Source organism: Bombina bombina, chromosome 5, assembly GCF_027579735.1.
Source record: "Bombina bombina isolate aBomBom1 chromosome 5, aBomBom1.pri, whole genome shotgun sequence".
Taxonomy (NCBI): domain Eukaryota; kingdom Metazoa; phylum Chordata; class Amphibia; order Anura; family Bombinatoridae; genus Bombina; species Bombina bombina.
Genome location: NC_069503.1, coordinates 103,093,240 through 103,165,328, shown reverse-complemented (window position 1 = coordinate 103,165,328; position 72,089 = coordinate 103,093,240). Strand labels below are relative to the sequence as shown.

General features: G+C 40.6%; 1 protein-coding gene across 1 annotated transcript; it reads left to right on the top strand.

Moving 5' to 3' along the window:
* The first annotated feature begins 16,162 nt into the window (after window positions 1-16,162).
* On the top strand, window positions 16,163-66,870 carry LOC128660008 (gastrula zinc finger protein XlCGF7.1-like). The gene is made up of 2 exons (XM_053713608.1): window positions 16,163-16,176; window positions 65,240-66,870. The coding sequence occupies exon 2, from the start codon at window positions 65,460-65,462 to the stop codon at window positions 66,426-66,428; it is 969 nt and encodes a 322-aa protein (XP_053569583.1). The 5' UTR covers window positions 16,163-16,176; window positions 65,240-65,459; the 3' UTR covers window positions 66,429-66,870.
* Window positions 66,871-72,089: the final 5,219 nt, after the last annotated feature.

Genomic DNA, 72,089 nt, shown 5'->3' with positions numbered 1-72,089 from the left:
GGGTGAATGACAAAATGGAATGCCCATAGACTATAATGGGATTACATTTAAAAGTGCTATAGAAACTAAACTATGATACATATCAAATAGATATTTACCAGATATGTTCCCTAGGTACAGTAGCATATTCTGAAAGTCAGATTACTTCAGATTATAGCTGCTTTCTATGGAATGACAAGGGTGAATGACAAAATGGAATGTCCATAGACTTTAATGGGATGTAAAATTAAAAGTGTTGAAGCAACAAAACTATGAGACATATCAAATAGATATTTACCCCCAGAACCAGTAACATATTCTGAAAGTGAGATTACGTCAGATTATAGCTGCTTTCTATGAAATGACAAGAGTGAATGACAAAATGGAATGCCCATAGACTATAATGGGATTAAATTTAAAAGTGCTATAGAAACTAAACTATGATACATATCAACTGGATATTTACCAGATATGTTCCCCAGGTACAGTAGCATATTCTGAAAATGAGATTACATCAGATTATAGCTGCTTTCTATGGAATGACAAGGGTGAATGACAAAATGGAATGCCCATAGACTTTAATGGGATGTAAAATTAAAAGTATTGAAGCAACAAAACTATGATACATATCAACTAGATATTTACCAGATATGTTCCCCAGGTACAGTAGCATATTCTGAAAGTGAGATTACTTCAGATTATAGCTGCTTTCTATGGAATTACAAGGGTGAATGACATAATGGAATGCCCATAGACTATAATGGGGTTACATTTCAAAGTGCTATAGAAACTAAACTATGATACATATCAAATAGATATTTACCATATATGTTCCCCAGGTACAGTAGCATATTCTGAAAGTGAGAAGACTTCAGATTATAGTTGTTTTCTATGGAATGACAAGGGTGAATGACAAGATAGAATGCCCATAGACTATAATGGGATTACATTTAAAAGTGATATAGAAACTAAACTATGAGACACATCAAGTAGATATTTACCAGATATGTTCCCCAGGTACAGTATCATATTCTGAAAGTAAGATTACATGAGATTATAGCTGGCTTCTATGGAATGACAAGGGTGAATGACAAAATGGAATGCCCATAGACTATAATGGGATTACATTTAAAAGTGCTATAGCAACAAAAATACGAGACATATGAACTAGATATTTACCAGATGTGTTCCCCAGGTACAGTAGCATATTCTGAAAGTGAGATTACTTCAGAATATAGTAGTTTTCTATGGAATGACAAGGGTGAATGACAAGATAGAATGCCCATAGACTATAATGGGATTACATTTAAATGTGCTATAGAAACTAAACTATGAGACATATCAAGTAGATATTTACCAGTTATGTTCCCCAGGTACAGTATCATATTCTGAAAGTAAGATTACATGAGATTATAGCTGCTTTCTATGGAATGACAAAGGTGAATTACAAAATGGAATGCCCATAGACTTTAATGGGATGTAAAATTAAAAGTGTTGAAGCAACAAAACTATGAGTGATGTCAAATAGATATTTACCAGATATGTTCCCCAGGTACAGTAGCATTTTCTGAAAATTAGATTATGTGAGTATATAGCTGCTTTCTATGGAATGACAAGGGTGAATGACAAAATGAAATGCCCATAGACTATAATGGGGTTACATTTAAAATAGCTATAGAAACTAAACTATGAGACATATCAAATAGATATTTACCAGATATGTTCCCCAGGTACAGTAGCATATTCTGAAAGTGAGATTACTTCAGATTATAGCTGCTTTCTATGGAATGACAAGGGTGAATGACAAAATGAAATGCCCATAGACTATAATGGGGTTACATTTAAAATAGCTATAGAAACTAAACTATGAGACATATCAAATAGATATTTACCAGATATGTTCCCCAGGTACAGTAGCATATTCTGAAAGTGAGATTACTTCAGATTATAGCTGCTTTATATGGAATGACAAGGGTTAATGAGAAAATGGAATGCCTATATACTTTAATGGGATGTAAAGTTCAAAGTAATATAGCAACAAATCTATGAGACATATCAACTAGATATTTACCAGATTTGTTCCCCAGATACAGTAGCATATTCTGAAAGTGAGATAACGTGAGATTATTGCGGCTTTCTATGAAATGACAAGTGTGAATGACTACATGGAATGCCCCTAGTCTTTAATAGGATGTAATGTTTCAAATGCTATAGCAGCAAAACTATGACACATATTACATAGATATTATTATTTATTATTATTATCGGTTATTTGTAGAGCGCCAACAGATTCCGCAGCGCTATTAACAAAGACGGAGTACAACAAAACAATTATAGGGATCAAATGGGTAGAGGGCCCTTCCAAGAGTTTCACTGTTGTTGTCATCTCTTGAGAAGGTGATCAACAAACAGCTGGACTCTTATGCTTACATGCTAAGGGAGTTAAGGGGATAGCAATGGAGGAGAGGAACTGGTATAAAGAAAGGTTAGCGTAGGTCGTATGCATCCCTGAACAGTAGAGTCTTTAGGGAGCATTTGAAGCTCTTAAAACTAGAAGAGAGTCTTGTGGAGCGAGGCAGAGAGTTCCACAAGATGGGAGCCAGTCTGGAGAAGTCCTGTAAACTGGAGTGTGATGAGGTGACAATAGAGGAGGAGAGTAGGAGGTCGTGAGCAGAGCGAAGGGGATGGAGGGAGAGTATTTGGAGACAAGGTCTGAGATATAGGGGGGAGCAGTGCAGTTGATAGCTTTGTATGTCATAGTGAGAATTTTGTGTTTAATCCTGGAGGCAAGAGGAAGTCAGTGATGGGATTGGCAGAGAGGTGAAGTAGATGAAGAGCGATGTGTAAGGAAGATGAGCCTGGCTGAGGCATTCATTATGGATTTCAAAAAGAGTTAGGCGGCAGCTAGGGAGACCAGAGAGGACAGAATTGCAGTAGTCGAGGCGGGAAAGGATGAGAGAGTGGATTAAAATCTTAGTTGTATCTTGTGTAAGGAAATGTCTAATTTTAGAGATGTTTTTAAGGTTGGGGCGGCAGGATTTAGCCAATGACTGAATGTGAGTAGTGAAAGAAAGATCGGAGTCAAGTGCGACCACAAGACAGCAGGCATGCAGGGTAGGTGTCTTATCGTATTGTTTCTCCACTGTACTGTTATCCTTGTACACATGGGCAGCGCTGCGGAATCTGTCAGCGCTTTATAAATAAGTAATAATAATAATAGGGGTAATGATGGAGCTGTCGACAGTTAGAGAGATTAGGGATGGAGATTTTGGAAGAAGGGGTGAAAATAAGGACCCCAGTTTTGGAGAGATTTAGTTTGAGGTAGTGAGAGGACTTCGGGTTAGCAAGGAAAGAGATAGGTCTGGTGCAGAGAAGTAGATTTGGGTGTCGTCGGCATACAAATGATATTGGAACCCGTGGGACTTAGGGAACCTAATGATGACGTGTAGATTGAGAAGAGAAGGGGACCGAGGATGGAGCCTTGCAGTACACCAACAGAAAGTGGTAATGGGGCAGAGGAAGCCCCAGAGAAGGCGACAATAAAGTTACGGTTAGACAGGTAGGAAGAGAACTACGAGAGGGCTGTGTCACAAATGCTGAAAAATTGGAGGGTTTGGAGCAAAAGAGGGTGGACAAAAGCTACGGACAGATCAAGGAGGATAAGCAAAGAGAAATGGCCTTTTGATTTTGCAGTAAATAGGTCGATGGTAACCTTAACGATTGCTGTAACAATTGTTTGATTGCTCTGTGGAGTGATGGGGACAAAATCCAGATTGCAGTGGGTCAAGGAGGGAGTTTAATGTAAAGAAATGGGATAGGTGTGCATATACTAGCTTTTCGAGAAGCTTTGAGACAAGATGGAGTAGGGAAATAGGGCATTAGTTGGATGGGGAGGTTGGATCGAGAGAAGGTTTTCTGAGGAGAGGTGTGACCAGTGCATGTTTCAGAGATGAGGTAAATATACAGAGTGAGAGGTTGAAAATGTGTGTTAGTATAGGGGTAAGGGTAGAAGAGAGGGAGCGGAGTAGCTGAGGTGAGAGCACAGTTTAAGTGCAGAGACTTCTTCCTCAGTTACAGGGGAGAAAGAGCTACATTTATGGCTATGTAGGTTGTGGTTGATTGGAAGCATTTGAGGAGGTGAGAGAATGGAAGTATGTTGAGAGCTGATTTAGTTTCTAATGGAGTTGATTTGCTATTGAAGTAGCTGGTAAATTCTTGAGCTGACAGAGAAGTTGTATTAGGAGGTGGGGGTGGGCGGAGAAGAGTATTGAATGTGGAGAACAGACATTTTGGGTTTGAAGAAAGTAAAGATTCACTCTTATGAATCCATACAAAGCAGCAACAATACCACATAATCTTACTTTTAGATTATTATACTTTACCTGGAAAAGATATTTGGTAAAAGTCTACTTGATGTGTTTCATATTTTTGTTGCTATAACACTTTTAAGTTTAAAACCCTTTAAAGTCTATGGGCATTCCATTTTGTCTTTCACCCTTGTCATTCCATACAAAGCAGCTATAATCTGACATAATCTCACTTTCAGAATATGCTACTGTACCTGGGGAACATAACTGGTAAATATCTAGTTGATATGTCTCATAGTTTTGTTACTTCAACACTTTTAAATATACATCTCATTAAAGTCTATCGGCATTCCATTTTGTCATTCACCCTTGTCATTCCATAGAAAGCAGTTACTGTACCTGGGGAACATATCTGGTAAATATCTAGTTGATATGTATCATATTGTTGTTGCTATAGCACTTTTAAATGTATTCCCATTATAGTCTATGGTCATTCTATCTTGTCATTCACCCTTGTCATTCCATAGAAAGCAGCTATAATCTGAAGTAATCTCACTTTCAGAATATGCTACTGTACCCGGGGAACATATCTGGTAAATATCTAGTTGATATGTATCATAGTTTAGTTTCTATAGCACTTTTAAATTTAATCCCATTATAGTCTATGGGCATTCCATTATGTCATTCACCCTTGTCATTCCATAGAAAGCAGCTATAATCTGAAGTAATCTCACTTTCAGAATATGCTACTGTACCTGGGGAACATATCTGGTAAATATCTAGTTGATATGTATCATAGTTTTGTTGCTTCAACACTTTTAATTTTACATCCCATGAAAGTCTAGGGGCATTCCATTTTGTCATTCACCCTTGTCATTCCATAGAAAGCAGCTATAATCTGAAGTAATCTCACTTTCAGAATATGCTACTGTACCTGGGGAACATATCTGGTAAATATCTATTTGATATGTATCATAGTTTAGTTTCTATAGCACTTTTAAATGTAATCCCATTATAGTCTATGGGCATTTAATTTTGTCATTCACCCTTGTCATTCCATAGAAAGCAGCTATAATCTGAAGTAATCTTACTTTCAGAATATGCTACTGTACATGGGGAACATATCTGGTAAATATCTAGTTGATATGTATCATAGTTTAGTTTCTATAGCACTTTTAAATTTAATCCCATTATAGTCTATGGGCATTCCATTATGTCATTCACCCTTGTCATTCCATAGAAAGCAACTATAATCTGACGTAATCTCACTTTCAGAATATGCTACTGTACATGGGGAACATATCAGGTAAATATCTATTTGATATGTATCATAGTTTAGTTTCTATAGCACTTTTAAATGTAATCCCATTATAGTCTATGGGCATTCCATTTTGTCATTCACCCTTGTCATTCCATAGAAAGCAGCTATAATCTGAAGTAATCACACTTTCAGAATATGCTACTGTACCTGGGGAACATATCTGCTAAATATCTATTTGATATGTATCATAGTTTAGTTTCTATAGCACTTTTAAATTTAATCCCATTATAGTCTATGGGCATTCCATTATGTCATTCACCCTTGTCATTCCATAGAAAGCAGCTATAATCTGATGTAATCTCACTTACAGAATATGCTACTGTACATGGGGAACATATCTGGTAAATATCTAGTTGATATGTATCATAGTTTTGTTGCTTCAACACTTTTAATTTTACATCCCATTAAAGTCTATGGGCATTCCATTATGTCATTCACCCTTGTCATTCCATAAAGCAGCTATAATCTGAAGTAATCTCACTTTCAGAATATGCTACTGTACCTGGGGAACATATCTGTTAAATATCTATTTGATATGTATCATAGTTTAGTTTCTATAGCACTTTTAAATGTAATCCCATTATAGTCTATGGGCATTCCATTTTGTAATTCACCCTTGTCATTCCATAGAAAGCAGCTATAATCTGAAGTAATCTCACTTTCAGAATATGCTACTGTACCTGGGGAACATATCTGGTAAATATCTATTTGATATGTATCATAGTTTTGTTGCTTCAACACTTTTAATTTTACATCCCATTAAAGTCTATGGGCATTCCATTTTGTCATTCACCCTTGTCATTCCATAGAAAGCAGCTATAATCTGAAGTAATCTCACTTTCAGAATATGCTACTGTACCTGGGGAACATATCTGGTAAATATCTATTTGATCTGTATCATAGTTTAGTTTCTATAGCACTTTTAAATGTAATCCCATTATAGTCTATGGGCATTCCATTATGTCATTCACCCTTGTCATTCCATAAAGCAGCTATAATCTGAAGTAATCTCACTTTCAGAATATGCTACTGTACCTGGGGAACATATCTGGTAAATATCTATTTGATATGTATCATAGTTTAGTTTCTATAGCACTTTTAAATGTAATCCCATTATAGTCTATGGGCATTCCATTTTGTCATTCACCCTTGTCATTCCATAGAAAGCAGCTATAATCTGAAGTAATCTCACTTTCAGAATATGCTACTGTACCTGGGGAACATATCTGCTAAATATCTATTTGATATGTATCATAGTTTAGTTTCTATAGCACTTTTAAATTTAATCCCATTATAGTCTATGGGCATACCATTATGTCATTCACCCTTGTCATTCCATAGAAAGCAGCTATAATCTTATGTAATCTCACTTTCAGAATATGCTACTGTACATGGGGAACATATCTGGTAAATATCTAGTTGATATGTATCATAGTTTTGTTGCTTCAACACTTTTAATTTTACATCCCATTAAAGTCTATGGGCATTCCATTATGTCATTCACCCTTGTCATTCCATAAAGCAGCTATAATCTGAAGTAATCTCACTTTCAGAATATGCTACTGTACCTGGGGAACATATCTGTAAAATATCTATTTGATATGTATCATAGTTTAGTTTCTATAGCACTTTTAAATGTAATCCCATTATAGTCTATGGGCATTCCATTGTGTCATTCACCCTTGTCATTCCATAGAAAGCAGCTATAATCTGAAGTAATCTCACTTTCAGAATATGCTACTGTACCTGGGGAATATATCTGGTAAATATCTATTTGATATGTATCATAGTTTAGTTTCTATAGCACTTTTAAATGTAATCCTATGATAGTCTATGGGCATTCCATTTTGTCATTCACCCTTGTCATTCCATAGAAAACTGCTATAATCTGATGTAATCTCACGTTCAGAATATGCTACTGTACATGGGGAACATATCTGGTAAATATCTAGTTGATATGTATCATAGTTTTGTTGCTTCAACACTTTTAATTTTACATCCCATTAAAGTCTATGGGCATTCCATTTTGTAATTCACCCTTTTCATTCCATAGAAAGTAGCTATAATCTGAAGTAATCTGACTTTCAGAATATGCTACTGTACCTGGGGAACATATCTGGTAAATATCTATTTGATATGTATCATAGTTTAGTTTCTATAGCACTTTTAAATGTAATCCCATTATAGTCTATGGGCATTCCATTATGTCATTCACCCTTGTCATTCCATAGAAAGCAGCTATAATCTGAAGTAATCTCACTTTCAGAATATGCTACTGTACCTGGGGAACATATCTGGTAAATATCTATTTGATATGTATCATAGTTTAGTTTCTATAGCACTTTTATATTTAATCCCATTATAGTCTATGGGCATTCCATTATGTCATTCACCCTTGTCATTCCATAGAAAGCAGCTATAATCTGAAGTAATCTCACTTTCAGAATATGCTACTGTACCTGGGGAACATATCTGGTAAATATCTATTTGATCTGTATCATAGTTTAGTTTTTATAGCACTTTTAAATGTAATCCCATTATAGTCTATGGGCATTCCATTTTGTCATTCACCCTTGTCATTCCATAGAAAGCAGCTATAATCTGAAGTAATCTTACTTTCAGAATATGCTACTGTACATGGGGAACATATCTGGTAAATATCTAGTTGATATGTATCATAGTTTAGTTTCTATAGCACTTTTAAATTTAATCCCATTATAGTCTATGGGCATTCCATTATGTCATTCACCCTTGTCATTACATAGAAAGCAGCTATAATCTGATGTAATCTCACTTTCAGAATATGCTACTGTACATGGGGAATATATCTGGTAAATATCTAGTTGATATGTATCATAGTTTTGTTGCTTCAACACTTTTAATTTTACATCCCATGAAAGTCTATGGGCATTCCATTTTGTCATTCACCCTTGTCATTCCATAGAAAGCAGCTATAATCTGAAGTAATCTCACTTTCAGAATATGCTACTGTACCTGGGGAACATATCTGGTAAATATCTATTTGATATGTATCATAGTTTAGTTTCTATAGCACTTTTAAATGTAATCCCATTATAGTCTATGGGCATTCCATTTTGTCATTCACCCTTGTCATTCCATAGAAAGCAGCTATAATCTGAAGTAATCTCACTTTCAGAATATGCTACTGTACTTGGGGAACATATCTGGTAAATATCTAGTTGATATGTATCATAGTTTAGTTTCTATAGCACTTTTATATTTAATCCCATTATAGACTATGGGCATTCCATTATGTCATTCACCCTTGTCATTCCATAGAAAGCAGCTATAATCTGAAGTAATCTCACTTTCAGAATATGCTACTGTACCTGGGGAACATATCTGGTAAATATCTATTTGATCTGTATCATAGTTTAGTTTTTATAGCACTTTTAAATGTAATCCCATTATAGTCTATGGGCATTCCATTTTGTCATTCACCCTTGTCATTCCATAGAAAGCAGCTATAATCTGAAGTAATCACACTTTCAGAATATGCTACTGTACCTGGGGAACATATCTGCTAAATATCTATTTGATATGTATCATAGTTTAGTTTCTATAGCACTTTTAAATTTAATCCCATTATAGTCTATGGGCATTCCATTATGTCATTCACCCTTGTCATTCCATAGAAAGCAGCTATAATCTGATGTAATCTCACTTTCAGAATATGCTACTGTACATGGGGAACATATCTGGTAAATATCTAGTTGATATGTATCATAGTTTTGTTGCTTCAACACTTTTAATTTTACATCCCATTAAAGTCTATGGGCATTCCATTATGTCATTCACCCTTGTCATTCCATAAAGCAGCTATAATCTGAAGTAATCTCACTTTCAGAATATGCTACTGTACCTGGGGAACATATCTGTTAAATATCTATTTGATATGTATCATAGTTTAGTTTCTATAGCACTTTTAAATGTAATCCCATTATAGTCTATGGGCATTCCATTTTGTAATTCACCCTTGTCATTCCATAGAAAGCAGCTATAATCTGAAGTAATCTCACTTTCAGAATATGCTACTGTACCTGGGGAACATATCTGGTAAATATCTATTTGATATGTATCATAGTTTTGTTGCTTCAACACTTTTAATTTTACATCCCATTAAAGTCTATGGGCATTCCATTTTGTCATTCACCCTTGTCATTCCATAGAAAGCAGCTATAATCTGAAGTAATCTCACTTTCAGAATATGCTACTGTACCTGGGGAACATATCTGGTAAATATCTATTTGATCTGTATCATAGTTTAGTTTCTATAGCACTTTTAAATGTAATCCCATTATAGTCTATGGGCATTCCATTTTGTCATTCACCCTTGTCATTCCATAGAAAGCAGCTATAATCTGAAGTAATCTCACTTTCAGAATATGCTACTGTACCTGGGGAACATATCTGCTAAATATCTATTTGATATGTATCATAGTTTAGTTTCTATAGCACTTTTAAATTTAATCCCATTATAGTCTATGGGCATTCCATTATGTCATTCACCCTTGTCATTCCATAGAAAGCAGCTATAATCTGAAGTAATCTCACTTTCAGAATATGCTACTGTACATGGGGAACATATCTGGTAAATATCTAGTTGATATGTATCATAGTTTTGTTGCTTCAACACTTTTAATTTTACATCCCATTAAAGTCTATGGGCATTCCATTATGTCATTCACCCTTGTCATTCCATAAAGCAGCTATAATCTGAAGTAATCTCACTTTCAGAATATGCTACTGTACCTGGGGAACATATCTGTTTAATATCTATTTGATATGTATCATAGTTTAGTTTCTATAGCACTTTTAAATGTAATCCCATTATAGTCTATGGGCATTCCATTGTGTCATTCACCCTTGTCATTCCATAGAAAGCAGCTATAATCTGAAGTAATCTCACTTTCAGAATATGCTACTGTACCTGGGGAATATATCTGGTAAATATCTATTTGATATGTATCATAGTTTAGTTTCTATAGCACTTTTAAATGTAATCCTATGATAGTCTATGGGCATTCCATTTTGTCATTCACCCTTGTCATTCCATAGAAAACTGCTATAATCTGATGTAATCTCACGTTCAGAATATGCTACTGTACATGGGGAACATATCTGGTAAATATCTAGTTGATATGTATCATAGTTTTGTTGCTTCAACACTTTTAATTTTACATCCCATTAAAGTCTATGGGCATTCCATTTTGTAATTCACCCTTTTCATTCCATAGAAAGTAGCTATAATCTGAAGTAATCTGACTTTCAGAATATGCTACTGTACCTGGGGAACATATCTGGTAAATATCTATTTGATATGTATCATAGTTTAGTTTCTATAGCACTTTTAAATGTAATCCCATTATAGTCTATGGGCATTCCATTATGTCATTCACCCTTGTCATTCCATAGAAAGCAGCTATAATCTGAAGTAATCTCACTTTCAGAATATGCTACTGTACCTGGGGAACATATCTGGTAAATATCTAGTTGATATGTATCATAGTTTAGTTTCTATAGCACTTTTAAATGTAATCCCATTATAGTCTATGGGCATTCCATTTTGTCATTCACCCTTGTCATTCCATAGAAAGCAGCTATAATCTGAAGTAATCTTACTTTCAGAATATGCTACTGTACATGGGGAACATATCTGGTAAATATCTAGTTGATATGTATCATAGTTTAGTTTCTATAGCACTTTTAAATTTAATCCCATTATAGTCTATGGGCATTCCATTATGTCATTCACCCTTGTCATTACATAGAAAGCAGCTATAATCTGATGTAATCTCACTTTCAGAATATGCTACTGTACATGGGGAATATATCTGGTAAATATCTAGTTGATATGTATCATAGTTTTGTTGCTTCAACACTTTTAATTTTACATCCCATGAAAGTCTATGGGCATTCCATTTTGTCATTCACCCTTGTCATTCCATAAAGCAGCTATAATCTGAAGTAATCTCACTTTCAGAATATGCTACTGTACCTGGGGAACATATCTGTTAAATATCTATTTGATATGTATCATAGTTTAGTTTCTATAGCACTTTTAAATGTAATCCCATTATAGTCTATGGGCATTCCATTTTGTAATTCACCCTTGTCATTCCATAGAAAGCAGCTATAATCTGAAGTAATCTCACTTTCAGAATATGCTACTGTACCTGGGGAACATATCTGGTAAATATCTATTTGATATGTATCATAGTTTAGTTTCTATAGCACTTTTATATTTAATCCCATTATAGTCTATGGGCATACCATTATGTCATTCACCCTTGTCATTCCATAGAAAGCAGCTATAATCTGAAGTAATCTCACTTTCAGAATATGTTACTGTACCTGGGGAACATATCTGGTAAATATCTAGTTGATATGTATCATAGTTTTGTTGCTTCAACACTTTTAATTTTACATCCCATTAAAGTCTATGGGCATTCCATTTTGTCATTCACCCTTGTCATTCCATAGAAAGCAGCTATAATCTGAAGTAATCTCACTTTCAGAATATGCTACTGTACCTGGGGAACATATCTGGTAAATATCTATTTGATCTGTATCATAGTTTAGTTTCTATAGCACTTTTAAATGTAATCCCATTATAGTCTATGGGCATTCCATTTTGTAATTCACCCTTGTCATTCCATAGAAAGCAGCTATAATCTGAAGTAATCTCACTTTCAGAATATGCTACTGTACCTGGGGAACATATCTGGTAAATATCTATTTGATATGTATCATAGTTTTGTTGCTTCAACACTTTTAATTTTACATCCCATTAAAGTCTATGGGCATTCCATTTTGTCATTCACCCTTGTCATTCCATAGAAAGCAGCTATAATCTGAAGTAATCTCACTTTCAGAATATGCTACTGTACCTGGGGAACATATCTGGTAAATATCTATTTGATCTGTATCATAGTTTAGTTTCTATAGCACTTTTAAATGTAATCCCATTATAGTCTATGGGCATTCCATTTTGTCATTCACCCTTGTCATTCCATAGAAAGCAGCTATAATCTGAAGTAATCTCACTTTCAGAATATGCTACTGTACCTGGGGAACATATCTGGTAAATATCTATTTGATATGTATCATAGTTTAGTTTCTATAGCACTTTTAAATGTAATCCCATTATAGTCTATGGGCATTCCATTTTGTCATTCACCCTTGTCATTCCATAGAAAGCAGCTATAATCTGAAGTAATCTCACTTTCAGAATATGCTACTGTACCTGGGGAACATATCTGCTAAATATCTATTTGATATGTATCATAGTTTAGTTTCTATAGCACTTTTAAATTTAATCCCATTATAGTCTATGGGCATTCCATTTTGTCATTCACCCTTGTCATTCCATAAAGCAGCTATAATCTGAAGTAATCTCACGTTCAGAATATGCTACTGTACATGGGGAACATATCTGGTAAATATCTAGTTGATATGTATCATAGTTTTGTTGCTTCAACACTTTTAATTTTACATCCCATTAAAGTCTATGGGCATTCCATTTTGTAATTCACCCTTTTCATTCCATAGAAAGCAGCTATAATCTGATGTAATCTCACTTTCAGAATATGCTACTGTACCTGGGGAACATATCTGGTAAATATCTATTTGATATGTATCATAGTTTAGTTTCTATAGCACTTTTAAATGTAATCCCATTATAGTCTATGGGCATTCCATTATGTCATTCACCCTTGTCATTCCATAGAAAGCAGCTATAATCTGAAGTAATCTCACTTTCAGAATATGCTACTGTACATGGGGAACATATCTGGTAAATATCTAGTTGATATGTATCATAGTTTTGTTGCTTCAACACTTTTAATTTTACATCCCATTAAAGTCTATGGGCATTCCATTTTGTCATTCACCCTTGTCATTCCTTTTAGTACATCCCCTGTACGCAGCTCTTTGTGCTAGTGAATGGTTAATACACACTTCTACTCTGTAAGTAGAGGGTTAATACACAATGTAGCTATTTGTGCTAGTGAATGGTTAATACACACTGTGCTGCTATCTGTGCTAGTGAAGGGATTAATACACACTGTGCTGCTCTCTGCTAGTGAAGGGTTAATACACACTGTGCTGCTCTCTGTGCTAGTGAAGGGTTAATACACACTGTGCTGCTCTCTGTGCTAGTGAAGGGTTAATACACACTGTGCTGCTCTCTGTGTTAGTGAAGGGGTTAATACACACTGTGCTGCTCTCTGTGCTAGTGAAGGGTTAATACACACTGTGCTACTCTCTGTGCTAGTGAAGGGTTAATACACACCGTGCTGCTCTCTGTGCTAGTGAAGGGTTAATACACACTGTGCTGCTCTCTGTGCTAGTGAAGGGTTAATACACACTGTGCTGCTCTCTGTGCTAGTGAAGGGTTAATACACACTGTGCTGCTCTCTGTGCTAGTGAAGGGTTAATACACACTGTGCTGCTCTCTGTGCTAGTGAAAGGTTAATACACACTGTGCTAGTGAAGGGTTAATACACACTGTGCTGCTCTCTGTGCTAGTGAAGGGTTAATACACATTGTGCTGCTCTCTGTGTTAGTGAATGATTAATACACACTGTGCTGCACTCTGTGCTAGTGAAGGGTTAATACACACTGTGCTGCTCTCTGTGCTAGTGAAGGGTTAATACACACTGTGCTGCTCTCTGTGCTAGTGAAGGGTTAATACACACTGTGCTGCTCTTTGTGCTAGTGAAGGGTTAATACACACTGTGCTGCTCTCTGTGCTAGTGAAGGGTTAATACACACTGTGCTTCTCTCTGTGCTAGTGAAGGGTTAATACACACTGTGCTTCTCTCTGTGTTAGTGAAGGGTTAATACACACTGTGCAGCTCTCTGTGCTAGTGAAGGGTTAATACACACTGTGCTGCTCTCTGTGATAGTGAAGGGTTAATACACACTGTGCTGCTCTTTGTGCTAGTGAAGGGTTAATACACACTGTGCTGCTCTCTGTGCTAGTGAAGGGTTAATACACACTGTGCTGCTCTCTGTGCTAGTGAAGGGTTAATACACACTGTACTGCTCTCTGTGCTAGTTAAGGGGTAATACTGTGCTGCTTTCTGTACTAGTGAAGGGTTAATACACACTGTGCTGCTCTCTGTGCTAGTGAAGGGTTAATACACACTGTGCTGCTCCCTGTGCTAGTGAAGGGTTAATACACACTGTGCTGCTCTCTGTGTTAGTGAAGGGTTAATACACACTGTGCTGCTCTCTGTGCTAGTGAAGGGTTAATACACACTGTGCTGCTCTCTGTGTTAGTGAAGGGTTAATACACACTGTGCAGCTCTCTGTGCTAGTGAAGGGTTAATACACACTGTGCTGCTCTCTGTGCTAGTGAAGGGTTAATACACACTGTGCTGCTCTCTGTGCTAGTGAAGGGTTAATACACACTGTGCTGCTCTCTGTGCTAGTGAAGGGTTAATACACACTGTGCTGCTCTCTGTGCTAGTGAAGGGTTAATACACACTGTGCTGCTCTCTGTGCTAGTTAAGGGTTAATACACACTGTGCTGATTTCTGTGCTAGTGAAGGGTTAATACACACTGTGCTGCTCTCTGTGCTAGTGAAGGGTTAATACACACTGTGCTGCTCTCTGTGCTAGTGAAGGGTTAATACACACTGTGCTGCTCTCTGTGTTAGTGAAGGGTTAATACACACTGTGCTGCTCTCTGTGCTAGTGAAGGGTTAATACACACTGTGCTGCCCTCTGTGCTAGTGAAGGGTTAATACCCACTGTGCTGCTCTCTGTGCTAGTGAAGGGGTTAATACACACTGTGCTGCTCTCTGCGCTAGTGAAGGGTTAATACACACTGTGCTGCTCTCTGTGCTAGTGAAGGGGTTAATACACACTGTGCTGCTCTCTGTGCTAGTGAAGGATTAATACACACTGTGCTGCTCTCTGTGCTAGTGAAGGGTTAATACACACTGTGCTGCTCTCTGTGCTAGTGAAGGGTTAATACCCACTGTGCTGCTCTCTGTGCTAGTGAAGGATTAATACACACTGCTGCTCTCTGTGCTAGTGAAGGGTTAATACACACTGTGCTGCTCTCTGTGCTAGTGAAGGGTTAATACACACAGTGCAGCTTTCTGTGGAAGTGAAGGGGTTAATATGCATTGTGCTGCTCTCTGTGCTAGTGAAGGGGTTAAAACACACTGTGCTACTCTCTGTGTTAGTGAAGGGGTTAATACAAAGTGCAGCTCTTCTCAGTGCTAGTGAAAGTGCTAATATATATTGTGTAGCTTTATGTATATAGTGTAGCTGTAATGCACTAGTAGAGGATATGACAGTGACAATTTGCTCAGCTACTAATTTTATGAATTAGCAGCATTTAAACATGTTAAAAAGCATCCAATTGTCTTTGAAATGGTTGCATATTTTCTTTTGTCTGATGATTGGTTGTTGATTAACATGTGACTTCTCAGCGTGTACTCAGCATGTATTCTGGGAGATGTAGTTCAGTATTGAACTCATTGTTGTTCTCCTCCCATTTACTTCCTGTGGAGCTGTAGGCGGCGGCGCTGGGTGAGTGAGTCAGGCTGTGTGTATTGTGTGATAAAACGTTTTAGTCACTTTCTAGTCTGCTTAAAAAAGTTTATAATTGTTATAAATGTTGTTCCTTTATTGCATGTTATTCACCTGCTTGTGCCAGGCAATGGGAAAGGAAAATGCTGTTCAACTCTTTGTGTTAGTGAAGGGTTAATACACACTGTGCTGCTCTCTGTGCTATTGAAGGGTTAATACACACTGTACTGCTCTCTGTGCTAGTGAAGGGGTTAATACACACTGTGCTGCTCTCTGTACTAGTGAAGGGGTTAATAAACACTGTGCTGCTCTCTGTGCTAGTGAAGGGTTAATACACACTGTGCTGCTCTCTGTGCTAGTGAAGGGTTAATACACACTGTGCTGCTCTCTGTGCTAGTGAAGGGTTAATACACACTGTGCTGCTCTCTGTGCTAGTGAAGGTTTAATACACACTGTGCTGCTCTCTGTGCTAGTGAAGGGTTAATACACACTGTGCTGCTCTCTGTGCTAGTGAAGGGTTAATACACACTGTGCTGCTCTCTGTGCTAGTGAAGGGTTAATACACACTGTGCTGCTCTTTGTGCTAGTGAAGGGTTAATACACACTGTGCTGCTCTCTGTGCTAGTGAAGGCTTAATACACACTGTGCTGCTCTCTGTGCTAGTGAAGGGTTAATACACACTGTGCTGCTCTCTGTGCTAGTGAAGGGTTAATACACACTGTGCTGCTATGTGTGCTAGTGAAGGGTTAATACACACTGTGCTGCTCTCTGTGCTAGTGAAGGCTTAATACACACTGTGCTGCTCTCTGTGCTAGTGAAGTTTAAATACACACTGTGCAGCTCTCTGTGCTAGTGAAGGGTTAATACACACTGTGCTGCTCTCTGTGCTAGTGAAGGGTTAATACATACTGTGCTACTCTCTGTGCTAGCGAAGGGTTAATACCCACTATGCTAAGGTGACCAGATTTTTAAAATGAAATCCGGGGACATTTTTTTTTTTTTATTGGCAAATGGTAAAACACTATTTTCTTAGCATATTTTCCTCAAATTTTATGTGCAGTGTATTTGGTATGGGTTTATGGAGTGATTGTATGATATATATATATATATATATATATATATATATATAAAACAATTTGCTCAATGCTCAGTTACTAATTTTATGAATTTGCAGGGGGTGCACTGCTTACAGGGCAGTGTACTTTTTAACAATAGCATATGTTAAGGCCCTGCATTGAAATCTTGCTATTCCCTGCTTTTCTGTCATTTTACACCAAGTCTCTCTTTTTGGTACGTGAATTAAGGCCCTGCATTGAAATCTTGCTATTCCCTGCTTTTCTGACATTTTACACCAAGTCTCTCTTTTTGGTACGTGAATTAAGGCCCTGCATTGAAATCCTGCTATTCCCTGCTTTACTGTCATTTTACACCAAGTCTCTCTGTGTGTGTGTATATATATATATATATATATATATATATATATATATATTGAACAAATGAATTTAGGCTGTTAAAAGTCCTGCATTTTTTGTAAGGATTTTTCCCAATGTCTCAATTCTAATGTCTAGTTAATTGCCATGTGAGTCTCAATCCTTATCAATACTTGCTATAACTCTCTAAAATTTATAGTTTTCTTGTGTCACATTTAACCCCCTCCAAATTTTATTGTCTGTTTACTTAACTCATCTCACCCTGACCAGATTCTAACATTCCAATTGGCCTTACCAACTGTCTTTGATTAGCAATTAAGTAAATTTAGTGAACTCAGCTGACTGCCCCACCTGTTTATATTTCAGACTAGTTTGGGGATGTGCATTGCACAGGGGGTGCACTGCTTACAGGGCTGTGTACTTTTTAACAATAGCATATGTTCACATTTTCAAAGTGAACATTTTATAAGTGAGGCAATCATTTTTAAGAATTATACAAGAATTAAGTGAACATTTTATAAGTGAGGCAATAATTTTTAAGAATTATACAAGAATTGGGCAAGGGGCAAGACACAAGACCCTCACCATTCACTTGTGCACTCTGGAACTCTCGCTCTGTTTGCAACAAGCTCACTTCTATCCATGATCTCTTTATCTCCCACTCTCTTAACCTTCTGGCTCTTACAGAAACCTGGCTCTCTGCTTCAGACACAGCATCCACTGCTGCACTGTCACATGGGGGTCTCCATTTCAGCCACACTCCTAGGTCTGGCAATAGACAAGGAGGTGGTGTCGGTATTTTACTTTCCTCTCATTGCACCTTCCAACAAATACAGCCCTTCTCTTCACTCACATTTTCTTCATTTGAAGCACACATGATTCGGTTATTCTCTCCCCTCTCTATACGTGTTGCAGTCATATACCGCTCCCCAACTCAATTTTTAGATCACTTTGCTGCCTGGCATCCTTATTTCCTTTCCTCAGACACCCCTGCCCTCATTCTTGGTGACTTTAACATCCCTTTTGACAATCCCAATGCCTCCTCTGCAATACAACTTCTTCAACTGACTTCCTCTTTTGGCCTGTCACAATGGTCTGACTCTCCCACTCACAAAGATGGTCATTCCCTTGATCTGATTTTCACCTATCGATGCACTCTTTCAAATTTAACAAACTCCCCTTTTCCTCTCTCTGACCATCATCTCCTAACTTACAACATCACTTCCCTACCTACAACTCCCCCTCCCTCTACCCCTCACACCAAACTTCACAGAAGCACTAAGTCACTAGATCTGCATCAGCTCGCTAGCTCTCTCAAACCTCTCCTCCATCACCTCCATTTCCTGCCATGACCAATCTATCTGCCAGTATAATTCCACCCTTACATCGGTCATTGACACTCTGGCCCCTCCAACCTTAGCTCAGAAACCACACTCTCATCTTCAGCCCTGGCATACTCCTCTGACACGATACCTACGCAGATGCTCCCGTACTGCTGAGCGACATTGGAGGAAATCTCGGAGTTCAGCTGACTTTCTTCACTACAAGTTCATCCTGAACTCCTACTATTCTGCCCTTAATCTTTATAAGCAATAATATTTTTCTAATCTCATCTCTACTCTTTCCTCTAACCCTAAACGTCTGTTCAACACATTCAACACTCTTCTCCGCCCACCCCCACCTCCTAACACAACCTCTCTCTCAGCTCAAGATTTTGCAAGCCACTTCAACAACAAAATTGACTCCATCAGAAGTGAAATCAACTATCAACATACTTCCAATCTCCCACCCCCTCAAAAGCCCACGATCACCCAAAACCCAAATATCCAAAAATGCAGCTCTTTTGCCCCTGTTAATGAGGATGAAGTTTCTGCCCTTATACTGTCCTCCCACCTCACTACCTGTCCCCTCGACCCCATCCCCTCACAGCTACTCCCCTCCCTCTCTTCTACCCTCACCCCCATACTCACACACATTTTCAACCTCTCCCTCAGCACTGGTATATTTCCCTCATCTCTAAAACATGCACTGGTCACACCTATCCTCAAAAAACCTTCCCTTGATGCAACCTCCCCTTCCAATTACCGCCCTATTTCCCTACTCCCTCTTGCCTCAAAGCTCCTCGAAAAGCTAGTTTACGCACGTCTATCCCATTTCCTTACACTAAACTCTCTTCTTGACCCACTGCAATCTGGATTTCGTTCCCATCACTCTACAGAGACAGCAATTGTCAAGGTTACCAATGACCTACTTACAGCAAAATCCAAAGGCCACTTCTCTCTGCTTATCCTCCTTGACCTGTCTGCAGCCTTTGACACTGTTGACCACCCTCTTCTGCTCCAAACCCTCCAATCCTTTGGCATCTGTGACACAGCTCTCTCGTGGTTCTCTTCCTATCTGACTAACCATACATTTAGTGTAGCCTTCTCTGGAGCATCCTCTGCCCCGTTACCACTTTCTGTTGGGGTACCTCAAGGCTCTGTCCTTGGTCCCCTTCTCTTCTCAATCTACACGTCGTCACTAGGTTCCTTAATAAAGTCCCATGGGTTTCAATACCATTTGTATGCCGATGACACCCAAATCTACCTCTATGCACCAGACCTACCTCCTTCCTTACTAACCCGTGTCACTAACTGTCTTTCTCACATCTCATCTTGGATGTCCTCTCACTACCTTAAGCTAAATCTCTCCAAAAGTGAACTCCTTATTTTTCCCCCTTCTTCCAATGTCTCCACCCCCAAAATTTCTATAACTGTTGATAATTCCATCATTACCCCTACCCCGCTCGCCCGATGTCTTGGGGTCACACTTGACTCAGATCTTTCCTTCACTCCTCACATCCAGTCCTTGGCTAAAGCCTGCCGCTTCCACCGTAAAAACATTGCTAAAATTAGACATTTCCTTACACAAGATACAACCAAGATTTTAATCCACTCTCTTATCCTTTCCCGCCTCGACTACTGCAATTCCGTCCTCTCTGGTCTACCTAGCTGCCGCATAGCTCCTTTACAATCCATTATGAATGCCTCTGCCAGGCTCATCTTCCTTACTCGTCGCTCTTCATCTGCTCCACCTCTCTGCCAATCCCTTCACTGGCTTCCTCTTGCCTCTAGGATTAAACATAAAATCCTCACCCTGACATATAAAGCTCTCAACTGCACTGCTCCCCCCCTACATCTCAGAACTTGTCTCTCGATACTCTCCCTCCCGTCCCCTTCGATCAGCTGAGGATCTCCTCCTCTCTTGTTACTTCCTCACATTCACGCTTACAGGACTCACCAGACTGGCCCCCATCTTGTGGAATTCCCTGCCTCGCTCCATAAGACTCTCCCCTAGTTTTAACAGCTTCAAGCACTCCCTAAAAACTCTACTATTCAGGGATGCATACAACCAACACTAACCTTTCCTAACGCCATTGCTTTCCCCTTGAACCCCTTAGATTGTAAGCCTATGGGCCCAGCTGATTACAGATCGCTTCATAAGAGCCGACTACAACAGTGAAACTCTCGGCAGGGCCCTCTACCCACTTGACCCCTACAAAAGCTATCCTGTACACCGACTATGTTTACAGCACTGCGGAATCTGTTGGCGCTCTACAAATACCTGATGATGATAATAATAATAATAATAATAATAATATATATATATATATATAAATAATGTTATTTCTCAAATTTTCACTCACACACACACACACACACACACACAAGCATACATATACATGCGCACACACACACAAGCAAGCGAGCATATGAATATACACATATACACAAGCATACATATACACACACACATACAAGCATACATATATACACACACACAAACATACATATATACACACACACACACAAGCATACATATACACACACAAGCATACATATACACACACATACACACACAAGCATACATATACACACACAAGCATACACACACACATACAAGTATACATATACACACACACGCATACATATACACACATACACACACAAGCATACATTATTATTATTATTATTGGTTAGCGCTAATACATATACACACATACACATACAAGCATACATATACACACACAAGCATACATATACACACATACATACACAAGCATACATATATACACCCATACACACACAAGCATACATATACACACATACATACACAAGCATACATATACACACATACATACACAAGCATACATATATACACCCATACACACACAAGCATACATATACACACATACATACACAAGCATACATATACACACACACATACAAGCATACATATACACACGCATACACACAGACACACAAGCATACATACACACACACACACATACAAGCATACATATACACACACATACACAAGCATACATATATACACACAAGCATACATACACACACACACACAAGCATACATATACACACACATACACACAAGCATACATATACACACACAAGCATACATATATATACACACACACATACACACACAAGCATACATATACACACACACACAAGCATACATACACACACACACACACACACACACACACATACAAGCATACATATACACACACATACACAAGCATACATATATATATACACACACATATACACACACAAGCATACATATACACACACACACATATACACACAAGCATACATATACACACACATACAAGCATACATATATACATACACACACACACACACACACACACACACACACAAGCATACATATACACACACATACACACACAAGCATAGATATACACATACACACACAAGCATACATACACACACACACACACACACACACACATACAAGCATACATATACACACACAAGCATACATATACACACACAAGCATACATATACACATACACAAGCATAAATATACACACACACACACATACAAGCATACATATACACACATACACACACACACACAAGCATACATACACACACAAGCATACATATACATATACACACACACAAGCATACATATACACACACACAAGCATACATATACACACACAAGCATACATATACACACACATACACAAGCATACATATACACACACACACACAAGCATACATATACACACATGCACGCACACACACACACAAGCATACATATACACATACACACACAAGCATACATACACACACACACACACAAGCATACATATACACACATGCACATATACACAAGCATAAATATACACATACACAAGCATAAATATACACATACACACACGAGCATAAATATACACACAAGCATACATATACACATACACACACAAGCATACATATACACACATGCATAAATATACACACACACACACAACCATAAACATACACACATACACAAGCATAAATATATATACACACACACACAAGCATACATATATACACACACAAGCATAAATATACACAATAAAGACACAAGCATACATATACACACATACACAACCTCTTCCCTCCTGACCTGTGCGGTACCTGCCATACGCTGGTACAAAGTGATGTTATCAGGATGATCACTTCCTCCCAGTGCTTGGCTGCAGTACAACAGGAGCCGGGGACATTTCCAGGAACATAATTTTTCCCGCGGACAGTCTCCTCAAACCGGGGTCTATCCCCTTAAAATCGGGGACATCTTGTCACCCTACACTATGCTGCTCTCTGTGCTAGTGAAAGGTTAATACACTCTGTGCTAGTGAAGGGTTAATACACATTGTGCTGCTATCTGTGCTAGTGAAGGGTTAATACACACTGTGCTGCTCTCTGTGCTAGTGAAGGGTTAATACTCACTGTGCTGCTCTCTGTGCTAGTGAAGGGTTAATACACATTGTGCTGCTCTCTGTACTAGTGAAGGGTTAATACACACTGTGCTGCTCTCTGTGCTAGTGTAGGGTTAATACACACTGTGCTGCTATCTGTGCTAGTGAAGGGTTAATACACACTGTGCTGCTCTCTGTGCTAGTGAAGGGTTAATACACACTGTGCTGCTATCTGTGCTAGTGAAGGGTTAATACACACTGTGCTGCTCTCTGTGCTAGTGAAGGGTTAATACACACTGTGCTGCTCTCTGTGCTAGTGAAAGGTTAATACACACTGTGCTGCTATCTGTGCTAGTGAAGGGTTAATACACACTGTGCTGCTCTCTGTGCTAGTGTAGGGTTAATACACACTGTGCTGCTATCTGTGCTAGTGAAGGGTTAATACACACTGTGCTGATTTCTGTGCTAGTGAAGGGTTAATACAGACTGTGCTGCTCTCTGTGCTATTGAAGAGTTAATACACACTGTGCTGCTCTCTGTGCTAGTGAAGGGTTAATACACACTGTGCTGCTATCTGTGCTAGTGAAAAGTTATTACACACTGTGCTGCTCTCTGTGCTAGTGAAGGGTTAATACACACTGTGCTGCTCTCTGTGCTAGTCAGTGGCGTAGCGTGGGTTGCCAGCGCCCAGGGCAAGGCAAGTATTGCGCCCCCTACACCTATACCCACACAGTCATACACATATGCATACACCTATACCCACACACATGCATACACTGTGATACTCAGCAACCTATACTCAGCAACGATACTCAAGCAGACATATAGTGGAGTATAAGTGTTAGAGTAGCCTGTGACTTGAGTCTCACAACATTTTTAGGTAGGCAATTCAAATCTGCTCACTAAACTTAATAAAGTGCAATTCACACAGGGTAGATATGTTCACCTAACAAACACTACAGCCTGTACAGCCTAATGTGTGGGGCTATTCCACAATATCTTATTTTCATTTTAAGTCTTATTATGATTTATAATTATGTATACTAGACTAGCAATGAGTAAATATTACTCGTTGTCAACGTCTTATATCTGCAAGCAAAGCATAATCCAAGAATAGAGAGGGGGGAGTGTTTCTGTATGACTCTGGGGCCGGCTGTTTCAGTAATTTACAAAGGGATGAAAGAGAGCAAGGGCAAGGCAGCTCATATATTTCTTCTGTTATGTGTGATCAGTCCACGGGTCATCATTACTTCTGGGATATAACTCCTCCCCAACAGGAAATGCAAGAGGATTCACCCAGCAGAGCTGCATATAGCTCCTCCCCTCTACGTCACTCCCAGTCATTCTCTTGCACCCAACGACTAGATAGGATGTGTGAGAGGACTATGGTGATTATACTTAGTTTTTATAACTTCAATCAAAAGTTTGTTATTTTACAATAGCACCGGAGCGTGTTATTGCCTCTCTGGCAGAGTTTGAAGAAGAATCTACCAGAGTTTTTTACTATGATTTTAACCGGAGTAGTTAAGATCATATTGCTGTTTCTCGGCCATCTGAGGGAGGTAAAAGCTTCAGATCAGGGGACAGCGGGCAGATGAATCTGCATTGAGGTATGTAGCAGTTTTTATTTTCTGAATGGAATTGATGAGAAAATCCTGCCATACCGTTATAATGACATGTATGTATACTCTACGCTTCAGTATTCTGGGGATGGTACTTCACTGGAATTACTCTGTAAAAAGTACATTAAACCTTTTAATAGGTATTTATTATGTTAAACGTTTTTGCTGGAATGTAGAATCGTTTGCATTTTCTGAGGTACTGAGTGAATAAATGTTTGGGCATTATTTTTCCACTTGGCAGTTGCTTGTTTTAATTGTGACAGTTTCGTTTCTCTCTCACTGCTGTGTGTGAGGGGGAGGGGCCGTTTTTGGCGCTCTTTGCTACGCATCAAAAATTTCCAGTCAGTTACTCTTGTATTTCCTGCATGATCCGGTTCATCTCTAACAGAACTCAGGGGTCTTCAAACTTCTTTGGAGGGAGGTAGATTCTCTCAGCAGAGCTGTGAGACTTATATATTGACTGTGATTAAAAACGTTGCTCTGTAATTTTTACGTTTCAAATTTAATTATTGTTACTTTACTAATGGGAACAAACCTTTGCTAAAAGTTGTGTTGTTTTCAAGGATTGATGCTATAACTGTTTTTCAGTTCATTATTTCAACTGTCATTTAATCGTTTAGTGCTTCTTTGAGGCACAGTACGTTTTTGTTAAATAAGATTGTAACCAAGTTGCAAGTTTATTTGCTAGTGTGTTAAACATGTCTGATTCAGAGGAAGATACCTGTGTCATTTGTTCCAATGCCAAGGTGGAGCCCAATAGAAATTTATGTACTAACTGTATTGATGCTACTTTAAATAAAAGCCAATCTGTACAAATTGAACAAATTTCACCAAACAGCGAGGGGAGAGTTATGCCGACTAACTCGCCTCACGTGTCAGTACCTGCATCTCCCGCCCGGGAGGTGCGTGATATTGTGGCGCCTAGCACATCTGGGCGGCCATTACAGATAACATTACAAGATATGGCTACTGTTATGACTGAAGTTTTGGCTAAATTACCAGAACTAAGAGGCAAGCGTGATCACTCTGGGGTGAGAACAGAGTGCGCTGATAATACTAGAGCCATGTCTGATACTGCGTCACAGCTTGCAGAGCATGAGGACGGAGAGCTTCATTCTGTGGGTGACGGTTCTGATCCAAACAGATTGGATTCAGATATTTCAAATTTTAAATTTAAATTGGAGAACCTCCGTGTATTACTAGGGGAGGTTTTAGCGGCTCTTAATGATTGTAACACTGTTGCAATACCAGAGAAATTGTGTAGGTTGGATAAATACTTTGCGGTACCGGCGAGTACTGACGTTTTTCCTATACCTAAGAGACTAACTGAAATTGTTACTAAGGAGTGGGATAGACCCGGTGTGCCGTTCTCACCCCCTCCAATATTTAGAAAGATGTTTCCAATAGACGCCACCACACGGGACTTATGGCAAACGGTCCCTAAGGTGGAGGGAGCAGTTTCTACTTTAGCTAAGCGTACCACTATCCCGGTGGAGGATAGCTGTGCTTTTTCAGATCCAATGGATAAAAAATTAGAGGGTTACCTTAAGAAAATGTTTGTTCAACAAGGTTTTATATTGCAACCCCTTGCATGCATCGCGCCGATTACGGCTGCGGCAGCATTTTGGATTGAGTCTCTGGAAGAGAACCTTAGTTCAGCTACGCTGGACGACATTACGGACAGGCTTAGAGTCCTTAAACTAGCTAATTCATTCATTTCGGAGGCCGTAGTACATTTAACCAAACTTACGGCTAAGAACTCAGGATTCGCCATTCAGGCACGTAGGGCGCTGTGGCTAAAATCCTGGTCAGCTGATGTAACTTCTAAGTCCAAATTACTTAATATACCTTTCAAGGGGCAAACTTTATTTGGGCCCGGTTTGAAAGAAATTATCGCTGACATTACAGGAGGTAAGGGCCACGCCCTGCCTCAAGACAAGGCCAAAGCTAAGGCTAGACAGTCTAATTTTCGTCCCTTTCGGAATTTCAAAGCAGGAGCAGCACCAACTTCCACTGCACCAAAACAGGAAGGAGCTGTTGCTCGTTACAGACAAGGCTGGAAACCTAACCAGTCCTGGAACAAGGGCAAGCAGGCCAGGAAACCTGCTGCTGCCCCTAAGACAGCATGAATCGAGGGCCCCCGATCCGGGACCGGATCTAGTGGGGGGCAGACTCTCTCTCTTCGCCCAGGCTTGGGCAAGAGATGTTCAGGATCCCTGGGCGCTAGAGATCATATCTCAGGGATACCTTCTAGACTTCAAATTCTCTCCCCCAAGAGGGAGATTTCATCTGTCAAGGTTGTCAACAAACCAGATAAAGAAAGAAGCGTTTCTACGCTGTGTACAAGATCTGTTATTAATGGGAGTGATCCATCCGGTTCCGCGGTCGGAACAAGGACAAGGGTTTTACTCAAACCTGTTTGTGGTTCCCAAAAAAGAGGGAACTTTCAGGCCAATCTTGGATTTAAAGATCCTAAACAAATTCCTAAGAGTTCCATCGTTCAAAATGGAAACTATTCGGACAATCTTACCCATGATCCAAAAGGGTCAGTACATGACCACAGTGGATTTAAAGGATGCTTACCTTCACATACCGATTCACAAAGATCATTACCGGTATCTAAGGTTTGCCTTCTTAGACAGGCATTACCAGTTTGTAGCTCTTCCATTCGGATTGGCTACGGCTCCAAGAATCTTCACAAAGGTTCTGGGTGCCCTTCTGGCGGTACTAAGACCGCGAGGAATTTCGGTAGCTCCGTACCTAGACGACATTCTGATACAAGCTTCAAGCTTTCAAACTGCCAAGTCTCATACAGAGTTAGTTCTGGCATTTCTAAGGTCGCATGGATGGAAAGTGAACGAAAAGAAGAGTTCTCTCTTTCCTCTCACAAGAGTTCCATTCTTGGGGACTCTTATAGATTCTGTAGAAATGAAGATTTATCTGACAGAAGACAGATTAACAAAGCTTCTAAATGCATGCCGTGCCCTTCATTCCATTCAACTCCCGTCAGTAGCTCAATGCATGGAGGTGATCGGCTTAATGGTAGCAGCAATGGACATAGTACCCTTTGCACGTCTACATCTCAGACCGCTGCAATTGTGCATGCTGAGTCAGTGGAATGGGGATTACTCAGACTTGTCCCCTACTCTGAATCTGGATCAAGAGACCATAAACTCTCTCTTCTATGGTGGCTTTCTCGGCCACATCTGTCCAGGGGGATGCCATTCAGCAGGCCGGACTGGACAATTGTAACAACAGACGCCAGCCTACTAGGTTGGGGCGCTGTCTGGAATTCTCTGAAGGCTCAGGGACAATGGAATCAGGAGGAAAGTCTCCTGCCAATAAACATTCTGGAATTGAGAGCAGTTCTCAATGCCCTTCTGGCTTGGCCCCAGTTAAAAACTCGGGGGTTCATCAGGTTTCAGTCGGACAACATCACGACTGTAGCTTACATCAACCATCAAGGAGGGACAAGAAGCTCCCTAGCAATGATGGAAGTATCAAAGATAATTCGCTGGGCAGAGTCTCACTCTTGCCACCTGTCAGCAATCCACATCCCGGGAGTGGAGAACTGGGAGGCGGATTTCTTGAGTCGCCAGACTTTTCATCCGGGGGAGTGGGAACTTCATCCGGAGGTCTTTGCCCAAATACTTCGACGTTGGGGCAAACCAGAGATAGATCTCATGGCGTCTCGCCAGAACGCCAAACTTCCTCGCTACGGGTCCAGATCCAGGGATCCGGGAGCGGTTCTGATAGATGCTTTGACAGCACCTTGGAACTTCGGGATGGCTTATGTGTTTCCACCCTTCCCGCTGCTTCCTCGATTGATTGCCAAAATCAAACAGGAGAGAGCATCAGTGATTCTAATAGCGCCTGCATGGCCACGCAGGACTTGGTATGCAGATCTAGTGGACATGTCATCCTGTCCGCCTTGGTCTCTACCTCTAAGACAGGACCTTCTGATACAGGGTCCATTCAAACATCAAAATCTAACTTCTCTGAAGCTGACTGCTTGGAAATTGAACGCTTGATTTTATCAAAACGTGGTTTTTCTGAGTCGGTTATTGATACCCTGATACAGGCTAGGAAGCCTGTTACCAGAAGGATTTACCATAAGATATGGCGTAAATACCTATACTGGTGCGAATCCAAAGGTTACTCCTGGAGTAAGGTTAGGATTCCTAGGATATTGTCCTTTCTACAAGAAGGTTTAGAAAAGGGTTTATCGGCTAGTTCATTAAAGGGACAGATCTCAGCTCTGTCCATCTTGTTGCACAGGCGTCTGTCAGAAAATCCAGACGTCCAGGCCTTTTGTCAGGCTTTAGCTAGAATCAAGCCTGTGTTTAAAACTGTTGCTCCGCCATGGAGTTTAAACCTTGTTCTTAACGTTCTACAAGGAGTTCCGTTTGAACCCCTTCATTTCATTGATATAAAGTTGTTATCTTGGAAAGTGTTATTTTTAATGGCTATTTCTTCGGCTCGGAGAGTCTCTGAGTTATCAGCTTTACATTGTGATTCTCCTTATTTGATTTTTCATTCAGATAAGGTAGTTCTGCGTACTAAACCTGGGTTCTTACCTAAGGTAGTCACTAACAGGAACATCAATCAAGAGATTGTTGTTCCTTCTTTATGCCCAAATCCTTCTTCAAAGAAGGAACGTCTTCTACACAATCTGGATGTAGTTCGTGCCCTCAAGTTCTACTTGCAGGCAACTAAGGATTTTCGACAAACGTCTTCCCTGTTTGTCGTGTACTCTGGTCAGAGGAGAGGTCATAAGGCTTCGGCTACCTCTCTCTCCTTCTGGCTTCGTAGCATAATTCGTTTAGCCTATGAGACTGCTGGACAGCAGCCTCCTGAAAGAATTACAGCCCATTCTACTAGAGCTGTGGCTTCCACTTGGGCCTTTAAGAATGAGGCCTCTGTTGAACAGATTTGCAAGGCTGCAACTTGGTCTTCGCTTCATACTTTTTCCAAATTTTACAAATTTGACACTTTTGCTTCTTCGGAGGCTATTTTTGGGAGAAAGGTTCTTCAGGCAGTGGTTCCTTCTGTATAATGAGCCTGCCTATCCCTCCCGTCATCCGTGTACTTTTGCTTTGGTATTGGTATCCCAGAAGTAATGATGACCCGTGGACTGATCACACATAACAGAAGAAAACATAATTTATGCTTACCTGATAAATTCCTTTCTTCTGTTGTGTGATCAGTCCACGGCAAGCCCTGTTTTTTAAGGCAGGTAAATATCTTTTAAATTATACTCCAGTCACCACTTCACCCTTGGTTTCTCCTTTCTCGTTGATTCTTGGTCGAATGACTGGGAGTGACGTAGAGGGGAGGAGCTATATGCAGCTCTGCTGGGTGAATCCTCTTGCATTTCCTGTTGGGGAGGAGTTATATCCCAGAAGTAATGATGACCCGTGGACTGATCACACAACAGAAGAAAGGAATTTATCAGGTAAGCATAAATTATGTTTTTTCATTTCCCCAGCGTACGGCAGCTGCAGCATTGAAGTCAGACAGCAATGTATATTCTCCCCCAGTACACGCCTCTGCTTTAGTGGAGCACAGCGATTAAGTTTGTGTGTGGTGTCTAAGTTACAGAGTTAGCAAGATGTTGAAACGTATTTGTCTTGGGCTGCAGTCTCATTTTATTACTTTAAGTTATAATAAAATGAGAGTGTCTGCAGCCCAAGACATATACGTTTAAACATCTTGTTAACTCCCTGTCCGGTCCGGTGCTGTGCTAGCCCGCAGCAGCAGGGCTAAAAGTAGGGGAACTATTTATTTCTAGTTAGATTCAATATAGAAGTTAGACTTACATTACAATGCTCCTTCCACCTCAGTTTCTCCTGGTCAAAACAGACTCCAGATCTCAACTGCGAGTGCGCACTGAAATTTTTGGCGCGGCTAAGGGCTCTAATGCATCTTGGTGCGCGGGGATAATAAAGAAGTGCGCGGTGTCACTCAAATTAATGCGCGGCCGCGCTGCCGCGCTCATTAGAGGGAACAGTGCTCCTGACATCGCACGCGGAGCCATGAGAGCCGAAAGAGCGCTTACACCCCCAGCCCCCCCTCTGAAGTTAACACACAATAAAATACATTTTAATCTATAAAAAAAAAAAAGACCTTTCTTGAATGTTTCCTCCCTTAGTGCTGCATCTGCCTGCAGTACAGAAGGGACGATGTGAGGCAGTGAATGCGCAAATTTTGCGCCCCTAAGAATTAAGCGCCCGGGGCAGCCGCCCCTGTGGCCCCCCCCACGCTACGCCACTGGTGCTAGTGAAGGGTTAATACACACTGTGCTGCTCTCTGTGCTAGTGAAGGGTTAATACCCACTACAGATTGCTGTTCTAGTGAAGGGTCAATACATACTGTGCTGCTCTCTGTGTTAGTGAAGGGTTTAATACACATTGTGTTGCTCTCTTTGCTAGTAAAAGGTTAATAAAAGAAAAGAAGGGGGTCAGTGGCGCCTCTAGGCTAACTTTCTAGATAAGAAAATAATAGTAGATATAATATATAGGGTGATACAATGTGATTAAAACAGATTCCAAGAAATGGTTCTCCCAAAAAATGGTCAAAAAATAGATTAATCACTACAATTGAGATCCCAAATTAACATAATAATAAAGTAAATTTTAAAAGGAGTTCATAAAGCAATTGACATGAAACTGATAACTTCTAGGGATAATCTAATAACTATAAAAAACAATTAAAAAGTACATTAATAATAATTTAATAACATATATAATGATACAAACAATTTAATACACCGGTGTATAGATAACTTGATAATAGTACAGTAAAAGCTTGTATTACCAGCAGTTACTAATAATATTCATTAAGTCCGTGAAATAAGTTACAATGTTCAAGGATCCTTAATCCCAAAATAGTGGCAAATGTCTTTAATATCCCAAATGGGTTGCCGTAAGCGCAAACGACTTGAGATCCTGTTGCTGATGTATAAATCACTAGAAAGTCTTGTTAAGTGTCAGTCAGTAAAGGGTTAAGTGGTGCCTTGTAAATTCAGTTACAATTTCTTCAATACTGGAAACAGTTTATCTTTTCGTGAGTAGTGTATCTACTACTGTAATCCGTAAAAGAGAATGTAGATTTTACTCACTTTCAGTTGACAGCGTCCACGCTGTTTGATGAAATTTACCTGTCAGCAGGTTGCTCTGTATTGGTAATCCGATTGGAAGGTAGAAAGTGCGCGCACTAATTCAAATATGTCCGGAGACTCCACGACAAAAGAAACAACCTCCTAACGGCTCAGTATGCACTATTGAAGTACGTTGAAAGTGCCGGTTCTGGGAGGGGGCTTGTGTATCACTGGAGCGATCAGTAGGAACGTCTACGCGTTTCAGCTGTAAAGCCTTTATCAAGCATACATATACACACACACATACACAAGCATACATATACACACACACATACACAAGCATACATACACACACATACATGAGCATACATATACACACACATACATATACACAAGCATACATATACACACACATACATGAGCATACACATACACAAGCATACATATACACATACATATACACAAGCATACATATACACACATGACCATATACACATACACAAGCATAAATATACACACACACACACACACAAAAGCATAAATATATATACACACACACACACACAAGCATACATATATACACACACAAGCATAAATATACACACATAAAGACACAAGCATACATATACACACATACACAACCTCTCCTGACCTGTGCGGTACCTGCCATACGCTGGGACAAAGTGATGTTATCAGGATGATCACTTCCTCCCAGTGCTTGGCTGCAGTACAACAGGAGCCGGGGACATTTCCAGGAACATAATTTTTCCCGCGGACAGTCTCCTCAAACCGGGGTCTATCCCCTTAAAATCGGGGACATCTTGTCACCCTACACTATGCTGCTCTCTGTGCTAGTGAAAGGTTAATACACTCTGTGCTAGTGAAGGGTTAATACACATTGTGCTGCTATCTGTGCTAGTGAAGGGTTAATACACATTGTGCTGCTATCTGTGCTAGTGAAGGGTTAATACACACTGTGCTGCTCTCTGTGCTAGTGAAGGGTTAATACACACTGTGCAGCTCTCTGCTACTGAAGGGTTAATACACAGTGTGCTGCTCTCTGTGCTAGTGAAGGGTTAATACACACTGTGCAGCTCTCTGTGCTAGTGAAGGGTTAATACAGACTGTGCTGCTCTCTGTGCTATTGAAGGGTTAATACACACTGTGCTGCTCTCTGTGCTAGTGAAGGGTTAATACACACTGTGCTGCTATCTGTGCTAGTGAAAAGTTATTACACACTGTGTAGCTCTATGTGCTAGTGAAGGGTTAATACACTCTGTGCTGCTCTCTATGCTAGTGAAGGGTTAATACTCACTGTGCCGCTCTCTGTGCTAGTGAAGGGTTAATACTCACTGTGCCGCTCTCTGTGCTAGTGAAAAGTTATTACACACTGCTGCGCTCTGTGCTAGTGAAGGGTTAATACACAATGTGCTGCTCTTTGTGCTAGTGAAGGGTTAATACACACTGTGCTGCTCTTTGTGCTAGTGAAGGGTTATTACACACTGTGCAGCTCTCTGTGCTAGTGAAGGGTTAATACACACTGTGCAGCTCTCTGTGCTAGTGAAGGGTTAATACCCACTACAGATTGCTGTTCTAGTGAAGGGTCAATACATACTGTGCTGCTCTCTGTGTTAGTGAAGGGTTTAATACACATTGTGCTGCTCTCTTTGCTAGTAAAAGGTTAATACACACTGTGCTGCTCTCTGTGCTAGTGAAGGGTTAATACACACTGTGCTGCTCTCTGTGCTAGTGAAAGGTTAATAGACACTGTGCTGCTATCTGTTGCAGTGAAGGGATAATACACACTGTGCTGATCGCTGTGCCAGTGAAGGGATAATACACACTGTGCTGCTATCTGTTGCAGTGAAGGGATAATACACACTGTGCTGATCGCTGTGCCAGTGAAGGGATAATACACACTGTGCTGATCGCTGTGCCAGTGAAGGGATAATACACACTGTGCTGATCGCTGTGCCAGTGAAGGGTTAATACACACTGTGCTGCTCTCTGTGCTAGTGAAGGGTTAATACACACTGTGCTGCTCTCTGTGCTAGTGAAGGGTTAATACACACTGTGCTGCTCTCTGTGCTAGTGAAGGGTTAATACACACTGTGCTGATCGCTGTGCCAGTGAAGGGTTAATACACACTGTGCTGATCGCTGTGCCAGTGAAGGGTTAATACACACTGTGCTGCTCGCTGTGCCAGTGAAGGGTTAATACACACTGTGCTGCTCTCTGTGCTAGTGAAGGGTTAATACATACTGTACTGCTCTCTGTGCTAGTGAAGGGTTAATACACACTGTGCTGCTCTCTGTGCTAGTGAAGGGTTAATACACACTGTGCAGCTCTCTGTGCTAGTGAAGGGTTAATACACACAGTGCTGCTCTCTGTGCTACTAAAGTCCCGATTTTAGGGGTTTGTCCCCCTGTCCCGGATTGCTAGCCATCTGTCCCGATTTGCCCCATGCATTAAAAAAAAAAAAAATTATATTGGGCCCATACTCAGAAGCAGCTGGCTTTGCTCTCACAGGGTTAGATACTTGTTAGATTCCCTGTGGAAAAGGAATGGTGTGTGGGTTAAAGGGACAGTCTAGGCCAAAATAAACTTTCATGATTCAGATAGTAGAGCATGTAATTTTAAACAATTTTACAATTTTTACTTTTATCACCAATTTTGCTTTGTTCTCTTGGTATTCTTAGTTGAAAGCTTAACCTAGGAGGTTTATATGCTAATTTCTTAGACCTTGAAGGCCACCTCTTTTCAGATTGCATTTTAACAGTTTTTCCCCACTAGAGGGTGTTAGCTCACGTATTTCATATAGATAACACTGTGCTCGTGCACATGAAGTTATCTGGGAGCAGGCACTGATTGGCTAGACTGCAAGTCTGTCAAAAGAACTGAAAAAAGGGGCAGTTTGCAGAGGCTTAGATACAAGATAATCACAGAGGTTAAAAGTATATTATTATAACTGTGTTGGTTATGCAAAACTGGGGAATGGGCAATAAAGGGATTATCTATCTTTTAAAACAATAAAAATTCTGGTGTAGACTGTCCCTTTAAGCAGGAGTAAGAAGGCTGTATACACTCTGACCACGGGTAATGGTGACCTCTCTAACCTACCTCTGGTAGTGATGATGTCTAACTGGTGATAATACTAGCATGCCTTCAGTTTTATACAATGAGCAGTGCTAATACCAGGGTAACGAACAGCGGCAGCCGCAGACTGCCAGCTAATGTGCTTGCCAACCCCAGGACCCCATACAATGAATTACAGATACCCATATATGATGTATTGTGTGTGTCTATCTGTATCCATAACTGTGTGTGTGTATCTGTATGTATAAGTGTATGCTATGTAGTGTATGTGTGTGTGCATGTGTAAGTGTATGCTACGTAGTGTGTGTATCTGCATGTATAAGTGTATGCTGTATGTATAAGTGTATGCTATGTAATGTGTGTCAAAAAAGTCCAAACTGCAGCAGCACTGTATAAAAAGTTTATTCAAGCCACACTATGTAATGTGTGTGTGTGTGTGTGTATCTGCATGTATAAGTGTATACTATGTAGTGTGTGTGTGTGTTTCTGCATGTATAAGTGTATGCTATGTAGTGTGTGTATCTGCATGTGTAAGTGTATGCTATGTAGTGTGTGTGTGTGTATCTGCATGTATATGTGTATGCTATGTAGTGTGTGTGTATCTGTATGTATAAGTGTATGCTATGTAGTGTGTGTGTATCTGCATGTATAAGTGTATGCTATGTAGTGTGTGTGTGTATCTGCATGTATATGTGTATGCTATGTAGTGTGTGTGTGTATCTGCATGCATAAGTGTATGCTATGTAGTGTGTGTGTGTATCTGCATGTATATGTGTATGCTATGTAGTGTGTGTGTATCTGTATGTATAAGTGTATGCTATGTAGTGTGTGTATCTGCATGTATAAGTGTATGCTATGTAGTGTGTGTGTGTATCTGCATGTATATGTGTATGCTATGTAGTGTGTGTATCTGCATGTATAAGTGTATGCTATGTAGTGTGTGTGTGTATCTGCATGTATATCTGTATGCTATGTAGTGTGTGTGTATCTGCATGCATAAGTGTATGCTATGTAGTGTGTGTGTGTGTATCTGCATGTATAAGTGTATGCTATGTAGTGTGTGTGTGTATCTGCATGTGTAAGTGTATGCTATGTAGTGTGTGTGTGTGTGTATCTGCATGTGTAAGTGTATGCTATGTAGTGTGTGTGTGTGTATCTGCATGTATAAGTGTATGCTGCATGTGTAAGTGTATGCTATGTAGTGTGTGTGTGTGTATCTGCATGTATAAGTGTATGCTGCATGTGTAAGTGTATGCTATGTAGTGTGTGTGTGTATCTGCATGTGTAAGTGTATGCTATGTAGTGTGTGTGTGTGTGTGTGTATCTGCATGTATAAATGTATGTTATGTAGTGTGTGTGTGTATCTGCATGTGTAAGTGTATGCTATGTAGTGTGTGTGTATCTGTATGTATAAGTGTATGCTATGTAGTGTGCGTGTATCTGCATGTGTAAGTGTATGCTATGTAGTGTGTGTATGTGTATCTGCATGTATAAGTGTGTATCTGCATGTATAAGTGTATGCTATGTAGTGTGTGTGTGTGTATCTGCATGTGTAAGTGTATGCTATGTAGTGTGTGTGTATCTGCATGTGTAAGTGTATGCTATGTAGTGTGTGTGTATCTGCATGTGTAAGTGTATGCTATGTAGTGTGCTACTGTGCATTTTTGCTGACTTTAAAGGCCAGAATCTAGAATATTAATGGGGAATGCAGAGAGCAGTTTTAAAGAATTTATTATTAAATGTCCAATTAAGATAAAAATATTTAGCAATGTCTTTGCAAAGGCTAATGAAATACATAGCTCACATAGCCATACCAATGGTTTGAGCTTGTGTTTGATTTGCTGCCTAAGTGTATTAAAATATATGACTTTATTTATAAATAAAATTCTATTACTTTAAGCCCCGCCCACCACATTTAATTTTTTTTTTGCCGCAGGGGGGGGGGGGGGGGTGTCCCTCTTTTGAATTTTGAAATGTTGGGAGGTATGCTGCTGCTCTCTGTGCTAGTGAAGGGTTAATACACACTGTGCAGCTCTCTTTGCTAGTGAAAGGTTAATACACACTGTGCTGCTCTCTGTGCTAGTGAAAGGTTAATAGACACTGTGGTGAAGGGTTAATACACACTGTGCTGCACTCTGTGCTAGTGAAGGGTTAATACCCACTGTGATGCTCTCTGTGCTAGTGAAGGGTTAATACCCACTATGCTATTCTCTGTGCTAGTGAAGGGTTGATACCCACTAAGCAGCTCTCTGTTCTAGTGAAGGGTTAATACACACTGTTCTGCTCTCTGTGATAGTGAATGGTTAATACACACTGTGCAGGTTTTAAGAGTCAGGGTTTTCTTTCTGCAAATTTTTATTGGACAGTTGGCTGCAAAAAAAATAACCGGCTTTTAAATTGCTGGTATTTTACTTATACCAACACTGGCTCCTAATTGGTCATTACCGGCAGTGCCAGTAAAATACCGTCTGGGTGCTAATATAAGGTGACCAGATTTTTAAAATGAAATCCGGGGACATTTTTTTTTTTTTATTGGCAAATGGTAAAAACTATTTTATTAGCGTATTTTCCTAAAATTATATATGCAGTGTGTTTATGGAGTGATTGCATGATATATATATACACGTTATTTCTCACATTTTGACCCTGAGATTAAAAAAAAAAATACTTCTTAGAATTTTTAGGGATATGAGTTAAGAATATAAGATAGAGAAAAAGCATATTTTGTATTTTATTCTTACCAAAGTATTCTGGTTCAACAATAACAATATAAATTAACAATTAAGAACAATAACTAAAAACTTAAAAAAACAGTATTGTGGTCCCCCCACCAAAAATCAGTTTTCTTTTAACAATACGTATCTCATGTGTATCCCGGCCTTTGTTCAGAAATTTGTATTAACATATTTCTCAGAGGAATGAATCTGCCTGAGAATATTTTTGTTCTTGGAGATTTTCTCCACAAATTCTAAACAGGACAATTTAAAGTTATTTTTCACGATGAGAATTGCTTTGATAGTTTCAACACGAAATCGTGATTTCTCAGCAGTCCATATGTCATTCATGAGTGAGAAAACTCTTTCCACTGGAGCATTGCTGCCTGGTAGACAGAGGACTACTTCAGCTAATTTTTTAAGGTTAGCATGGGGTACCTCCATTCTCGTGAAATGGGTCATAACTGCATTCCACTTGCTGGCTACCGACACTGCTGATGCATTCCATACAGATATTTGCTCTTTTAGGAATTCATTTAGGAAAGTCACTTCATCAAACAAAGCATCTTGATCGACTGATACATTTGCACATTTTGTGTTCAGAAGTTCAACTGCCTTCTCAATATCAGACCTTGCAGGCACTCTCTTCAAAAGCAAGCATTGAAGGTCTTTAAGGTCATCTATATGTTTTCCCCAAGCATGTAAATATTGGACTGAAGTGTCAAAAAAGTAGGACGCTTGTGTTAAAACCCCATCTCTTTCTAGCTTCTTGATTTGTTGTCTTACTATTACTGGCACAAAGTCTTCCTCATGTCTAGCAGACAGCTTCTTTCTAAGGGTGTTGAGGATCACAGCTGATTCCACGGCACAGCAATCTTGCCCCTCCAGTGATTTTATTGTGTCATGGAAAAGTGACACAGTACTGTGGATGAAACTGAGTCAAAGTTCCATTGTAGGGTCTTCAAATATCTTCCTAAGGACAACTGGACACTTTTCTTCAGACAGAAAAAATGACTTCAGTGGCTCATAGAGCATAAGAATTCTATCCAACGCAGGTAACATTGTGTCATAATTCCACCTTAACTTCTATCTGTCCACCTTTATTGTTGGCCTATATAAGGCTATCAGCAACACCTGGTTGCTGAGTGACTCCAGGTGGACAGATAGAAGTTAAGGTGGAATTATGACAGATCCCCCCTCTCAAGGTGACCCTCCTGGGTTCACCGAGCCAGGTTTGGTTGGGCAACGAAGATGGAAGTCTCGCAGTAGATCAGGAGCGTGAACGTCTCGCAGGGGAATCCAAGAATCCTCTTCGGGACCATAGCCAGTCCAACGAACCAGATATTCCACCCGTCTCCAACGATTGCGGGAATCGAGGATCTTCTCAACCTCAAACTCAGACTGATCTTCACATATAGTATCCTCCGAGACATCATCCTCAGGCAGTGTATCGGAATGTCCAGAGTAAGGTTTCAAGAGAGACACATGGAAAGATGGATGGATCCTTAGATTCCTGGGTAAAGGGAGCACCACTGCATTGGGGTTGAGGATTTTCTTTATCCTGAAAGGTCCAATAAATTGGTTTGCCAATTTTTTGCAGGGGACCTTTAGCTTCAGGTTCTTTGTAGACAACCAAACTCGATCACCAGGTGCATACGGAGGGGGAGGTAAATGCTTTTTATCAAAGTAAAATTTTTGTTTGCTTTTTGCATTCTCCAAATGTTTTTTCAATATAGGTAAAGTATTTTGTAACTCAGTAAAGTATGCTACGGCGTATGATGAGGAAGAGGTGGTTGTAGTGGTGGGTATTGTTCTCGGATGATATCCATAGGAGGCGTAAAACGGTGACATTTTAGTGGATGTGTTGATTGAATTATTGTAGGCGAATTCTGCCATCGGGAGCCAGTCAGACCAGTCATCTTGGATATGTGAAATGTAGCACCTTAGGTACTGTTCCAAAGTTTGGTTTAGACGTTCTGTTAAACCATTAGACTGTGGGTGGAAAGCTGTTGTGAACCTTGGTGAAATCTTCATAAGACGACACAATTCCCTCCAGAATCTGGAAGTGAACTGTGTTCCCCTATCCGTTACTATTGAAAGAGGTAATCCATGTAATTTTACAATATGAGAGATGAAGTAGTTTGCTGTGGTTGTAGCAGTAGGGATCTTCTTTAAGGGGATGAAATGTCCCATACGTGTGAGATGATCAACAACCACTAAGATACAAGTGTGATTCCTTGATGGTGGTAGATCTACAATGAAGTCCATTGATATCATATGCCAAGGTGTGTCAGGAATGGGTAAGGGAGACAACAATCCGAAGGATTTGTGTGGTATTCGCTTGTTTCGGGAACAGATTTGACAATTGTTGATATGGTCACATATGTCTTGTTTCATCCTTGGCCACCAATACTCTCTATTCAACAATTCAAGGGTTTTGGTAATTCCTGGATGTCCTGATAGAGGATTATCGTGGTAATGATGGAGTAATTGTTTTCTCAGGGATGGCGGTACATATATCAAATTGTCAAAATGGAATAAACCAGACTTGGTTTCTTTGGTACACATCTGGGGGATGTTGGAATCCATACGCTGAGCAGTTAGTAAGTCGGAATGGAATGATGTAATAGAGGCTAGAAATTTGTGAGAGGGAATGATGTTTTGTGCCCCTTCCTTTTCGGGGATACTTTGGAAATTTCTGGAAAGAGAATCAGCTTGGGTATTTTTGGAACCTGGTCTATAGTGTATGAGAAAATTGAAGCGATCCAGGAAAAGCGACCAGCGGACTTGTCGTGATGATAGTGTCTTATTTTTCTTCAGGTATTGTAGATTTTTATGGTCGGTCAGGACCAAGAAAGGTTTGAGTGTACCTTCCAAGATATGCCTCCAGTGTTCCAGAGCGACTTTTATTGCCAAAAGCTCAAGATCTCCTACGGAGTAATTTCTTTCTGCGGGTGTCAAGAGACGCGAATAGAAAGCAACTGGGTGGTGAACTTGTGTACCAACACGTTGTTGAGATAGAATAGCCCCAACCCCAACATTTGAGGCATCAACTTCTAAAGTGTAATCCTCATCTGGATCTGGAAGCTGTAAGATTGGAGCTGATGTGAAACATTCTTTCAGTTTTTTGAAAGCTTCATTTGCTTCGTTTGTCCAGCTGAATCTGTTTTTTCCTGTTAACTTAGTTAGAGGTTGAGCGATAGAAGAATATCCCTGTATGAATCTTCTGTAAAAGTTGGAAAAGCCTAAGAACCTTTGAAGAGATTTCAAACTAGTAGGTGTTGGCCATTCCAATACAGCTTTTACCTTGTCAGGGTCCATTTCTATGCCAGTTGGGGAGATGATATAACCCAAGAATTTGATTGTCTTTACATGGAATTGACATTTTTCAGACTTAGCATAAAGTTGATGTTCCCTTAATCTCATTAGAACCCATCGTACGTGTTTAATGTGGTCGGACATGGATTTTGAATATATTAAGATGTCATCTAAATATATCACTACGCAGATATCCAATAAATCCTTAAAAATCTCATTAATAAAAAATTGAAATGTCGCTGGAGCATTTGTCAAACCAAACGGCATTACATTATACTGGAATAAGCCATATCGGGTCTTGAATGCTGTCTTCCACTCATCACCCTTCCTCTTGCGAATAAGATTATATGCCCCCTTCAAATCAAGTTTGGTAAAGATTTGGGCATCAGTTAATCTTTCTAAAAGTTCGGGGATGAGTGGAAGTGGATAGCGGTTTTTCACTGTGATGGCATTTAAACCCCTATAGTCAATAATTGGGCGTAAGGTGCCATCCTTATTGGTCACAAAAAAACATTCCAGCAGCTGCTGGAGATGTGGATATAAACCCTTTTCTTAAATTTTCGTCGAGATATTCTCTAAGGTGTTGTAACTCTTTTTTAGACATAGGATATATCTTACCAAAAGGTATAGTGGTATTTGGCATAGTGTCAATAGGGCAATCGAATGGCCTATGTGGTGGTAAATTTTCTGCTTCTTTCAGGTTAAAAACATCTGAAAATTCGGTATATTCTGTGGGTATTTGAGTTTGTATGTGGTTCAAAGAGAGAATGGGGTAACAGGTTGTGGTACAGTATTGGGATGAGAACTGTATAGTGTTTGTAGTCCAATCTATACTTGGGTTATGTGTCTGTAACCAGGGGAAGCCCAGAATAACAGGGTGTATTGAGTTAGGTAGTATATCAAATGTGATATATTCAGTATGTCCATTACCTGATGTTGTTAGTAGGGGGATGGTGTGGTGTGTTATAGGACCTTTTAAATGAGTGGATCCGTCAATAACTTTCACATGCACAGGAAATTGCTTTGACACACTAGGTATTTTATTTACAGTTACATATGTTTGATCCATAAACATGCCGAATGCCCCTGAATCGATCATTGCTTCATTCCTGAGAAGATGACTGCGTTCTGTATAGAAACAAAAAAAGAAGAGGCGCTCTGGTGCAGATGATCCTTGGCTACAAATGATTCTAAACTAACAGTTCAGAGTAATACTCACAAAGATGTTTGCACATGCAGTGCAATAACAGGTGAGCCGAAGCTTCAGAGCCGCTCGGCTGACTCGCTAGAGGGTGAAATCAGCTGTTCACTGGGTAATCACTTCACCAACGATGTGGGGAAAAAAGATACCTATGACATAAAATATAGATACCGCCCTTGGTGCAGATTATCCCAGGCACAGAATACACATACAACAGATGTCGAGAAGTTATACTCACAAACGGAGTTGCACAAGCAGTGCAATATCAGGCGTGCCGAATCTTAAAGAGCCGTTCGGCTGACTCCCTGAGGCCTGTACAGCTGCTCCTGGATCGTTGGAGGAGTGGTGGAAAATAAAGGTGGATATGCCGATAGAGGTTAATCCAAGCAAGGGATCAATAAGGCAAATAGAACAATTCACCAGCAAGGTAGACAAAATAAAAGTATTTATTAAAAATATAAAAATTACTTAGCAACGCGTTTCTCGGCTAACATGCCGTTTCATCAGGCTACATAATTCTAAGAGCTACCTTGCTGACTTAAAAGGACTGACAGGACCAATCAAAACCCTGAAAATTCACACACCTCCCTTGCTCAGGTGTACTATCTGATTACAGGGTGTCGCCCTGAGATACATAGCACTTTTGTTAAAAATGAATACAATTTATACAAACTTCAAAAAAATCTTTCTATATATACAAGGGCAATTTAACATGAATCGATAGCAAGTTTTAATCTCAATAATTGTAACAATAATATTTAGATATTTCAGTCTTACAAACAATATAACAATATAAAAGAAATACGATATAATAATCAGATATTTATAAATATAATAGATGAATTCTCAGTAATAAATTTATAATAAACATATAAATCATATAATAACAAATTATATATAAATACAAGAATAAATACTAAAAAAATATATAATTACTAAAAATATATATAAAGCCATATAATCAATCATATTACTACATCTAATGGTCGGATTAGAACTCACGACCTAGTGGCTGGGAAACCATCAACCCAGCCACTAGGCTATAAGCGGGCTTCTGATGCAAGTGTTCATAGTGTACTGAATGTATCTTGACAATGCTGTGACTGGTGCAAGTGGTGCATTATACAAAATAAACGTGTGTGTGAAAAAAGGTGTATAAATGTGATGTACTTGTGCCTAACAGATAGTGGTATTTACCTTTATAGTGATGTACATATAAGGAAAGCAATGATGTACCATTATGTGATGGATTGCTATGTGTGGCCATAGCAGATATGTGTGACATGTTGGTTAACATACTAGTGTGATGGCTAAAAATAAAATAAGAATTGACTAAAAGCCAATATTGGAAGGGGATACTAGTAATTATTATAGTGCTAATATGTTAATAATTTGCTAAAAAGATATTATGAATGATTATTAAGAATACTTGATGTATTCATATGACATATTTACTATGTTAATGTATTCTTAATGTGACAATATTAAGCCACTATATATAATGTGATATATATTAGTATTAAACATTGACTAGATTGGATCTCCCGACCTCATAGTATAAATATCTAACAAGCTAACCGCTAGGCCATGACTGCCTGTGTGCAAAGAGTGGTCAAATAGTTAAAATAGCGGTTAGCTTGTTAGATATTTATACTATGAGGTCGGGAGATCCAATCTGGTTGTTGCTTGATTATTGAAGTTGTGATCTGGATTGTTTCCTTGAACTCTCAGCTCATCCTGATTTCAAGCCTCTACCTTCACAGCCTTATATACCTTTGTATATTTACCCTGCATAACTAATCTGAATTCTCAGCTTACTCTCATTCAGCATACTTATCAACTATTCTGAGTTCTCCATTTGCCGTAGCTGGAATCCTGACGTCATCCATCACCGCCTCACATCTGAGTCACAACCACCTAACAGACGCTGCTCAGAGCTTACGCGGCACACGCTTCCCTGCAAACATCCAGTAGCGTCTCTGTCACAGAGTCAGACGCCGCTTCGGTTAAACACCCCACGCTTCTCACTGTTCAGTAACCGCAAGTATCTTTTTGTATGCACTCTCAAATTGAACTATTTCCTCAAGTAAATGCTATAAGTTACCTGTGCATATTGTCCCTCAAACCTGAATCACATTTGCCGAATATAACAGAACTTCCTTGTTTCTCATTTGACCTCAGTCTTATTTATAATTATCTCTAGAGAGTTTATGAGTCTAAATCACAAATCATTACCTTCATTAACCCTAGAGTATCAAGTTATAACTTGTGGGGTAAACTTATTCTAATAGCTACTAATATAAATCTGCTAATACCTTATGCATCACTCATCTAAAGCTATATGAGCTGAATATAAGGAATCAGCTACAAGCCTAATATTTTTAACTGACAGGAATTTAGTTCATGATACATTGAGAGCCACCTGACATTGCTGTGCCCAAGAATATTTTGATATTCTTGCCCCACAAACTCACAAAAACTTTTCAGTCTTTCAACACGAACAGTGAATATATGAAAATATCCAAAAATCTTGTTAAGAATATATTCAACATCCACTGGGATTGTATCTAGGGCAGTTTGTGCACAATTGTGGACAATATGAGCTGGCCATCCAAGACCTATAACTTCCCGTTGAACGGCTTCTCTAACTTTAGTGTGCACATTTTCTCTCCCTTGCCTACATAGTCCACCAAAGTTTGTGTTTGTATTGTCGGCAGAGAAGGCCACAACTTTATTTTCCAGGTGGAATTTTTTTACAATTTCTATCAGCTCATCTGAAATAAGTTCAGCTGTTTCACCTGTCAGTGCCACAAAATCAAGAAGTTTTGTCTCCACAGAAGTGCTTTCCTCTTGTACCTTGAAGTAGCGAACCACAATAGGCAGCAACTTCATATGACCATGATTTGAAGCATCTACCGAAAGTGCTACAAAATCAACATTCTCAAGGTCATGTTTGAGCTCATCTGTTGACCAAGGAGCAAATAAGTTTGTGACAATTGTTTCACACTTTGTCCATGCACAGCAAAATTTAGGATTGAAGAATTTCCTATTTAATCCTGAAGTGCAGTCCATTGATCTGAAACTATGGTTATGGGCAATGGTGTGATATGAAAAAACTCCCTCTTGTAAAGCTAGGTCATATTCACTGAGAGGGTTCAACTTTCTGAAAAAATGATGTCACAGAAGTTGAACCTGCACGGGCAGTTAGAGCGGCTTTGTGTTTGCTTGTGGCTTCATGTTCTTTGATTGAAGTTCTACCTCCACTTGAAATGGTAAACACAGAATGACATATTGTGCATACAACAGAAGATCCCTTCCCAGCACTTTTCATGAAAGGAAACTCTTTTTGGAGCACATCATTGAAATAGCACTTTCTTTTGCTGTGCATTGCCATGACACTTCCGCAATCCCTACACTGCCAAACTGGTACAGAATCTGTAGAGAGATAACATGTCTTAAACAGAGGTAGAAGATTGCATGCCAAGGCAAGTACTGGGGATGTCGGTGAGAAAAAAAACAAACATATTTACTTGATAACAACTTTACTGTAGTAGTAAAAAAATGTCAAGCATCCAAAAGTCCCACTATTGTTTTAGCTCATTTTCATTAATTGCTATATGCTTTTGCTGTTTTCTTGTTTGATGTCTTTTGTTGCAACTTTAGACCGAGGACTTGCCAGTGAGCAGGACTACAGAGCAGAAGAAGGCTACATAATTGATTGAAATGAAGGAGAGAATTGGTAACACTCCCAAATATGTATCAGCAAATAATCAGCACGGTTGCTATGGTATATCAGTTGGTCCCGGGACTTCCGTCCAAGAACCCCACTCACCCCTGTCCTAGGAAAGTTCACCCGACCGGGGGCTCAACCATCCGCCTGTGTGGAGCCAGATGCGGTAGCAGGAAGACACCGTGAGCATACAGGCCAGTATTTGACTTCGGCAAAAGCAAATTAGATTACTTCCTTGCTAAAAAGCGCAGTCTCTTGTCAGGCGGCAATGGATCCGAAGGAGCTAGCTGTGTTCCAAACTTCTTTCACCGGCATTTGCGTGCGTAGCTTGCGGGGGGCGGGGCTTGCTTCACCCGGGATTGCAACAGGATGCAGGGACTGCAGGATCCGCAATCTGGTGTAGTAGTGTAGAAGAAAAAGAGAAGCAGAGGATCCCACGTAGCAATATTGGATAAAAACAGCTTTATTGAACAAATTTAAAAGTTAAAAGTTGCATTCAGGGGCAACAGAAAAAGGCAAAAAGTAAGACAGGCGTGACACCAGTTGGCTTACATGTTTCGGCACTCAACTGTAATCATAGCCAGGCTATGACTGTGACTGTTTATTATCTATTGTCTTAAATTTAGCATTGTTTTGTGCTAAATCTTAAATAACCCCCGGTGCCTGAACACAGTGTTATCTATATGGCCCACGTCTACTTTCTGTCTCTTTGTGCTGAAAAGAGATTTAAAAAGCATGTGATAAGAGGCAGCCCTCAAGGGCTTAGAAATTGGCATATGAGCCTACCTAGGTTTAGTTTAAACTAAGAACACCAAGAGAAAAAAGCAAATTTGATGATAAAAGTAAATTGGAAAGTTCATTAAAATTAAAAGTCCTATCTGAATAATGAAAGTTTAATTTATACTAGACTGTGCCTTTAACAGCAACTGCTAGTGTTGTACACATAGATTAAAGCTCCCAATGCTTAGTGCAGATAGCTGAGCTGCAGGACCATATGTAACTGATTTTTTGTGTGTGGTGGGGGGGGGAGGGGTATGGGATTATCCATAGGTTATGCTGAGCTCATGAGTCCCTTCCTAATATTATTTTATCATACCATCTTATGTGGGTAGTTTTTGTGCTATTATTGGTGTGTCTGTCTGTCTGTGTGTATATTTGTCTGTGTCTTAGTATGTGCGTCTCTGTCTGACTGTGTATGTGTGTCTGTCTGTGTATGTGTGTCTTTGTCTTGGTATGTGCCTCTGTGTGGATGTGTATGTATGTGCGCCTTTGTGTGTGTATGTCTGTCAGTGTCTTGATGTGTGTGTGTGTGTGTATGTCTGTCAGTGTCTTGATGTGTGTGTGTGTGTATGTCTGTCAGTGTCTTGATGTGTGTGTGTGTGTGTGTGTATGTCTGTCAGTGTCTTGATGTGTGTGTGTGTGTGTGTGTGTGTGTGTGTATGTCTGTCAGTGTCTTGGTGTGTGTGTGTATGTCTGTCAGTGTCTTGATGTGTGTGTGTGTGTGTATGTCTGTCAGTGTCTTGATGTGTGTGTATGTCTGTCAGTGTCTTGATGTGTGTGTGTGTATGTCTGTCAGTGTCTTGATGTGTGTGTGTGTGTGTGTGTGTATGTCTGTCAGTGTCTTGGTGTGTGTGTGTATGTCTGTCAGTGTCTTGATGTGTGTGGTTGTGTCTTGGTGGGTGTGTGCGTCTGTGTGTGTATGTCTGTAGAGGGATGTTTTGTGCGCATGTCACAAAGAGATATGTGGGAGATATGCAGGAAGCATTACCTAAAAAAGATTATGGATATTTTACATTTCCAAAACATGAATTTACATGGTAATCTGGTTAATCAATTACTAGTGATTAAAGTGGAGTCATTCAGCCTTATGCCACAGGCCTTTGTACTGTGCTTCCTCTTGGTCTTTACATTACAAAGGAATAAATATCACATTCTGTAATAATGACACCTTAGAAAGGGACAGTAAACCAGACAGACAGAATTTTAATATTAAATTCAAAGACCAAGAACAATACAGGATAAAATGCAGCTTTCAATGAAGATTAAACTATACACAATGAATAGAATCCTTCAAAATGTAATACTAAATGACTGTATCCCTAACTCTGACACATCTGCAGGGGAACAATGTGACACCCAAGGCAAAGGTGTCTAGACAAACTGATTTCAACAACACGACTGGTTATTTGAAAGACTCAGAATGCAGTGACAACTGTGTAGGGGGTGTTATGCTCCCACTACAATATTGTAGCACAACAGTCCTCAAAAAATGTAATACAGTTTTACTTGTACCACTCGCACATTACCTTGCTTAATAATTTTTATTGGGCATTGTTTATAATTCTATGTGCTCATCATTTACAGCACACACACACTGTAATAATTTACAGTGTGTGTGTGCTGTGAATGATGAGCACATAGAATTATACAGCCAGATGTGAGTACTTACTTAGGAGTTGTCAGGAGTTGTACTGTGCCTAAACATATTGCTCCCCTTTTGCTGAATGTTGATATAAATGGCACTTTTCCCAGCAATGCATTCACTCCCCTGCCCATTTCTCAATAAAATAAAACCTGACTGAGCAAATAACTTAAAATGTTATAGTCTTCACTCCTGACTTACCACTTACGCCGCAACTTAGGTCCGGTTGTACTCTGTGCGTGTGCAGGAATGTCTGGTCTGCTCTCTGTCTTCACTCCTGACTTACCACTTACGCCGCAACTTAGGTCCGGTTGTACTCTGTGCGCGTGCAGGAATGTCTGGTCTGCTCTCTGTCTTCACTCCTGACTTACCACTTACGCCGCAACTTAGGTCCGGTTGTACTCTGTGCGCGTGCAGGAATGTCTGGTCTGCTCTCTGTCTTCACTCCTGACTTACCACTTACGCCGCAACTTAGGTCCGGTTGTACTCTGTGCGCGTGCAGGAATGTCTGGTCTGCTCTCTGTCTTCACTCCTGACTTACCACTTACGCCGCAACTTAGGTCCGGTTGTACTCTGTGCGCGTGCAGGAATGTCTGGTCTGCTCTCTGTCTTCACTCCTGACTTACCACTTACGCCGCAACTTAGGTCCGGTTGTACTCTGTGCGTGTGCAGGAATGTCTGGTCTGCTCTCTGTCTTCACTCCTGACTTACCACTTACGCCGCAACTTAGGTCCGGTTGTACTCTGTGCGCGTGCAGGAATGTCTGGTCTGCTCTCTGTCTTCCCTCCGCCTGACTTGCGCGCCGCTGCAGTACTGTCTGGATTTGTACTGTGTGAGTGTGCGGCTCAGTCTCTTCCCTCCTACTTGCGTGCGCTGCCTGCACGCTCCTCCCACTGCTTAGTAACAGTTAGCAGCAGTTCAGGAGTAAGTGATTTACTTTAGATTAGAACACCAGACAATGAAAAGGAGCCGAGGACATAATTTTGCTGGGGACAGTCTCCTCAATTCGGGGACTGTCCCCAGAAATCGGGGATGTCTGGTCACCTTATGCTAATATATATTGTATAGCTTTATGTATATAGAGTAGCTATGTACTAGTAGAGGATATGACAGTGACAATCTGTTTAGTTACTAATTTTATGCATTTGTAGCATTTAAAAAAGTTAAAAAGCATCCCATTTGTCTTTGAAATGGTTGCATATTTTCTTTTGTTGATTAACATGTGACTTCTCAGTGTATTGTGGGAGATGTAGTTCAGTATTGAACTCGTTGTTCTCCTCCCATTTACTTCCTTTGCAGCTGTTGCTGGGGTGAGTGAGTCAGGCTGTGTGTATTGTGTGATAAAACGTTTTAGTCATATTTTTTTTTTGTCTTTTTAAAAAAGTTTATAATTGTTATAATTGTTGTTCTTTTAATGCATGTTGTTCAGCTGCTTGTGCCAGGCAATGGGATACTAAAGTGCTGTTCAACTGTGTTAGTGAAGGGCTAACCCACACTGTACTGTTCTCTGTGTCAGTGAAGGGTTAATACACACTGTTCTGTTCTCTATGCTAATGATGGGTTAATACACACTGTTCTGTTCTCTATGCTAATGATGGGTTAATACACACTGTGCAGCTCTCTGTGCTAGTGAAGGGTTAATGCACACTATTCTGCTTTCTGTGCTAGTGAAGGGTTAATACACACTTTATTCTCTGTGCTAGTGAAGGGTTAATACACACTGTTCTGTTCTCTATGCCAATGATGGGTTAATACACACTGTGCAGCTCTCTGTGCTAGTGAAGGGTTAATGCACACTATTCTGCTCTCTGTGCTAGTGAAGGGTTAATACACACTTTGTTCTCTGTGCTAGTGAAGGGTTAATACACACTGTGTTCTCTGTGCTAGTGAAGGGTTAATACACACTGCTGCTCTCTGTGCTAGTGAAGGATTAATACACTTTGTGCTGCTTTCTGTGCTAGTGAAGGGTTAATACACACTGTGCTGCTTTCTGTGCTAGTGCAGGGTTAATTCACTCTGTGCTGCTTTCTGTGCTAGTGAAGGGTTAATACACACTGTGCTGCTTTCTGTGCTAGTGCAGGGTTAATTCACTCTGTGCTGCTTTCTGTGCTAGTGAAGGGTTAATACACACTGTGCTGCTTTCTGTGCTAGTGCAGGGTTAATTCACTCTGTGCTGCTTTCTGTGCTAGTGAAGGGTTAATACACACTGTGCAGCTCTCTGTGCTAGTGAAGAGTTAATACACACTGTGCTGCTCTCTGTGCTAGTGAAGGGTTAATACACACTGTGCAGCTCTCTGTGCTAGTGAAGAGTTAATACACACTGTGCAGCTCTCTGTGCTAGTGAAGGGTTAATACACACTGTGCAGCTCTCTGTGCTAGTGAAGAGTTAATACACACTGTGCTGCTCTGTGCTAGTGAAGGGTTAATACACACTGTGCTGCTCTCTGTGCTAGTGAAGAGTTAATACACACTGTGCAGCTCTCTGTGCTAGTGAAGAGTTAATACACACTGTGCTGCTCTGTGCTAGTGAAGGGTTAATACACACTGTGCAGCTCTCTGTGCTAGTGAAGAGTTAATACACACTGTGCAGCTCTCTGTGCTAGTGAAGAGTTAATACATACTGTTGCTCTGTGCTAGAGAAGAGTTAATACATACTTTGCTGCTTTCTGTGCTAGCTAATGGGTTAATACACACTGTGCTACTCTCTGTGCTAGTGAAGGGTTAATACACACTGTACTACTCTCTGTGCTAGTGAAGGGTTAATACACACTGTGCTGCTCTCTGTGCTAGTGAAGGGTTTAATACACACTGTGCTACTCTCTGTGCTAGTGAAGGGTTAATACACACTACTGCTCTCTGTGCTAGTGAAGGGTTAATACACACTGTGCAGCTCTCTGTGCTAGTGAAAGGGTTAATACACACTGTGCTACTCTCTGTGCTAGTGAAGGGGTTAATACACACTGTGCTGCTCTCTGTGCTAGTGAAGGGTTAATACACACTGTGCAGCTCTCTTTGTACTTGGGCATTGTGTAGCTACAACCTTCCTGATGCATTTGGATTCTAATTTGGGTATCTCCAGATAGCATTTCAAAAATACATTATAAAGTACACTTACACTCATATTAACACTGTCAAATAAAAATATATTGCACACAATATGTATATATATTTGTACATGTGAGTGTGTGTATGTATGTGTGAGTGTGTGTATGTATGTGTGTGTGTGTGTGTATATATATATATATGTATGTATGTATGTATGTATGTGTATATATATATGTATGTATGTATGTGTGTGTGTGTGTGTGTGTGTGTGTGTGTGTGTGTGTGTATATATATAAATCAATGTAAATATTTGCATAGGAAATTAGTACATCTAGGCAAGTATCCCCGCTTGCTTTTCCCCAGAAATTCTTAATATACAATGTTTCCAATGCACAAGAGAATTGTGGGTAAGATATGCAAATTAGATATGCAAATTCTCAGTTTTTTTGCTTCAAAAATACTGTTTTGACACAGCGATCCTTTTAAACAGGATTATGACAGCAAACCAGAAATCAATATATACATACATACATACATACATACATACATACATACATACATACATACCAGTGACGTCAGAGGCTGGTGCGGCAGTGGCTAGGATATGCCTTCATTCTTTAGATATCCTTTGTTGAAGAAATAGCAATGCACATGGGTGAGCCCATCACATGAGGTATCTATGTGCAGCCACCAATCAGCAGCTACTGAGCATATTTAGATATGATTTTCAACAAAGTATATCAAAAGAGTGAAGAAAATTAGATACTAGATGTAAATTGGAAAGTTATTTAAAATTGCATGCTCTTTCTAAATCATGAAAGAAAACATATGGGTTTCATGTCCCTTTAAATGGTGTCTTGGAAAACTGGTCAACTTAGTAAACATCTGATTTTAGTCTAAAGGATTGTAACAGAAACTCTTGCCAGATAACAAAATGCTTGCTCTGATTATGAGATCTAGAAATCCATGCCCATTAAAATATGTTTAAAACAAACTTTTTTACTTTAATGCTGTAAAATTATGCTTATAGATTATTTCATTATTCAGTAAATATAAAAATGTCTTGATCCAGTGGCGGCTGGTGAAATTTAAAGATGGTGGGGCGCTTGACCCCACCCCTTTAAATAAAGCCACACCATCAGATGGCACTACCAAATCATTAATTAAATAAAAAAAGGTAGACAGAAACACAGAAAAGCACTCGGGGGGAGAGGGAGAGAGAACCGGGGGGAGAGAGACACAGAGGGTTAGAGAGAAAGAGAGAGAGACACAATCACACACAGAGGGTTAGAGAGAGAGAGAGAGACACACAATCACACACAGAGGGTTAGAGAGAGAGAGAGACGGAGGGAGAGACACACCGAGGGTTAGAGAGAGAGAGAGACACAATCACACACAGAGGGTTAGAGAGAGAGAGAGAGAGACACAATCACACACAGAGGGTTAGAGGGAGAGAGAGACGGAGGGAGAGACACACCGAGGGTTAGAGAGAGAGAGAGAGAGAGAGACACAATCACACACAGAGGGTTAGAGAGAGAGAGACACAATCACACACAGAGGGTTAGAGAGAGAGAGAGAGAGAAAGAGAGACACAATCACACACAGAGGGTTAGAGAGAGAGAGAGAGACACAATCACACACAGAGGGTTAGAGAGAGAAAGAGAGACACAATCACACACAGAGGGTTAGAGAGATAAAGAGAGAGAGACACAATCACACACAGAGGGTTAGAGAGAGAGAGAGAGAGAAAGAGAGACACAATCATACACAGAGGGTTAGAGAGAGGGAGAGAGAAAGACACACAATCACACACAGAGGGTTAGAGAGAGATAAAGAGAGAGAGAGACACAATCACACACAGAGGGTTAGAGAGAGAGAAAGAGAGAGAGACACAATAATACACAGAGGGTTAGAGAGAGAGAGAGAAAGACAGAGGGACACAACCACACACAGAGGGTTAGAGAGAGACACACAATCATACACAGAGGGTTAGAGAGAGAGAGAGAGAAAGAGACACACAATCACACACAGAGGGTTAGAGATAGAGAGAGACACAATCATACACAGAGGGTTAGAGAGAGAGAGAGAAAGAGACACACAATCACACACAGAGGGTTAGAGATAGAGAGAGACACAATCATACACAGAGGGTTAGAGAGAGAGAGAAAGAGAGAGAGACACAATCACACACAGAGGGTTAGAGAGAGAGAGAGACACAATCACACACAGAGGGTTAGAGAGAAAGAGAGACACAATCACACACAGGGGGTTAGAGAAAGAGAGACACAATTACACACAGAGGGTTAGAGAGAGAGACACACTCATATACAGAGGGTTAGAGAGAGAGACACAATCATATACAGAGGGTTAGAGAGAGGGAGACACAATCACACACAGAGGGTTAGAGAGAGAGAAAGAGAGACACAATCACACACACACAGAGGATTAGAGAGAGACACAATCACACACAGAGGGTTAGAGAGAGAGAGACACAATCACACACAGAGGGTTAGAGATACACAATCACACACAGAGGGTTAGAGAGAGAGACACAATCATATACAGAGGGTTAGAGAGAGACACACAATCACACACAGAGGGTTAGAGAGAAAGAGAGAGACACACAATCACACACAGAGGGTTAGAGAGAGAAAGAGAGAGAGAGACACAATCACACACACAGAGGGTTAGAGAGAGAGAAAGAGAGAGAGAGAGACACAATCACACACACAGAGGGTTAGAGAGAGAGAGACACAACCACACACAGAGGGTTAGAGAGAGAGAAAGAGAGACTCAATCGCACACAGAGGGTTGGAGAGAGAGAGAGAGAGAGAAAGAGAGAGAGACATAATCAGATACAGAGGGTTAGAGAAAGAGAGACACAATCACACACACAGAGGGTTAGAGAGAGAGAGTGAAAGAGAGACACAATCACACACAGAGGGTTAGAGAGAGAGAGTGAAAGAGAGACACAATCATACACAGAGGGTTAGAGAGAGGGAGCGAGAAAGAGAGAGAGACACACAATCACACACAGAGGGTTAGAGAGAGAGAAAGAGAGAGAGAGACACACAATCACACACAGAGGGTTAGAGAGAGAGAGAGAGAGAGAGAGAGAAAGAGAGAGAGACACAATAATACACAGAGGGTTAGAGAGAGAGAAAGAGAGAGAGAGACACAATCATACACAGAGGGTTAGAGAGAGAGAGAAAGAGAGAGAGACACAATCATACACAGAGGGTTAGAGAGAGAGAGAGAGAGAGAAAAACAGAGGGACACAACCACACACAGAGGGTTAGAGAGAGAGACACAATCATACACAGAGGGTTAGAGAGAGAGAGAGAGAAAGACAGAGGGACACAACCACACACAGAGGGTTAGAGAGAGAGACACAATCATACACAGAGGGTTAGAGAGAGAGAGAAAGAGACACACAATCACACACAGAGGGTTAGAGATAGAGAGACACAATCATACACAGAGGGTTAGAGAGAGAGAAAGAGAGAGAGACACAATCACACACAGAGGGTTAGAGAGAGAGAGAATCATATACAGAGGGTTAGAGAGAGAGACACAATCATATACAGAGGGTTAGAGAGAGAGAGAGAGAGAGAGAGAGAGAGACACAATCACACACAGAGGGTTAGAGGGAGAGAGAGACGGAGGGAGAGACACACCGAGGGTTAGAGAGAGAGAGAGAGAGAGAGAGACACAATCACACACAGAGGGTTAGAGAGAGAGAGAGAGACACAATCACACACAGAGGGTTAGAGAGAGAGAGAGAGAGAAAGAGAGACACAATCACACACAGAGGGTTAGAGAGAGAGAGAGAGAGAGACACAATCACACACAGAGGGTTAGAGAGAGAAAGAGAGACACAATCACACACAGAGGGTTAGAGAGATAAAGAGAGAGAGACACAATCACACACAGAGGGTTAGAGAGAGAGAGAGAAAGAGAGACACAATCATACACAGAGGGTTAGAGAGAGGGAGAGAGAAAGACACACAATCACACACAGAGGGTTAGAGAGAGATAAAGAGAGAGAGAGAGACACAATCACACACAGAGGGTTAGAGAGAGAGAAAGAGAGAGAGACACAATAATACACAGAGGGTTAGAGAGAGAGAGAGAAAGAGAGAGAGAGAGACACAATCATACACAGAGGGTTAGAGAGAGAGAGAGAGAAAGACAGAGGGACACAACCACACACAGAGGGTTAGAGAGAGACACACAATCATACACAGAGGGTTAGAGAGAGAGAGAGAAAGAGACACACAATCACACACAGAGGGTTAGAGATAGAGAGAGACACAATCATACACAGAGGGTTAGAGAGAGAGAGAGAAAGAGACACACAATCACACACAGAGGGTTAGAGATAGAGAGAGACACAATCATACACAGAGGGTTAGAGAGAGAGAGAAAGAGAGAGAGACACAATCACACACAGAGGGTTAGAGAGAGAGAGAGACACAATCACACACAGAGGGTTAGAGAGAAAGAGAGACACAATCACACACAGGGGGTTAGAGAAAGAGAGACACAATTACACACAGAGGGTTAGAGAGAGAGACACAATCATATACATAGGGTTAGAGAGAGAGACACAATCATATACAGAGGGTTAGAGAGAGGGAGACACAATCACACACAGAGGGTTAGAGAGAGAGAAAGAGAGACACAATCACACACACACAGAGGATTAGAGAGAGACACAATCACACACAGAGGGTTAGAGAGAGAGAGACACAATCACACACAGAGGGTTAGAGATACACAATCACACACAGAGGGTTAGAGAGAGAGACACAATCATATACAGAGGGTTAGAGAGAGACACACAATCACACAGAGAGGGTTAGAGAGAGAGAAAGAGAGAGACACACAATCACACACAGAGGGTTAGAGAGAGAAAGAGAGAGAGACACAATCACACACACAGAGGGTTAGAGAGAGAGAAAGAGAGAGAGAGAGACACAATCACACACACAGAGGGTTAGAGAGAGAGAGACACAACCACACACAGAGGGTTAGAGAGAGAGAAAGAGAGACTCAATCGCACACAGAGGGTTGGAGAGAGAGAGAGAAAGAGAGAGAGACATAATCAGATACAGAGGGTTAGAGAAAGAGAGACACAATCACACACACAGAGGGTTAGAGAGAGAGAGTGAAAGAGAGACACAATCACACACAGAGGGTTAGAGAGAGAGAGTGAAAGAGAGACACAATCATACACAGAGGGTTAGAGAGAGGGAGCGAGAAAGAGAGAGAGACACACAATCACACACAGAGGGTTAGAGAGAGAGAGAGAGAGAGACACACAATCACACACAGAGGGTTAGAGAGAGAGAGAGAGAGAGAAAGAGAGAGAGACACAATAATACACAGAGGGTTAGAGAGAGAGAAAGAGAGAGAGAGACACAATCATACACAGAGGGTTAGAGAGAGAGAGAAAGAGAGAGAGACACAATCATACACAGAGGGTTAGAGAGAGAGAGAGAGAGAGAGAGAGAGAGAGAGAGAAAAACAGAGGGACACAACCACACACAGAGGGTTAGAGAGAGAGACACAATCATACACAGAGGGTTAGAGAGAGAGAGAGAGAAAGACAGAGGGACACAACCACACACAGAGGGTTAGAGAGAGAGACACAATCATACACAGAGGGTTAGAGAGAGAGAAAGAGAGAGAGACACAATCACACACAGAGGGTTAGAGAGAGAGAGAATCATATACAGAGGGTTAGAGAGAGAGACACAATCATATACAGAGGGTTAGAGAGAGGGAGACACAATCACACACAGAGGGTTAGAGAGAGAGAGAGAGAAAGAGAGAGAGACACAATCACACACAGAGGGTTAGAGAGAGAGAGAGACACAATCACACACAGAGGGTTAGAGAGACACAATCACACACAGAGGGTTAGAGAGAGAGACACAATCATATACAGAGGGTTAGAGAGAGAGACACAATCACACACAGAGGGTTAGAGAGAGAGAAAGAGAGAGACACACAATCACACACAGAGGGTTAGAGAGAGACACAATCACACACACAGAGGGTTAGAGAGAGAGAGAGAGGACACAATCACATACAGAGGGTTAGAGAGAGAGAGACACAATCACACACAGAGGGTTAGAGAAAGAGAGAGACACAATCACACACAGAGGGTTAGAGAGAGAGAGAGAGAGAGAAAGAGAGAGAGACACAATCCTACACAGAGGGTTAGAGAGAGGGAGAGAGAAAGAGAGAGACACACACAATCACAAACAGAGGGTTAGAGAGAGAGAGAGACACAATCACATACAGAGGGTTAGAGAGAGAGAGACACAATCACACACAGAGGGTTAGAGAAAGAGAGAGACACAATCACACACAGAGGGTTAGAGAGAGAGAGAGAAAGAGAGAGAGACACAATCCTACACAGAGGGTTAGAGAGAGGGAGAGAGAAAGAGAGAGACACACACAATCACACACAGAGGGTTAGAGAGAGAGAGAGACACAATCACACACAGAGGGTTAGAGAGAGAGACACAATCATATACAGAAGGTGAGAAAGAGAGAGAGAGACACAATCACACATACAGAGGGTTAGAGAGAGAGAGAGACACACAATCACACACACAGGGTTAGAGAAAGAGAGAGACACAATCACACATAGAGGGTAAGAGAAAGAGAGAGAGACACAATCACACACAGAGGGTTAGAGAGAAAGAGAGAGAGAGACACAATCACACACAGAGGGTTAGAGAGAAAGGGAGAGAGAGACACAATCACACACACAGGGTTAGGGAGAGAAAGAGAGAGAGACACAATCACACACAGAGGGTTAGAGAGAGAGAAAGAGAGACACAATCACACACAGAGGGTTAGAGAAAGAGAGAGAGAGACATAATTACACACAGAGGGTTAGAGAAAGAGAGACACAATCAACACAGAGTGTTAGAGAGACACATAAGGGATGAGATAGTCAGAGGGGGAGGAAGAGAGACAGACAGAGAAAGAGACCATGGGGGAGAACAACGCATAAGGAGAGAGATGGATAGATAGAGAGAGAGAGAGACACACACACATACACACAAGGGTCGGGGGGGAGAGAGAGACCACTGCATTTTTAAGTAATAAAACAGCAGAGCTACAGAGAGTTCAGAAAATGAGACTATAAATTAGTTTGAAGTACAGAGACAAGCTGCTAAGGTAGTTGATGTAAAGTTTGAGGAAACAAAATACAAAAACGATCCTTAAACGGCTGCAAAAGAGTAAAAAAAACAAAAAACACTAAACCACATTCATTAAATTATAATTTTCACTAACAGAATCCCTTTCAGTAAAATCTAAGGTTGTAGAAGTTACCTTAATAAAATGTGGCTAAAACACTGCTCTCTCTCTGCATCTCTTCTCTTTCCTGCTCTGTATAAGGAAGTGAAAGTGGAACATTCCACTGCACTTAGAGGGGAAGTAAAGAACTCTCTTTTTCACTTTAGCAAAGCTGTCAGCTTTACAGGACAGCAACAAAATAAATGAAAGTTGTTTTTTTCCGTTTTTGTTTTGTTTTATATGATTTAAGATCCAGCCCCAACCCTAAGTTCCACTTACTAATGCCTCTCACTGGATTGGTTCAGCCCAAATAGGACAGCCTCAAATAAGCAGTTAATGGGCCATGCAATGATCTTAACCACTTTCATCCAGTAGGTGGCGCAGCATGTGCCTCTCCATTGCACAACATGTAGCTTGTGCCTCTCCATTGCACAACATGTAGCTGTGAAAAAAAAAATGCTGGGGGGAAAAAAAATGCATTTTTTTTAAAAAAAAAAGCCAATAAAAAAAATATATTTTTGCCAATATGAGAGGTGAAGCACTGCCTCACCTGCCTCTTGTGACTGCATATATATATAAAATTAATAACACTCACAGATATCTTGTCCATTTATTCTGTGTCCTACTGTTATTTAGGGCAAGCTATTGAGGATTCTGATATGCTCGAGGGTACTCCCTCTATCCCTAACAGTAATACCTGTCTATATTGTGAGGAACTATGTTCCATATGCATCAACAAGGTTATTATGTCTAAAGAGGTTAACCCCTTTAGTACTACTGAGCCATCCACCTCTAAGGACTCGCGGTCCAGTGAGGTGCATACTCTTCAGTCATCTCCCTCATCACATGCAGCTTCCCATAGCATGCCTGATCCTCCATCTGGAGGGAGCCTTTTACCATCAGACTTTACCACGCAGTTAAAGACGGCGGTGTCTGAAGCTCTTAGTGCTTTACTTCACCCTGCAAAGCGCAAGCGAAAGGTTAAACAGTTCTCCGGTCCAGGGGTCATCCAGTGATTTATTAGATTTGTCTGTTAAGGATGGGCCACACTCTGAGTCTTCAGAGGACGAACTTTCTGGATTAGAGTCTGCTACCTCTAGGCCTCCGGCAATTTTAGATTTAAAATTGAACACTTATTTTTTCTTCTAAAGGAGGTTCTGTCGACATTTGAGGTTCCAGAGGCCAAGTTGCCTGATGAACCATTGATCCCTAATTTAGACCAAGTGTACGAAGACAGGGTAGCACCGCTAACTTTTTCTGTACCTGTAAAAATGGCGAACATTATTAAGAATGAGTGGGACAGAACAGAACTGGATCTTCCTTTTCCCCTTTGTCTGCCTTTAAAAAATTATTCCCGGTCCCGAACTCTCAGCTTAAAGTTGTGGGGTTCCATCCCTAAGGTGGATGGCGCTATCTCCATGCTAGCCAAACGTACTACTATCCCACTTGAGAATAGCTTGTCATTAAGAGAGCTGATGGATAAGAAGATGGAAACTTTTCTCAGAAAAATGTTTCAGCAAACGGGATACCTGTTTCAACTGGCAGTAGCTGTTGCCTCGGTTGCTGGAGCTGCGGCCTACTAGTGCAACTCCTTAGCAGATTTGATCAAGGTTGAGGGTCCCCTCAATGTTATCCAATAAAGAATTAAAGCCTTGAGAATTGCTAATTCTTTTATCTGTGATGCAAACATGCAGATTTTTCGCCTGAATGCTAAGATTTATGGTTTCTCAGTACAGACCCGTCTGGTGCTCTGGCTGAAGTCCTGGTCTGCGGACATGACTTCTAAGACTAAACTACTTTCCCTTCCTTTTAAGGGAAAATTTTTTTTGGTCCAGACCTGGACTCTATTATCTCCACTGTTACAGGGGGCAAGGGGGCCTTCCTACCACAGGATAAAAAGAACAAATCATCTAAAGGACAAGGATCAAATTTCCGTTCCTTTCATTCTGAAAAGTCCCAACATCAGCAGTCCTCCTCTAAACCCGAGCAAACCAAGAGCACTTGGAAGCCGGCCCAACCCTGGAATAAATCTTAGCAGATCAAGAAGCCAGCTGAGACCAAGTCGGCATGAAGGGGTGGCCCCCAATACAGCGATTGATCGTGTAGAGGCAGTCTGTCGCTGTTTTTAGATGCTTGGTTCAGGATTGTGCAGGATCCATGGGTCCTGGAGGTCATAACTCAGGGATACAAGATAGGTTTCAAATCTCATCCACCCATGGGCAGATTTCTCAACGTAAGCCTGTCTTCCAGACAAGAAAAGAATGGAGCCTTTCTGGGGTGCGTGCGAGATCTGGCCTTCTTAGGGGTCATTGTCCTTGTTCCTATCACAGAAAGAGATACTAATTGGGATACTATTCAAACCTGTTTATGGTCCCAAAGAAGGAGGGAACTTTCCGCTCGATTCTGGACTTAAAGTGCTTAAACAAGTTTCTAAATGTCCCCTCGTTCAAGATAGAGACAATAAGGTCCATCCTTACTCTAGTTCAGGAAGGACAGTTCATGACCATGATAGATCTGAAGGATGCCTACCTTCACATTCCCGCAGGGGCCACTTCCAGTTCCTAATGTTTGCATTCCTGGATCATCACTTCCAGTTCATTGCACATTCATTTGATCTAGCTACTGCTCCATGAATCTTTAAAAAAGGTTCAAGGGGCTCTCTTGGCCATTGCCAGAACCCACGGTATAGCAGTAGCTCCCTACTTGGATGACATTCTGGTTCAAGCACCATCCTTTCATCTAGTGGAAGACCATTCAGTATCTCTTCTCTCTCTTCTTCGATCTCATGGATGGAAGATGAACTTAGAATAGAGTTCTCTTATTCCAAGCACCAGGGTAGAATTCCTGGGTGCTATAATAGACTCAATATCCATGAGGATATTTCAGACCAGAGATGTTGTAAGCTAGCCCTGGCATGTCTTGCCCTCCAGACCTCCTAAGGCCATCTCTGGCTCAGTGTATGGAGGTAATTGGTCTCATGGTGTCCAGCATGGACATAATTCCCTTTGCCAAGTTCCGTTTCAGACCTTTACAGCTGTGCATGCTGAGACAGTGGAACAGCAATCATTCGGATATGTCTCAACAGAGTTCCCTGGACAGCCGGTCAAGAGATTCACTCTCTTGGTGACTCTGTCCAGATAATCTGTCCTGAGGGACATCCTTTCTAAGACCATCCTGGTAGATTGTGACTATGCGAGTCTATCAGGATGGGGAGCTGTTTGTGGTGCCAAGAAAGCACAGGGCCTGTGGTCTCAGAAGGAACGCTCCCTCCTGATCAACATTCTGGAACTTTGAGCAATCTACAATGCTCTAAAGGCTTGTCCTCTTCTGGGTTCATCCCGGTTTATCAGATTCCAATCAGACAATATAACCCCATCAGGGGGGGAACAAGAAGCTCCTTAGCAATGATGGATGTTTCTCAGATTCTGGAGTGGGAGGAAGCCCACAACTGTTCGCTGTCAGCAATCCCCATTCTGGGTGTGGACAACTGGGAAGCGGATTTTCTCAGTAGACAATCCTTTCATCCAGGGGAATGGTCTCTCCATCCCGAAGTGTTTGCGGAGATATGCAGTATGTGGGGGATGCCGGAGATAGATCTCATGGTGTCTCGTTTCAATACCAAGCTACACAGATATGGGTTGATGTCCAGGGATCCTTAGGCGGAGCTAATAGATGCATTAGCAGTGCCTTGGAGGTTCAGTCTAATCTACCTTTTTTTTTTACATTACCACTCCTTCCTTGGGTAGTGGCCTGCATCAAGTAGGAGCAGTCGTCAGTAATACTGATTGCTCCATTATGGCCGCAAAGGATGTGGTTCGCGGATCTAGTGAGGATGTTATCTTCTCCTCCATGGAGGTTACCTTGTTGCAGGGATCTGTTGGAACAGGGTCCTTTTGTTCATCAAAATCTAGATTCTCTGAGGCTGACTGCGTGGAGATTGAACGCTTAGTCCTTGCCAAGAGAGGGTTTTCTGAGAGAGTTATTGATACTTTCATTCAAGCTCTTAAGCCAGTTTCTTGTCGCTTCTATCATAAGGTGTAGAGAACCTACTTATTCTTGTGTGAAGAGTGTGGCTTTCCCTGGCATACAATTAAGGTTGCCAGGATTCTATTGTTTCTCCAGGATGGACTGGAGAAGGGTCTTTTGGCCAGTTCCCTGAATGGACAGATTTCGGCCTTGTTTGTTTTACTGCACAAGAGGCTCTCCGGGCTTCCAGATGTTCAGTCTTTTGTTAAGGCTCTGATTAGGATCAGACCTGTGTACAGATCTACGGCTCCTCCTTGGAGTCTGAATCTGGTTCTTAAGGTTTTTCAAAGGGCTCTGTTTGAGCCTATGCATGAAATTTACATTAAGGTGTTGTCCTGGAAGGTTCTTTTTCTACTGGCTATTGCTTCTGCGTCCAGAGTATCTGAGTTTGCCTCCTTGCAATGTGAGCCTCCTTATCCGGTGTTCCATTCTAATAAGGCTGTCCTAGGTACTAAGTTAGGGTTTCTCCCTAAGGTCGTGTCAGACCGCAACATCCTTCAAGAGATTGTGGTTCCTTCTTTGTGTCATAATCCTTCTTTTGTGAAGTAACGTTTGCTTCATAATTTGGACATGGTTCGCACCTTGAAGTTTTATCTTTAGGCTACTAAGGAATTTAGACAAACTTCTTCCTTGTTTGTTGCCTATTCTGGGAAGCATAAGGGTTATAAAGTCTCTTCAACTGACTTATCTTTTTGGTTAAGGAGTGTTATCTGCTTAGCTTATGAGATAGCGGGACATAAACCTCTTCAGAGAATTATGGCTCATTCTTCTAGAGCAGTTGTTTACTCTTGGGCCTTTACGAACGAGGCCTCTATGTATCAGATTTGTAAGGTTGCTACCTGGTCTTCATTACACACTTCTTCTAAATTTTACAACTTTGATGTTTTTGCTTCTGCTGAAGCAGCCTTCGAGAAAATGGTTTTGCAGGTTGTGGTGCCCTCAGATTAGGGTCCGCCTCTCTTTTTGTCCCTCCCGTTATCATTCAGTGTCCTCTAGAGTTTGGGTATAAGTTTCCCAACAATAAGGAATGAAGTCGTGGACTCTCCTTATATTAAGAAGGAAAAAATAAATTATGCTTATCAGATAATTTCATTTCATTCTGTATAAGGAGAGTCCACAGCCCCCGCCCGTGTTTCTCAGATGGGCGACTCCCTAAATTTATATTTTTCTTCTGGCACTTTATATACCCTGTCATTTCTCCTACTGTTCCTTGTTCCCTCAGCAGACAGACTGGGGAATAGGGGAAGTTGGAGAGGTATTTAAGCCTTTGACTGGGGTGTATTCGCCTCCTCCTGGTGGCCATGTTCAGTATTTCCCAACAGAAAGGAATGAAGCTGTGGACTCTCCTTATACAGAAGGAAATGAAATTATCTGGTAAGCATAATTTATGTTTTTGGCTGATTATATAAATCAAACAACCCCAGACGAAAGCTAAAAAGTATCATAAGATCACTGCTCCTTAGCCTTTCAAAACACCTCATATTTATTATTAGTCCAAAATGATTAAAGGACCAGTCAACACATTAGATTTGCATAATCAACAAATGCAAGATAACAAGACAATGCAATAGCACTTAGTCTGAACTTCAAATGAGTAGTAGATTTTTTTATAACAAATTTCAAAGTTATGTATAATTCCACTCCCCTTGTACCATGTGATAGCAATCAGCCAATCACAAATGCATATACGTATAGTGAGTTCTTGCACATGCTCAGTAGGATCTGGTGACTCAAAAAGTGTAAATATAACAGACTGTGCACATTTTTATTTAATGGAAGTAAATTGGAAAGTTGTTTAAAATTACATGCTGTATCTGAATCATGAGAAATTTAATTTAACCTGAGTGTCCCTTTCAGACATCATATTCTCAGCCCACTGGTTGAGCATGAGCTGGGCAGGGCTGTATGTGGATTTGCTTGTGCAATGTTAAATGAGGATGGTTGATGCCACCTCTGTTGCCCAGAATACAGATGTACTTGTTCCCTGGTTGAGAACATTATCCACCTGCACCTTGTTTAATGGGGCCCTATAACTTGTTTTATTCAATAATTAGTATTTTAGTTTATTATACTGTAGAAATATTTAATGTATTTGTCTTTTGTTGTTTTAATTTGTGTTTTACAGGTAAATCAATTTCAAAATGAACACAAAACAGAAGCCATTTTATAAAGTATAAATAAATAATATGATTCTTGTATTAAGATGGATTCCATTATAAAGAATAAACTTTCTTTATTTTCTTTATTCCTTTCCTTTTTTTAGGTGGACAAACACTTGAATAGTTCATATCCATCCGTCATTACAGGAAGCATCAGAGTGATACCACAGACTCCAATAGTCTTAGACACTAATATCTATTCAAACATTGGGGAAATCACAGCAGATATTTGATGAATTTGCAGGAACTGTACAGCAATCATTATGTACAGAGAGTAATTTAGTCATCAAACAAGAGGACAACATTTATTCCTTATCTAGTGAAATGAACATCACAGAGGATAAACCACACACATTTACTAAGTTTTCAAAACATTTTAAAGAAGGGAAAAGTCTTAAGTCTAGCCAAATGATTCATACAGATAAGAAACCATTCAAATGTACAGAATGTGAGAAAAGCTTCACATCGAAAGGAAGCCTTATGTATCACAAAACAACCCACACAGGGGAGAAACCTTTCACATGTAATGAGTGTGGAAAAGGTTTTGCACAAAAGAGTAATCTGAAAATTCATGAAAGGAGTCACACAGGAGAAAAGCCTTTCACATGTACAGAGTGTGAAAAAAGTTTTACACGAATGGATCATCTGAAAAAGCATGAAAGAAATCACACAGGAGAAAAGCCTTTCACATGTACAGAGTGTGGGAAATGTTTTACAGAAAAGAGTACTCTAAGAAAACATGAAAGGATTCACACAGGAGAAAAGCCATTCACATGTACAGAGTGTGGAAAACGTTTTACACAAATGAGTAATCTGAAAAGTCATGAAAGGATTCACACAAGAGAAAAACCTTTCACATGTACAGAGTGTGGAAAATGTTTTACAGTAAAGAGGGATCTGAATAATCATGAAAGGATTCACACAGGAGAAAAACCTTTCGCATGTACAGAGTGTGGAAAATGTTTTACACAAATGAATAATATGAAAAAGCATGAAAAGAGCCACACAGGACAAAAGCCTTTCACATGTACAGAGTGTGGAAAAAGTTTCACACAAAAAGATAATCTGAAAAAGCATGAAATGAGTCACACAGGGGAAAAGCCTTTCATATGTACAGAGTGTGGGAGATGTTTTACAGAAAAGCGTATTCTGAGAAAACATGAAATGATTCACACAGGAGAAAAGCCTTTCACATGTACAGAGTGTGGAAAACGTTTTACACGAATAAGTCGTCTGAAAACTCATGAAAGGATTCACACAGGAGAAAAACCTTTCACATGTTTAGAAAGTTGAAAAAGGTATCCCATGCCAGTCAGGTATCACAAAAACATCAAATATTTACACATAAAATAAACTTTATATGCACAGTGTGGAAACCTTTTAAAAATTATCCTAAAGAGAGCAAACTCTCTAAATAGAAGCATCAAAAAGGATGTTATTGTAAATAGTAGTTTTTAAATCCCTATTACAAAATCTCCCTATTGAAAGTGCTCTCCTGCTGTCCTTTGTTCCTCTATATATGTGTACCTCAGTTTCTCTCGTATAAATGTGATAGAATCCAAACACCACACAGGAATATACAAATCTGTCCTCATACTGACCAGTTTACACAACCATTCACCACTAAAGCACCCCCGGTGTTGTTTATTAATATGCCAGTGTTAGGAGTTGTACATTTGATTTACATAGGGGAGAAAATAATTATATTTACAGAATAAAGGAGTCTTTATATGAATAGAGTGTTAGACAATTATATAAACAAGAACATCAGTCTCAAATGATTGACATCTGGGAGATATATTTAATGTGCACATTATGTGGATAAACATTTTCTTATAGCAATAGATGCTTAGCATTGTAAATGTTATATACCAGAGGAATTACTGATAGAAAATGTATTTCTCTTGTAAGGTGTATCCAGTCCACGGGTTCATCCATTACTTGTGGGATATTCTCCTTCCCAACAGGAAGTTGCAAGAGGACACCCACCCCTAACCCCCACCTCTAGTCATTCTCTTGCAACTCTCGACAAGATAGGAAGTCTCAAGAGATATGTGGTGACTTAGTGTAGTTTTACCTTCAATCAAGAGTTTGTTATTTTTAAACGGTACCGGCGTTGTACTGTTTTACTCTCAGGCAGAAATGAGAAATTGCCTGGAGGTTGATGATCTTAGCGGTTTGTAACTAAGGTCCATTGCTGTTCTAACACATAACTGAAGAGTATGGGAAAACTTCAGTTGGGGGAACGGTCTGCAGATTACCTGCTTTGAGGTATGTTCAGTATTTTTATTTCTAGAGAGATGAATAAGTTCTAGAAAATGCTGACAGAGCCTTGTTTATTTGAGGTAAGCTAGATGCAGTGATTTAACAACGACTGGGATCATGCTTACAAAACAGGGTAATACTCGTGTTAATACTCATATTACTTAGTGACAAAACGTTTACATGCTTTCATAAATAGAACGTTTTTTCTCTGAGGGAGATAAGTCTTTATTTGGGGCCTAGTTTCCACATGGCTAGTCAGATACTCCTAGGAGTATTTTCTTAAGGCCCCTCTGACATCCAGTACATGGTGGGAGGGGCCTATTTTCGTGTTCTAGATACGCAGTTTCCTTCAGACTGAGACATCCAGCTTCCCTAGAGGAGTCCTCTGGCATCTGAGGACCATCATAAAGGGTTTATTTCTCCACTAAATCGTATTTGAGGGCAGGTAGGAGCCTCAACAGAGCTGTGGCAAGGTGCTCAACTGTCTATTACCAGTGGTTGACGTCTTTTAAATCCGGTTTGGGGGTTAATCATCCATTTGCAAGTGGGTGCAATGTTGCTTTAGTCCCTTACACATACTGTAAAAATTTCAAAGACTTTACTTTATTTTTACACTGTTTTGCAGTTTAAGTGCTAGTTTTTCTCTCTTAAAGGCACAGTAACGTTTTTGTTTAATTGCTGTTTCACCTTTATTAAAGTGTTTTCCAAGCTTGCTTGTCTCATTACTAGTCTGTTAAACATGTCTGACATAGAGGAAACTCCTTGTTCAATATGTTTGGAAGCCATTGTGGAACCCCCTCTTAGAATGTGTACCAAATGTACTGAAATTTCTATAAACTATAAAGACCATATTATGGCGCTTAAAGATTTATCTCCAGAGGATTCTCTGACTGAAAAAAGGGAAATTATGCCATCTAGCTCTCCCCATGTGTCGGAACCTATAACTCCCGCTCAAGTGACGCCAAGTACATCTAGCGCGTCTAATTCTTTTACCTTACAGGACATGGCAGCAGTTATGAATGCTACCCTCTCAGAGGTATTGTCCAAACTGCAAGGGTTACAAGGAAAGCAAGACAGCTCTGGGGCTAGAACAAATACAGAGCTTTCTATTGCTTTAATACCTGTGTCCGATAAACCCTCACAATACTCAGAAGCCGAGGCAGGAGAGCTTCTATCTGTGGGTGACATTTCAGATTCAGGGAAGGCGTTGCTTCAGTCTGATTCTGAAATGACAGCGTTTAAATTTAAGCTCAAACACCTCTGCTTATTGCTTAGGGAGGTTTTAGCGACTCTGAATGACTGTGAACCCATTGTAGTTCCAGAGAAATTGTGTAAGATGGACAAATACTTTGCAGTGCCTGTTTACACTGATTTTTTTCCAGTCCCTAAGAGGTTTTCGGAAATTATTACTAAGGAATGGGATAGACCAGGTGTGCCGTTCTCTCCCCCTCCTGCTTTTAAAAAGATGTTTCCCATAGATGCCACCATACGGGACTCGTGGCAGATGGTCCCTAAGGTGGAGGGAGCAGTCTCTACCCTAGCTAAGCGTACAACTATCCCCGTCGAGGACAGTTGTGCTTTCCTAGATCCTATGGATAAAAAATTGGGTGGTCTCCTTAAGAAAATTTTTATACATCAAGGTTTTATTCTCCAGCCTCTTGCATGCATTGCCCCAGTTACTGCTGCAGCGGCTTTCTGGTTCGAGTCTCTTGAGGAGGCTCTACAGGTGGAGACCCCGTTAGATGATATTTTAGACAGGATTAAAGCTCTTAAGTTAGCTAATTCCTTTATCTCTGATGCCGTTTTTCATTTAACCAAGCTAACTACTAAGAATTCAGGTTTTGCCATTCTGGCGCGTAGGGCGCTATGGCTTAAGTCCTGGTCAGCAGACGTTACTTCAAAGTCTAAGCTTCTTAACATCCCCTTCAAGGGACAGACCCTTTTCGGGCCTGGTCTGAAGATCATTTCTGACATTACTGGAGGAAAAGGTCACGCCCTTCCTCAGGATAGGTCTAATAAGTTAAGGACCAAACAGAATAATTTTCGTTCCTTTCGAAACTTCAAGAGTGGCGCAGTTTCAGCTTCTTCTAATGCAAAACAAGAGGGAAATTTCGCCCAGTCCGAACCAGTCTGGAGACCTAACCAGGCTTGGAGCAAGGGGAAGCAGGCCAAAAAACCTGCTGCTGCGTCTAAGACAGCATGAAGGAGTAGCCCCCGATCCGGGACCGGATCTAGTAGGGGGCAGACTTTCTCTCTTCGCTCAGGCTTGGGCAAGAGACGTCCAGGATCCCTGGGCACTAGAGATTGTTTCCCAGGGATATCTTCTGGAATTCAAAGGTTCATTTTCAAAGGGGAGATTTCACCTCTCACAACTATCTGCAAACCAGATAAAAAGAGAGGCATTCTTACGTTGCGTTCAAGACCTTCTGGTTATGGGATTGATCCACCCAGTTCCAAGGGAGGAACAGGGGCAGGGTTTCTTTTCAAACCTGTTTATAGTTCCCAAAAAAGAGGGAACGTTCAGACCAATCTTGGATCTCAAGATCCTAAACAAATTTCTCAGGGTCCCTTCTTTCAAGATGGAGACAATCCGAACCATCCTCCCTATGATCCAGGAGTGTCAATATATATGTGCTTATCTCCACATTCCGATTCACAGAGATCGTCATCAGTACCTCAGGTTCGCCTTCCTAGACAGGCATTACCAGTTTGTGGCTCTTCCCTTCGGGTTAGCCACGGCGCCAAGAATCTTTACGAAGGTTCTAGGGTCTCTACTGGCGGTTCTAAGGCCGCGGGGCATAGCGTTGGCTCCTTACCTAGACGACATCCTGATCCAGGCGTCGACTTTTCAAATTGCCAAGTCCCATACGGACATTGTTCTGGCCTTTCTGAGGTCTCACGGGTGGAAGGTGAACAGAGAAAAGAGTTCACTCTCCCCTTTCACAAGAGTTTCCTTCCTAGGCACTCTGATAAATTCAGTAGAAATGAAATTTTTTCTGACAGAGGTCAGGATATCAAAGCTTCTAACTTCTTGCCATGCTCTTCATTCCACTTCTCGGCAGTCAGTGGCTCAGTGTATGGAAATGATTGGCCTGATGGTAGCGGCAATGGACATAGTTCCGTTTGCCCGCCTACATCTCAGACCACTGCAACTTTGCATGCTCAATCAGTGGGATGGGGACTACACAGATTTGTCTCCTCTGTTAAATCTGGATCAAGAGACTAGGGATTCTCTTCTCTGGTGGTTATCTCGGGTCCATCTGTCCAGGGGAATGAGTTTCCGCAGGCCAGAGTGGACTATAGTGACGACAGATGCCAGCCTTCTGGGCTGGGGCGCAGTCTGGAATTCCCTGAAGGCTCAGGGTTCGTGGACTCAGGAGGAGGCCCTCCTTCCGATAAACATTCTGGAGCTAAGAGCGATATTCAATGCTCTTCAGGCTTGGCCTCAACTGGCTGCGGTCAGATTCATCCGATTTCAGTCGGACAATATCACAACTGTAGCCTATATAAACCATCAGGGGGGAACAAGGAGTCCCCTGGCAATGATGGAGGTTTCCAAGATAATTCTTTGGGCAGAGGTTCACTCTTGCCATCTCTCAGCTATCCATATCCCAGGAGTAGAGAACTGGGTGGCGGACTTTCTAAGTCGGCAGACTTTTCATCCGGGGGAGTGGTAGCTCCATCCGGAGGTATTTGCCCAGCTGATTCAACTATGGGGCAAACCAGAACTGGATCTGATGGCGTCTCGTCAGAACGCCAAGCTTCCTCGTTACGGGTCCAGGTCAAGGGATCCCCAGGCAATGCTGATAGATGCTCTAGCAGTGCCCTGGTCCTTCAGCATGGCTTATGTGTTTCCACCATTTCCTCTCCTCCCTCGTCTGATTGCCAAGATCAAGCAGGAGAGAGCTTCAGTGATTTTGATAGCACCTACGTGGCCACGCAGGACTTGGTATGCAGATCTGGTGGACATGTCATCCTTTCCACCATGGACTCTGCCGCTGAGGCAGGACCTTCTACTCCAAGGTCCATTCAAACATCCAAATCTAATTTCTCTGCGTCTGACTGCTTGGAGATTGAATGCTTGATTTTATCAAAACGTGGTTTCTCTGAGTCGGTCATTGATACCTTGATTCAGGCTCGAAAGCCTGTCACCAGGAAAATCTATCATAAGATATGGTGTAAATATCTTCATTGGTGTGATTCCAAGGGTTACTCGTGGAGTAAGGTCAGGATTCCTAGGATATTATCTTTTCTCCAAGAAGGATTGGAAAAGGGATTATCGGCTAGTTCCTTAAAGGGACAGATTTCTGCTCTGTCTATTCTTTTGCATAAGCATCTGGCTTGCAAATAAGGTAGATTTGCGTACCAAACCTGGGTTTCTTCCTAAGGTGGTATCTAATAAGAATATCAATCAAGAAATTGTTGTTCCGTCTGTGTCCTAATCCTTCTTCAAAGAAGGAATGTCTGTTACACAATCTTGACGTGGTTCGTGCTTTTTTTTTTTTTTTTTTTTTTTTTTTTAATTTTTGTTTTTATTAAATTTTTCAAAAGAGAAAAAAAGTAAAATAAACAAGTACAGCAATTAGTACATCCAAAAACGTACAGTTTCAATTGCAAAACAAACATGAAAGATAAATAAAGAAATGCATTCTATACGTTAAATATTCATAATCAGTAATTACATGACAT

Bases quoted from the DNA above. Each gene is read 5' to 3' on its own strand.
- LOC128660008 (XM_053713608.1), top strand. From the start codon at position 65,460: ATGAACATCACAGAGGATAAACCACACACATTTACTAAGTTTTCAAAA.